Raw genomic sequence first — 72,089 nt, 5'->3', positions numbered from 1 at the left:
TACTCTAAGTGATTATTATGAAATAATTATTTTATATTTCGGTCAGTAGACGGCTACAATTCGTAGAATTTACTCTACGCACGGGTAAGCGGAAAAAAAATTGTAGACATTTAAAGCAAGTGTCGGCTCCTATTTTAAGGTTAGTATCATTGGCGAGCGAGAGATGTCACTATCGTCGAGTTTAATCAAAATTGAAACAAGTTGAGCAAGCAAATTATTCCCTCAAAAGTAGGTGCCTCGACGTACCCCTTCCTTTGATTGGCTTTGCGTAATCACGTGCGCAGTCAACTTAGCTTGGATTGGCTTTTCTGCAATCACGTGTTTCAATCACGTCATCGTTGACTTTCAAATAAATGACAATACGTTTTTGAAAGTCGATAATAGATGGAAGCACCTTCCCGGCGATCTAAGCAATCATAGCCATCTTCGTTACATAGACCCAATCAAAAATACAGAGGGCAACGATAGAGCCGACACTTGCTTTAAGAATAGAGAGAGGCACTTTGTAAATCTTTCGGCCAGCCGTTATCTAACTAAATTAAAGTCGACCGACTTTCGGCTGTTTAAACCTAATTGAGGTTATTAGATACCTTTAATGCGACTGTCGGTTAACAGGCCCGAAACATGTATACCGCCGACAGTTATTTGAACAGTCGGCCATTTGTTATTTTTACCGTCTACAAAGAGACCTTTAATGCAACGGTCGGCCGACTGTCGGTAATCAGGCCGAAACAAGTATACCGCCGAAAGTTATTTGAACAGTCGGCCACTTGTATTTTTTACCGTCTACAAACTTTGGACTCTTACCCAACTGTATTTAGGCGCCTATGTGCTACTGGGGATTCTTATCAACATAGATTCTTACGTCCAATATTTTAACGTATGCCAATTTAATGTAATATATTAAAAGTTTATTATTAAAATAACTTACTAGTACTTTATGATTCTCCGAAACGAACACCTTGACTTTAAACGTATTAAATAAATACTTAAATGGAAATACATGGTAGGCGTGTTGCACAAATTTTTCTTAAATATATTTATTGTATAATTACTAAGAGATGGCGACAGGGATTCAAACTTTCTATTTCATTTATGATGGCAGCAGAATCATTTCGAATCGTAGTTTTTTTAGTTTTCTAGTTTTAAATTTTCCGCTATTGATCAAATTAGATGCAACTCTCTAACGTTTCAGTTTATTTAATTTGATTTCAGGAGTATGAAATGCATATAGCATTACTTTAAATGCACCAATTGAGTATAATTTCAAATTTTTTACTGAATTTCATACTATTTGAAAGATATCATTAGTCATATTTCAAAGATTATAAATATAATTCATGTTTAAAACATTTTCGCATTTAAAATTATTCGTTACCACAATGAATATTTCAAATTCATTTAAAGGGTTCCATCAGCCTCGTAAGGAATAGTCCAAGAGCCCATGACAAAATAAGCATGTGATAAGGCACACGATGGGTCAAGGTATTTTTTAATTAGGTTAGTGATTTGTAACAAAGAACTGTTTGTCTTACGGGTCAAAGTGGGGGCTTTCCGGAAATACAAACCACGTGACGTCACTTCCGGTGACCTTGAAAATTGATATGACCTGATATTGGTATCATTCGATTGGTCTCAACGTGCTCTTACCAAATATCGCAAAATTAACCTTCAAATCTGAACCAAACGGCGTATAAGACTAAAAAAGTAATTTTGTCCTATACATGTAAATTTGGGAGGGGCTCGAAATTAGTTTTTTAGTCTTATACGACGTTTGGTTCAGATTTGAAGGTTAATTTTGGTAAGAGCACGTTGAGACCAATCGAATGATACCAATATCAGGTCATATCAATTTTCAAGGTCACCGGAAGTGACGTCACGTGGTTCGTATTTCCGGAAAGCCCCCACTTTGACCCGTAAGACAAACAGTTCTTTGTTACAAATCACTAACCTAATTAAAAAATACCTTGACCCATCGTGTGCCTTATCACATGCTTATTTTGTCATGGGCTCTTGGACTATTCCTTACGAGGCTGATGGAACCCTTTAAATGAATTTGAAATATTCATTGTGGTAACGAATAATTTTAAATGCGAAAATGTTTTAAACATGAATTATATTTATAATCTTTGAAATATGACTAATGATATCTTTCAAATAGTATGAAATTCAGTAAAAAATTTGAAATTATACTCAATTGGTGCATTTAAAGTAATGCTATATGCATTTCATACTCCTGAAATCAAATTAAATAAACTGAAACGTTAGAGAGTTGCATCTAATTTGATCAATAGCGGAAAATTTAAAACTAGAAAACTAAAAAAACTACGATTCGAAATGATTCTGCTGCCATCATAAATGAAATGGAAAGTTTAAATCCCTGTCGCCATCTCTTAGTAATTATACAATAAATATATTTAAGAAAAATTTGTGCAACACGCCTACCATGTATTTCCATTTAAGTATTTATTTAATACGTTTAAAGTCAAGGTGTTCGTTTCGGAGAATCATAAAGTACTAGTAAGTTATTTTAATAATAAACTTTTAATATATTACATTAAATTGGCATACGTTAAAATATTGGACGTAAGAATCTATGTTGATAAGAATCCCCAGTAGCACATAGGCGCCTAAATACAGTTGGGTAAGAGTCCAAAGTTTGTAGACGGTAAAAATTACAAGTGGCCGACTGTTCAAATAACTTTCGGCGGTATACTTATTTCGGCCTGATTACCGACAGTCGGCCGACCGTTGCATTAAAGGTCTCTTTGTAGACGGTAAAAATAACAAATGGCCGACTGTTCAAATAACTGTCGGCGGTATACATGTTTCGGGCCTGTTAACCGACAGTCGCATTAAAGGTATCTAATAACCTCAATTAGGTTTAAACAGCCGAAAGTCGGTCGACTTTAATTTAGTTAGATAACGGCTGGCCGAAAGATTTACAAAGTGCCTCTCTCTATTCTTAAAGCAAGTGTCGGCTCTATCGTTGCCCTCTGTATTTTTGATTGGGTCTATGTAACGAAGATGGCTATGATTGCTTAGATCGCCGGGAAGGTGCTTCCATCTATTATCGACTTTCAAAAACGTATTGTCATTTATTTGAAAGTCAACGATGACGTGATTGAAACACGTGATTGCAGAAAAGCCAATCCAAGCTAAGTTGACTGCGCACGTGATTACGCAAAGCCAATCAAAGGAAGGGGTACGTCGAGGCACCTACTTTTGAGGGAATAATTTGCTTGCTCAACTTGTTTCAATTTTGATTAAACTCGACGATAGTGACATCTCTCGCTCGCCAATGATACTAACCTTAAAATAGGAGCCGACACTTGCTTTAAATGTCTACAATTTTTTTTCCGCTTACCCGTGCGTAGAGTAAATTCTACGAATTGTAGCCGTCGACTGACCGAAATATAAAATAATTATTTCATAATAATCACTTAGAGTAATGCTTAAGCATAGGCTTAACAGGCGACTGATACGCAGTGTACCCCCTTAGCAGACGTTATAACTACAGCGTTGCCGCGCCACCTAGCAGCGTGGGAAATAAGGCGGGGGCAGTGGGCAAATGACCAGTTTAGAAATTGCTTGGAGCATTTTATTAAATAAATCGGAGGGGGGTTAGTTAATTCGAGGTGTTTTATTTTTTTGTTAGTAATTTGTAAAATTCTAAGTTTTAAGTTTGTACAGTTCAATTTGAATTCACCCTAATGAAAACGGTTAAAAGTAAAAACATGATATTCTAATGTAGCAGACGGCGTTCACTGGTCCAAGGTTAGTAAATTTTAGTAATAAAAGGTTGGCTCGATACGCTGTGGTTGCTAAGGGCTAAGGCTGGCTACTTCGTTGCTAAGGAAAATCGTGACGTCACTGAGATGAGATCCTATTGAAAATCAATGGGACCTCATCTGGGTGACGTCAGCAACAGACTAATTTTGGAGGCAATAAAATAATTCTTTCAAACCGTTTCTCGATGGAGACCCCGTTGGTGAAGGTCCAGTTTTTTTATTCTAAGCCAGGGGGGTCACTGGTCACATGTCCACTTTCAAAAAAATCTTTATTTCCCACCCTGCCACCTAGTCTAGTTTCGGTTAACGAGGATAGGAAGCGAGGCGAAGTAGGTGGAATGAACGCGCCAGCATCCTTGTAAGACGTGTAAATGGCGGCCAGATGACGGCCGCTATGCCAAGGGGGTCTCATTTACGAAAAAATGCATATTGGCCGAACCAGGTGACGTCACCTGTAACTTTGAGAAGCCTAGCATTTTCCGAAACACTGATGTAGAAGGCTGAGTAACAGACCTAGAATAAGAAGACGCGTAAACCAAAACCCTCTTTTCAAAGCAACCTTTTCTAGTTTCAATTTTACCAACCTTGCGCTACGTGCTACCGCCATTTTTCCGAATTTTTCCCGCCGAGCGCACGCTAAACTTTTTACAAGGATACTGGCGCGTTCATGCCTCCTACTTCGTCGCCCTTTCTAAGTTTCTATCCTCCTTTGTTTCGGTATCGAATTGATTAGACGAATGTTTAAAGACTATTTCAGCGACGTAGTGATGGACCGAGTATTCAGCGTTCAGTAGTGGGAGAAATAGTCACATCACAAGTAGACTATTTTTACTAGATGTGGATATATTCCCAACTGTCCGTCTTATTGAGTTATTAAAAACCGAATATATTTATGGTTTTTTCGACCTGTTGCTAAAATAGCCACTTATAAGAATTTTAAGAAGTGTTCTAAACATTTCTTCTTTTAGGTTTCATCCGTCTGCTTTAAGGCATGCGCGATTTAGGTAATCTGGGCTCTAAGGAGTAAGAATCATATTAGTTGGCCGAGTTTCATTATTAATTTAATCGAAATATAAAAATAATCCTGGCGTTTTTATTTTGTGTAATATTTTGTTAATCTAACTAAAAAGGCTTAGTCTAATTGATTTATATTTTATATGAATCTTGGATTTGAAGTAAAGTGTTTTATTTAACTTAAAATGCAAGTAAAAAAGAACACCTAGAAATTAAAAGATTGTTAATGTTTTAAACTTCTAAAATGTTCAAAACAAAGTAGTTAAATTATGCTTACCTTTCTTACTAAAGTGCTTTTACACTTGTTCTGAAATCGTTCAAATATTAATTTGAAAATTTAAAGTGTAAGTTCCTATTGAAGTGAAAACTAGGAGAAATGTTGGAAATCTGAACAGTATTATAAAAAATTCTAGTCCGATCTAATGATCAATATCAGGGGAGGGGTGGGTAGAAAGCGGGAATTATTGGGAAAAACTGGTTTTTGTGTTCACGACGCCGGGGTCCATTCACCGCGGCAACCGCTGTCAACTCCTAGTCATGTATCCTATCAATATATAGTTATATAAATTTTATAAACTATTTCTTAATAAATATATTTTTAAGAAATATTTCACTGTTTATATTCGGGATGTATAAATATAATACGTTTTTATAGGTTCATACCATAATTATACGTCTAGAGACATCTTAATATTCCAAAGAGTTCGTGTTAGGTATGACTCCGTAACGGGGCCGGGTATGAATCCGAAACGGGGTCGGGTATGAATAATAAGATGGTAAAGTTTTTTTTTCCTTTACCTTTTTCCAGTGCGGTTGTGGAACGGTTATTTAGCACAATCATAAGTAGCATAATAACAATAAGAATGACAATTAACAAACATTTTTATGTTACCTATTTTCGGAGTTATTCAGAGCCTCCTGGTGTCGAAAGTAGGCTAGGCTTGGAATACACTACTACCCAGGAGTTCAAATCGAAGCTGGGCGAGAGTGTCAGTGTTGAAAATAGGTTTCATTAGAAACTATAAGCATCGAATCAATAGCCAGTGTCATACTTATTGTTATTAAGTTACTTATGCACAATGAATAACATTAAAACTTAAAAAATAAATGCTTTGAAAAATCCAACACTTTCAGCATTGATGCATATTAAATTAAATAAAAAATTCTTTTATCAAAGCAGTTGGAAGGTTGATTTAAGGGGTAGTTCGGATCTATGAAGGCACAGATATTTGAAATGTTTTAGATTAAAGAGTTATTTTTTGGAATTATTTTAAAAAGCAAAATATATTTATAAAATAATCTCCATAAATTTTCCCTCACCTTTTATATATTTTAAAACCATTTCATTAAATTTGAGCCTTGAAACTGTAGCAGTAAACTGAGAAAATTTTAAATTTTAAAGGAGTACGCGTGTTTCGTTCAGAATTATGTATATTCTAATGGAAATATTTAAAATGAATTTTAAAATCGGCCGCAATGGATATAAAATAAGGCTGTGGAATAAAAAATTCGAAAGAGAAGACATACTACGAGATGAGTTATTTTGCTTGATAATGCACCATATTTTTTAAAAGCTTATTTCTGACATTGATTTTCAATGCTATAGACGCAGTGCTTCCTTATTCGGGGAAATTTTCCTTTTTCCAGAATTTTTCAACCTTTTAAAACGCTGAAAGGGAATAATGCAATTTAAAAGGGAAAACGGGAAAAGCGATAGAAATTTAATAAAGGGTCATTATAAAAGTAATGACAGTCACAATTTAAATATCCAAAGAAACTTTTGAGGATATGTTTTTGCAAAATTATTAAAATGTAAGTAATTTTGTAATAAATAAATCTTAAATTTTCAATAATTTTAAGAATTAATCTTAATATCTATATAAATAAGTATTAAGAGCGAGGGATAAAAATGGGAATTACTAGGTCGAAAACGCGAAAATGAAATTATCGCACGAGGAAATTTTTTTTATATCAAATGTGGAAGCCCTGTATAGACGTCTGCTATGCTGTCGTAATTAGATTCTGCAGTTTTGAGTTTCCAACTTCAATGACTACTCGCAAAATATTATAACCTTAATTAATATGCTGTTTTATATGTTAAATAAAAATTTTGTTCAAATACATAAGAAATTAAACGGTTAAATGAGTTTGCAACTTTCTACGTAAGCTAATTCTCATAATGAATTTATAAAACTGACATGTACTAAATTATATCTATCCAAGTCTGCACTTATTATTTTAAACTTCTGGTTTAAAGTAGAACTATGCAACAGTATTTAAATTTGGCATACATCTTGAAAAACTGAAGATCCAAGTCAAGTAGTAGTAACAAAAATTGATAATAGAGTTACATTAAAATGACCACATTTCTTTCTAGAAAGGCCTGATGAAATGTGTGCAGTTACACTGCAGTAGCCTGTTTGAATTAATAAAGGGACTTTCAAGAAAGACTTAGTCAAATTGAAATAAGTCATTCAGTCGTAACTTTGGGTTTACAATGTACGGCATGTTAACTTTAATAACTTTCTTGATTAAATTGATTGCAAATATCTTTTATTTGATGACTTCTTTACTAGTTTAGTTTATATAATGAGTTTCAGCAATTTAAATGCTGTAATTTTACACGTAATCCTTTACAATTTAAAATTTTGTCAGTTTACTGTTACAGTTTCAAGGCTCAAATTTAAGGAAATGGTTTTAAAATATATAAAAGGTGAGGGAAAATTTATGGAAATTATTTTAGAAATATATTTTGCTTTTTAAAATAATTCCAAAAAATAACTCTTTAATTTAAAACATTTCAAATATCTGTGCCTTCATAGATCCGAACTACCCCTTAAATCAACCTTCCCACTGCTTTGATAAAAGCATTTTTTATTTAATAGCTGTCCCTTTGCTCTGCATCACAGCGCAAATTTTGACCAAAATTTATAATTGAAAATAAAATCCATAAGTTAGAAAATAAAAAGGTTTTATTTTTAAAAATATATTGTACAGACATTTTAATATTATTGAATGTAATTTAATATATTGAATATTATTTTAAATATTTTACTTAACATTGGGAAATAAAAATGGTAATTGGTTATGTCAAATTGAGGTTTAATTTGCCATTAAGACTTAGATAACAAGATAATAGGTGTATAACTGGTTCTAGTAAGCAAGTGAAATATGCTAATTTTAGGAAAACTTTCAATCCAAAACAGGCCTTTAATGAGATAGTGTTTATGGGTAGCATAGCATGATTTGTGAACAGCTTCTAGTCGTTTACATTTATCTCAATCATGTATCAAGAGTTTTCCAACTCTGCCGAGCTTTCAAATAAAAACCAACCATGTGTAATTTATATTATAATAGAATGGGGTACACAGACATTGTAAATGAAAATAGCCACAAAGGCAATTAATATGAATATATATTATATTAAAAATCTAAAAAAATTCTAACGCGCTTAGTGTAAGCACATTTATCAACAGTACTTGAATGGGGGGCTCCAGTCCTGTTCTGGCTGTACTTCCTTACAACGGTATGGCTCGTACACTACTGATCCTCAAATAACAATAATTTCTCTTTAAGCTTTTGAATAATTAAGACGCCTTTACATAGAGGATTAAGTTTGAATGCCCAAAACGTTTATTGTTATGAAAAATTATTCAAATATTGACCATACTTCATTACTGTAATTAAAATTCTCAAAATTATTTTCACAATGCTAAATGGATACACCTAAATCAAAATTCAATGATTATTTTTCTCTGAAAAAATTAGCTGGGTAAAAAGCAATATGTAAGAGATAAAACAAAATTAACTTCAAACTAAATTTCACTTTCCACAAAATTATTTCTGGTACTACTAAATACGTTAGTTTTAACCTAGAATATATGATCGGGTTCTACAGGCTAATTTTCCCTACGAAGCAAAGGCTTAACGGTTAAATGTTAACTACTATTAAATTGCAATTAAATGAATTACGAAAATGATAATTGTTACTTAAAAAATACTTAATTACGTATAAATATTGAGATTTAAATAAAGTTCCCATACGAAATGGTTTATTATTTCTTGAGTAAAGTGCGAAAATCGACGTTAACTCGAAGACGAACAAAATTTTATTTTTGCATTTTTCCGGGAAACTGGCTACGAGCTGATCAGTTGGCCTTCCATGTCAAAATGGTACACTAACTCAAAACAGTACGAAGCTTCTTATCTACAGTCGACTAACTTTCGTTAAATAACGGGATTCTAATACGTTTCTCCGGCCATTCTTAATACGGTATGAAGCGAAGAAATGAATCGATTGTAGACAATTAATTTGAACCAAAGCTAACTAGTCTTATAAAAAAAGTTAAAGCAAACGCAACTAGTAGTGAATCAGTTGAAATTATGCGTTATGATGATAAAAATGTACGTATTAATTAAAGAAATTAAAATTGTTAAAGAAAATGATAAAACTTCGGTAAATTTGCATATATATTTACAAATATTAAATATATTGTAAATATGTATGGAAATTTAACGAAGTTTTATCATTTTCTTAAACAATTTTATATTAGCATGTAGAATTGCGACCCTTTATAATAATTTAAAGAAATTAAATGTCGTGAATGAAAATAGTACATAATAAAGAAATTTAACGTTTTGAATAAAACAAAAAATTGATTTTTTAGTTGTTTAGGGATTTTTTGGGGGAAGTTCATTTTTAAAAAGGGATAAAATATTTTTTTATCCGCTAGAGTGATTTTTGGTCTTCATCAAGTGGAAGCCCTGCTTTGAAATCTACGTGTTTAGTGGAATGTTTTTTTGTAATTTTACTGTTTCTTTTCGAGTTTTCATCACTCAATTGGCCTGTAGGCTACTAGGGATTGGTTTTTGGTGAGGGATTGTTTTTTAGGAAACTTTGTACAGTTGCACTTATCAAAAACAAGGATCGTGTAAACTAAATACAGTTTTTTCATTCAAACCACACCAACACTGTAATACTTGGTTATAAAGCACGAACTTGTCGGTCTCTTGAAGCCTAGTCTAAGCTATCTGATTATTTAGTGCTGATTTTTCTATCATTCCGCACAGTAAGGTTCGCTGTTAGGTAAATATGCATCGCTATTTATTCCTATTAACCGTTCGCGCCACCTAGCAGTGATTTTTGGAACCTGCGGAAATCTATAGGGGCACCTACAAATTTAATTAAATAAATATCGTGCGGTCATTTAATAAATCTTGTGCCGAATATTGAAATATCGCGCTGACATTTTAAATGCTAGGTGTTTTTATGAGAAATGTTATACACTCTTTTACGAAGTCGGCCATTTCATTACAGGCCTTATTTAAAATAGTACAGGCAAGGGCGCCTGCACGTGCTCATCAGCTCGAGACGTCGCGTGCACTTGACCGCGTGAAGCGGCCTTGAATGCGCTATTTGAAATCAGACCTGTAATAAAAAGGCAGAGCTCACAAATAAGGATATAAAAGAGTGTATAGTTACTGTAATTGTTTACTAACCAATAAATCTCGTGACTTATTTGAAATAGTTTTTAAATCGCCCTCTTTTATTTTATCGTCTGTCTATTTTATTGAGGCAACGTTATATTTAGTTTAAAGTAACGTGCTGTTGCTTTGGCTGCAAGGTACTGTTTCGCTTGAAGCTCAATTTGAGGCAACGCACTGTTTCGTTTGAGACAACTTACTGTTTCGTTTGAGGCTCAATTTGAGGCAACGTACTGTTTTGTTTGAGGCAACATACTGTTTCGTTTGAAGCAACATACTGTTTCGTTTAAGGCAACGTTTGGTGTATCTTGAAGCAATTTACTGTTCCAAAGATAGTAGTGTAATGTTTATATTTATATCATTATATTGTTATTTTCCTAAAAGCTTACTGTTATTATTACAGCAACTATTTTTTATCTTAAAAAACATTAACGCATTGTGAATTTAACTGCAAGTTGCAATAAAGTATCGCAAACCACAAACTATTGTTTTTTGAAAACCCATAAAACATCTGAGTGACTTAATATTACATTATAAACCATAAATGCATGTCTAACCCTTAAAGATGGAATAAGGCCATATAGAAGACAAGTACACCTCCTTCTAATTACCAAAGTATTGATCAACAGGGCTAAGCTAGCTCATTCTTCGTACCAAACTAGACTTCAAAAACAGCAACAGGAAGAATAAAAATTTTAGCAAATAAGGAAAAAAAGCTGCTGACGATAATAGCCAAATTCAATTGCATAAGAAGAAAGACGAAATTTAAGATTTGGTGACCAAAGTGAAGGACCTAAACAAAATAAAGGAAAAAAGAAGAAGTTCGCGATAGTCTGTTTGATCAAGTGACTAAAAAACTAAAAGATGCTATTATAAAGAATGATATGACCGCAACTAAAGTAGTGTAAGCTATGTTGGAGGCATGTGTCACATCGTGCTAAAGAAAAAAAATATTACTTATTTCATAAAGGTTAAGGAGAGGAAATTGCAAAAACGGTAACTTCCGTTATGGATTCGTATTTTTCCACAAAAAGCAAAAATGTGACACTTTAAGTCATAATTTTGTAATATTGTTTTATTAAAGTTTAAGTATCCGTGAATTTTCATGCTATAAAAACCAATGTATTGATAATTTTGACCTATATTTAACCTATAATTTAGGTATTCCAATTCTATAATACCTAAAATTTTTAGAGGGTATTGACAGGGAGCCCTATATTTTAGAGAAAAAATAATAAGGGAAAAAAGAATCCCAAGGTGCAAAGATTTACTAGAGGAAATAACATCATCATCTGATAGATTTTAGATTCTTCTAATTATTGAACAATTTTAATTTAGAAATTAAAAATTATACATTTACATTAAATGATAGTGGAAATCAATTTGTTGTATTTGGAATTAAAACTTGTTTTACATTTTTAATCCCCAATCGCTAAAATAGTTTCCTAATCAATGATCGTTTCAAAAATATATTACTGTGTATCTGATATCAGTGACAAAAACGTATGCCGGGTCACTTCGCACCGAATTTTTACAGACGACAAAAATACTTTTACCCAAAAAACCAATTCCTTTAATTGAAAGGGTTAAATAAATAAAAATATTTTCAGAACCCTCAATATTTTATAATGGTTGGTAACTTATCGGCGGGAAACACGGGAAAATGTGCGCCCCATATCTTATTTTAGGGTCCAAGTTTACATTTTAAGCCATGAAAAAAATTTAATTCTTTAAAAATTAGAAACTGGTTTGTTTAATCACCCCTTTGTATTAAATTTTTCAATGAATTAGAAAAAAAAAACAAAAAAATCTTGCTAAAAATTCCTATTTTCTTATTAAGTAAAATTTTAATTTATTTAAATATAAGATTATCGTTAACTATGGGCAAATATTATTATAAAACATGTAGAACAATGTTTATAATACGAAAAATATAATCTATTGAATCTTACGTTTTTCCAAAGAAGTTTCTCCATTTAATTTCAAAGCTTCTTCTTTCAGATGCAGGGCAAATGTGGGATGACATGCGTTGTTAATGTGTAGGTAATTCACTCATGGATGCTATCACGAAAGCGAGGTATTCATTATTCATATGAATATGGGAGACAGCGGAGGGTGTGTTCCTCCGCTGTATTGGAAATGACGATTCGTTAAATCGATATTGTACACAGTCACCAAAATATGTTCACACATTTTTTACTCTGCCGTGTACGAAACTAGCTATAGATTTTATACTTTTCAATTATGCATACTTTTTGCTGGATTTGAGCTTTAAAGGTTGTAACGCATCATATTTCACCTTACAAGCCTATTGGCAAGAAAATATAACATACTTCTACGAAAGAAGTGAAGTATCCACCTGCTATTCTTGCTTTGGTGTTATTCAAATGTACCTCTGTCGGGATAGCTCGTATATATTATGGAGAATCATTGTTTTGACGTGGCTTGCGGAAAATCAATAAAATAACCTAAACACCTGTGGAACTTCGTCAATGACCAACTGAAGAACAAATTGCCTCTGAGGCTCTGATCATAGTCATGGTACACTTTAATAAATTTTCAGATGCGGTCGCTTTAGCTAAATAATTTTCGAAAAACTTTAAAAAAATTGCTTCGGACACTCTTCGTAATACAAGAAGCTATTTACCGGACATACAACCGATTGCGATGAACAAAAATGCAATTTCGATCGCGTTTTAGCTGGGTGTTCTACGAATAACCTAGTCATCAACTAAACCTTCATTTTCGCTAAGACCATTTACACATGGACTGCAATGAAGGTAGGCGTTGTTGTTAGTCTAGTGTCGCCTCTACCCCAACGCCACCATCGTTATTTTGAGGCAACTCTCGTCCACAAGGGAATTCGGGCTGAAAAAACGCGTTCACTTTAGATAGTATTTACTATCTAAAATCGAAAACTTGCAAAATAAATTCCTTAAACTCACTCTCACTCATTTCCTTAAAAACCACGTTTTGGACCATTTATAATGTTAAAAAATGTTATAGAACTATTCGCTCAAAAAAGAGGATTTCATTACTTTTATGAGTAAGGACTTATGGTGTCGGCTCACGCCTTAAACAACAGATGATAAATATTAATGAAAAAAACTCAAACATATCGATCTAACACAATCTCTAAAATTGCATGTAACCTCTATAACAACGAGACAAAAGATAACATTTAAAAAAATATTTAATCTCCTTTAACGAAATTCCAATTAACTTGTAACTATTTCAGTGACCAAATCAATAATTATAAATACCAAGATTTCTTAACGCTTAAAAACCTAATTTGTAAAAAAGTAAATAAATAACCAAGTTACTTTTTTGTTATTTAGGAATTTCGAAATATTGTCCAATTGCTGTGTATATCCTTGAACTGTTCGGTTGATGTCGCATTAAAAATGTCATTTTATTTCACACACTAGCCAATAGAGCGTTCCCGGCGCCTCAGCCTCAAGTGGTACATTTGGTACCTTAAGGTTAACCTAAAGAGGTCTTGACCAAATTGTTTTCGAATAGAGCATTTTTAAAAGGCTTATAAAGTGTGCTTGAAAAAAAACTTTCAAATTCTGTCAAATATCATTATGTTGGTTTTTTTCACTCTATGCATGGAGTATTTTCTTATACATATATGTTTTATGGTAAATGTTTTATAATTATTTAAAAAAGAAGACATCTAGAAAACATTTTAAACCTCTTGGCGTTAATTTTTAAGTAAGACTTTTGAAAATGTTAGAGAAAATAGTGACTTTTTAATTATAGCTTTTAATCTTGGCAGAAATTAATTAAATTTATTTGCTTTGGTTTGATTAAAGAATTAAAATTTAGCAAATTTTTATTTTACGAAATAACGATTTTATTCAGATTATTTGTAATTTGTGCCAAGATTAAATAATTATCCCAAGTTTAAATATAATTTTAAAACCATTTAAAATTTTTAATTTGAAAAATTAACTACTTATCGTTAAAACGCTGAAAGTCGTAGCATCAACTGTGCATTTTGTTTACGGGCGTAGTTCACCTCTTCTACGATAGATGGTGGTAAATACGGATACCAATAAAGAGTACTTGGGAACTATAGTGTCCGAAAACCTTTTATCTCAGATTTCACCCCCGTCATTAGTAGAAGGTCGGCGCTGTATTGTGCCATCTTCGTCTGGGTAAGCGCCTGAAGCAGTAAGTGACAGCTTACAGTGATGCAATCAAACCCACAGCAATCTGGAATTTTTCCACTCTTTCTTGCCCAATGTGGCGACATTTATTTTTGGCCGTTTCGAGAGATTTTTAGCTTCAAGCTTGCTCGGCGGGTGAAGTTTTAGTGCAAAAGGATTATCTCCGGACTATATTTTTCACCCTAAAGAAATTTAACCCCCTTTTACCTACCCACATATAGCTAAAATTTCCCCAATCTGTAGAGTAAGACGTTCAGTTTTCGACTCCCAAGTTCATCATTCAGGCTAACAAAGGAACCCATGAAATATGGTTTTTCAACTCCAAATTGAAATCAGCTCCTTAGAAAAGCATAGACACGAATGCCGAAAACAAGGATATTTTCGGTTCCAAAAGGAGTTGATTCTTGGACTTCAGAGCCACCTTATATTCCAATGTAACTCGTGTTCGGCTACTAAGAAAATCCTAACAAATAAAGAAACGGAACACGATAAAAACATCAATTATTTGGGAAGGTGAACATTTACGTCATTTGGAGCCGGTCACCCCAGCAGGATGAAGGGTTGTCAGTTCTAAATGTCCCTTCTATGAGTTTGCCAACATATTTGAAACTTGAAAACCAAGTCGTAAAAGTATGAATATTTTTGACATTGTTATCAGTATTTAAAATGTGGATCTATTAACCTATAAACTCCTTCTGCGTAGAGTTTGCAAGTTCTCTCCCCACTGGTTTAAGGGGTTTTCCCCCGAGATCTTCGGTTTCCCTTTTCATAAAAACTTGTTGAGGTTAACGGTAATAGTTAGTGTAGGGAGCTGTTGGCTCGAACCCTTGGCATGCAGGGCCTGTCACCACCCTCCTACGCATTGTAACCTGGCCACCTGAATTTATGGCTTCAAAAGTCGCTTGATGACTTAGGCCTAAGGATATTCGCCTAGCTGATTATTATTATTATTATTATTAAAGACTAATTATATCAAATTTGATCTTCCTTAGGATTGGACTGAACAAATGCACTCGGAAATTCTGGCTGCCGGCGTCTTGGAACGTGAAAATGCCGCGAGCAAAGGTCAGGTTGACGCTGATAGCGTAGTTTGGATCAAGGTAAGAGCCGATGGAGGTTGGGTGCAACGAGCTTATAACGGGAGATACATGGCTAAGTCAGGGGTAGCGGCAATAATTGGTGCAGAAACGAAGAAGCTTCTTTTCCTTGGGATAAGAAACAAATACTGCAGCATTTGCGTTATGGCTGAAAAAAGGGGATAGAAATCCAACACGTTTGTTTTAGAAATTGGAATTGGTCGTCATGCGCGATGGATGCCGATATTATTGTGGAAGGCTTTTGCAAAAGTATCGCGCATCACAACCTCCGATACACCGAGCTCGTAGGTGATGGAGATTCGAGTACCCTCTTCAAAATTAGAGAAAGAGTGCCCTATGGTCATCGCGTAAAAAAATAGTATGTGCGAACCACGCTATTCGAAGGTACGGGATGTAGTTTTTTGGGAGCCCATATCTCTGAAACGAAGCACTTTAGGACCCATGTTTAAGGACATTTTTTACTCACAGAGCCCCATAGAATGCATATAGAAAGTTTCGGTACTCTTATCCGTAACACCCTGTGTACTACAGTTTTTTTTTAACTTTTTAAATATTTTTAATAGTATTTTATTGAGAAAAATGCCTTTGCGGTGGTTTGTTCCGTCGTGTAAAAAGCGTCTGTATTCCGATCGCGAAAATGTATGATTTTTCAGGTATTAAACATTAAGACTCGGCTTATAAACGCCGGAAAAGTTAAATGTTTCTATTACGATTTGTGAGTGTCATCAAAACGGCGGGTTATTTTAACTGAATTCAATTTGATTTTCAAACGTCGGATGACTATTTAAAAAATATTATTTCACTTGAGTAAAGGGATATTATCGTTTATTGTAACAATTGTCGATAATTGTAAAAACAAATCAACTGAATGATTCGGGAATTTAATATAAATTATGTTAGAAACAACTATATTACGACACTACCTTTCAGAGGGGTTTGGGGGAGTCGTGGAGATCAGTAAGGAGGGAAGATTCAAAAAGTTCCAATTGCAACCTTGAGAATCTGATCCACGCACTAAACTCGAGGGAAATGTAAATACTTATTTATTTCCCCGTACCGTATGTATCGAATTTATTTGTTCGGGATCCCTAGAGTCGATATTGTTACAGTGTAGGTAAATAAAATTAATAGCAATTATGCAAAATAGTAACTTTTTTATTTGCACTTTGTATATTTATAAGGGTAATAACGATGATACCATGTTAAATATTTCTTCTTACCTAACCTTTAAGGGATTAACACTTCGCGGCTATGGTGGGCCTTGGGGTTGGGGCAAAAATAATATATTTACAAGAAAATACTATAGTTGGTAATGACAAAATAAATATAAATAAAGTGGCTTTGGCTGGCCTAACACACGTTAAAATAGTTAACCTATACCAAATTAATATTTTGCTCATGGATGTGGAGGATTTTGACAGAAATGGGAGCGTGACTGATCTGAGTGGTGAACAAAGAAATAATCTACAGGGTTTCTGATTTAACAAAAGGGGTGGCATATAATCGTCTGCTAAACTCGCAGGAAATTAGGTCGGGACACAAGGGTTTCAGTTATACAATACAATTAAATAAAATACAGTAAAAGAGAAAAAACTAAGTTCAAAAGTACTTATCGTTCTTCAAGTAACCTTCCTATGCCAAGGAATTAACCGCACATAATTTTAACACAAGAGTTATCGCGCACAACCACGAATTCGACACGAAACACCAGCACAAATACCGTGCACTTTTAAACTTTACGTGGAACCGCGTCACCGAATGCTGTATACCACATTCTGATTACCTTTGAAGAAACAATTACAATAACAACTGAAGAAATACTGATGTGTGGACTAAAGCTGACGTGGCTTTATATACCCGATAATTAGATGACGCATTGTCTATTGGGGTGTGCATAGACATAGGAACTATACTTATACCTAGACGGAGTATTGCAGATTCTGGAGGCACTAGCTTTTTGTGCCCGGTTTTCAGTCCCGCGCGCGTCTCATGTGTGATATGGACATAATTCCGTGGCGCCACCAAATCGTTTGGTGGAGAATGGAGAAACTATAAAAAGCGGAAAATTCTAACGCTGGACGCAAAAACGTATTGGCTTACCGAGACTTGTAAAAATTGTTTAATTTTCGAAAATAAAGTAAGTTTTTGGTAAAATACAAAGCGAAATAAAATATTTTACGTAAATTTAAACTTCAAACAATTGAAAATGGTACAAACTTGTGTGGCTTCCAATCGTAAAAGTCGGTCACCAAAGGAAAAAATACCATTTCGCAAGTATTTCTTGTTTTTATCATAACAATTTCAGGTCTTTGTTTAAAACCTTGTATTGTCCATTTTTCACAATAAAGATCTAACTTAAACTTGTGCTCAAAATAGCTTAAGGCAATAAATCGATTGAACTTAATACCCGGAAAGTATCACTTTGTTTGTGATAAACACTTTAAAGAATCGGATTATCGTGTTGGCAAAAACGCGAAAGATCTCACGCGGAAAATTCTTAAGGAAGACTCAATTCCTTCGGTTTTTGCGAAGGGAAAAAGTGATCTAACATTCACCTTAAAAAGCTATCAAGGAAATTGGACAACATTTAATGTAAATATTTAGAAATTCGAATGGGCATATATTTCCATCCTTCAGAGGTATCAAGAATATAAAGGATTAACGTTGGCTAACAAATTATCAAAATTCCATATACAGTTTAAAACTCAAAAAATGAAAGTCAACTTGGCTGCACAAACAGTTAGCAGTTCTGTGGCAAAAAGCATAGAATTTTTGAAAGAGGCTGACGTTCTAAATTTATATCAAAAATTGATCGGTATCTAAAAACAAATTTGAGACCGTATCTTACCTCACTGTCCCTTGCAGTTTGTTTGAGGTATTGAACCCTTGAAATCCATGGGCTAAAGGTTACAAGGCACCAAATCGGCTTTCCAACCTTGAAATAACCAAATGTTACATAATGAAGACTAAAGAACTTCTATTAAATTTAACTGACCTGGAAGGCAACTTGATTTTTTAAAGCCAAAGAAAGACAGCCATTATTGTTTTTGGTGTCACAATTCACAGTGTTTTGGACATTGGAGAGAAGTACGTTGTTCCCCCTGATTTTGCAAACAATTGTTTATTTTTTAAGGTACCTTTTAACTTAAAAACTTTCGCAGGACCATTTAGAGTTATATTTTAAGTTTTTAACACAATTCGTCAGCGAGGAGGTTGGAACAACAATCCTACTTGTAGAAACTTCACTGCTGCATACAAAAATACGTTGGTTAATAAAATTGAAAATAAAAAAAGTGGCCAATTAATTGCTTTGGACAACACTCACGTTCCAAATTTGTGCATGGTGCCAGTTCCAACCAACGAACTTAGAGTTATTAAAGAAGAATCTCTAGAGGAAGAAATGGATGACTTTATTATGTTTCTTACTGATGAAACATCAACACTCAACATCTTTCGAGAAAACATAATCCATTATATAGCTGGTTTTGTTGTAAAGAAATTACAAAAAGAATTAAAATTCGAAACATGTTTACACGCTTTAGACGAGAGGCATTCCTCACTATCAAGTCATCGCTATGTAAAGGAGGATCCAACCAAACTTTTTCTCCTTTTAAAGGACAATGGTGGTTTATGTCATCCGACAGCTAGTGTTCTCAAGATTTGTAGCTTGACCGAGAAGGCAGTGAGATACTTTGGATCAATTCAAACTGTGGCTAAAAACATTGACTTAAAAATAGAATGTTTGGTTCTGCGCCAGTTAGTAACGGACAATATTTTTCCAACTCTTACTGAACACATGTTTGATGACGAACTTGGATCACAACACCACGTTAATGTTTTGATGAAAAAGATTATCAAAATATACGTTAACATAAGGCTGAGGAAAATAAGCAGAGACATAAACGATCAAATGAAGAAAGAAGCTATTCGAAAAAGACTCACCAAGCTAATACTTTTTCAAGGGCAATAAGAGTTCTTTAATCCTTTATCAGTGTGTGTAGAATCCCTTCCACAATTATACCTCCCTTTTACATCCTTTGATTGCAATGTCAATAGCCAAATACTCAGACACTGTTTATTTTATTCCTATTATCATGTATTTCTGCTATTATTTATGTAGTTTATTTTATTTATTTATATTAATATTGAAACTAATATATTCATAAGTATTACATTAACAGATAAATATCATTAATATTTACTCACATTTCATTATATGATTTGGAAATTTATTGGTACATTCCTCCATACTTCCTTTGTTTACATCTGACAGCTGACTTACTTTTTTTTTAGTATAGTCAAGGCTATAGCCTAGGTATAGTTAGCCGCGCGTAGACGCCATAGGCGGCGCCACGTAATTTTGTCCATATCACGCATAAGAAAGCGCCATTGCTCAAAACCGGTCTTAATTTCGTAGATCCAGCAATTTTTCTAGGTATAAGTATAGTTCCTATATCTATGGGGGTGTGTAAATAACTAAAAAAGCTACGGGGCTGCCAGAATAGGCCAGAGAAATGAAATGAAACAAAAAACAATATATGGTTGGTCCCTAGAGGGCTATATTATACCAATGATTGTGATTGTACCAAAAAGGTGTAAAAATGGGTATCAAGATTTACCGTACAACTAATATTTATTTTAACTGAGGAAACGCATATTTAAACTGTCCAAACCATTGGTTTTGTGTTGATTCTATAAAATTTTCGAACTTTAAATTCATTTTTGAATTTGTTTGTATGTAATTAAAGTAAAATCATGAATCTATTTAAGCCATGAATATTCAACTGGAATACCCTAGGTCACCTGCTAAGACGCGTGGAGCGAAGCCAATTAATAGCGACGTAGTCGAAGTTGAACTCTGCTGAGTCAGCTGTTCAAGCAGTCGAAGCGTTAGTTTCTAAAATGAAGCGTTATAGTTATGTTTCCTTTTTGCAGTACTTATCATTAATCTATTTAAATAAATAGATCTATCTATTTAATATTATTATTAGAATAGATTGTATTAGAATAAAATTATAACAGAGCATTTATTATTTAATAATAATATGGCAAACACTGACTCAGGTTTCCTTGCAAAGTTTCACCAAGGCTTAGCTTTTCAGAGATAGTTTGTATGTTTAAATTATAAAAATCTCACAGGCACTCTATAGCATCGCTTTCAACATATCGGAGTTACATTCCTTTTCATTTTATATTTTTATTCTAGAAATATTTTTAATTGTAAAGGTTATTTTTAAGAAAATAACGTGAATGACAATTTCCGAATTCGTTCTTATTGGCTTTAAAAAGTAAATCACTCGTCTTACTTACCTGTTTTATTCGGATGTGTTATGTTGAAATAATCGCTTGCTGTTTTAATTTTAAATGTTTCTCTTGTGCTATCAATTATAACAGAAAAACTTGTGACCTCGACCACGTGACACACAACGGATCGCCACAATTTTTTGCGTATACAACTGTCGGTAGCAGATACGAACGGTACTGGTAGGCCTTGTGTTGTGTGGCTGTTTGTTTTATGACGTTAATAAATGTATATAATTAAAATATAGTTATATTTAATTATAAACGAACTTAGTTGAAAATATAAATGCTATAATTAATAAAGACATCTTGCAAAAGTTAAAGTAGAACAATTATACTTTAGCAGAAAGCAGGTTAAGTGGACAAGCAGCTATGATATTGCGATCGTTTATCTGCCTCTGCTGGCTGTTATATACCCACCACCTAGCTGGTGGCGCCATCACGCGGCCAAAACGTGTACTACGTATGTCAACAAACAAGCTAACAAGTAACTGACGAGAAGACGACCCGAGGTGGTTCTCACCGATTAAGTTCAAAGTTGGGGGATTGTTAGACCTAGATGTAACATGAAACCCGTTAAAGGGAAAAGTTACGCTGGGCTTCCGTTTTGCCGAGGCAACCAAAAATGTTTTTGACAACTTAATATGAGAAAAAGTCTATCTAAAATAACATGCGAAAATGACCAATTCTAAGGGCAAAACTTCAATAAATCAAATAATAAAATTATTTTAAAAAAATTAAAAAAAAATAATAAATTTTACATTTTTCGATTACTTTGGACGAATTGGGGTATTTCAAACCATGTTGGGTGAACTCGAGCTAATTTGAATAAATAGGTCGAAATTTTAGGTATAATACAAAATATATGTAAAACTTATGCCCTGATAACTGCCATATATTTTCACCGATAAATCTTAAATTTTCTACATTACATTATCTGAACAATGTAAACAGATTTTTAGATAGAAAAACGAAGCCATTTTATAAGATGGCGGATACAAATATAAATCATGGTGTAATAAGTTAGGTAATTTGTATCCGATTGACCTGAGATTATCTACGTTACATTATCTGCCCGAATGAATTCGTACTATAGATTTTTATAGAAATTCGACACCATTTTGGAAAATGGCGGATATAACTAAAACTCATCGTGCGATAAGTTCCGTAAATATTCGTCGATTAATCAGAAATTTTCTACGTTTCATTATCTGCCGGAGTTAATTAGACCTATGGGTTTTACAATAATAACCCGACGCCATTTTGAAATATGGTGGATATAAATATAACTTATGATGCGATAACTGCAAAAATTATTTGTCGATTTACGTGAAATTTTCTACAATACATTATCTGACCGAATAAATAAGCCCCTTACACTGTGATAGAAATCTGACGCCATTTTACAAAATGGCAGATATCAATATCTCATAATGCGATAGCTGCCGAAATTATTTGTCCATTAATTTGAAATCTGCCGTTTGCAAAATAGCGCATAACAATGTATCTCTTGATTGTTATTAGAAAAATTATCGGACAATTTATTTAAAATGGATATATTTCAGCAAATTCAAATAATATTGGATAAGTTCTTATATCATTAGGTTAACTGAAATAATTAAGGTTAATTTCACATTAAATTAGGAAAGGGATACATTTAGGTAAATTTGTATAATTTGGGTAAATTGAAATAACATTAAATTAGTTCAAATTACATTGTCGACATTCAAACTATATTTGGTGTTTTTAATAATATTGAGCAACTTCAAATAATTTTGATTACATTGGAACAATTTCGAGTAAATTACAATAATATTTGGTTAATTGAAAAATTAGTGGGCAAATTGAAATAATATTGTGTATATTTGAATATATTGAGAAAATTCCAATAATATTGTGCAATTCACATAATTTTGTTTACATTCTATTAATTTTCAATAAATCCAATTTATGTGTAAGTTCATTTACCATTGGGCGAATTATAATAATTTTGGTAAGTTTATAATATAATGGCTTCAAAAATCGCATGATGACTTAGGCCTAAGGTGGTGCCTTGGATATTAGTCTAGCTGATGATTATATATTATTTGGTTAAAATAAATATCGGAAAAATGTATATTATATTTTGTAAATAGACGAGTAAAGAAATCAGATTTTAAATTTTTGCAACTATTTTCCGAGGGAGTTGTGGGAAGGATAAAATAAAGTGATTGGCTATTTCAGGGATCACCCGTTACACTTTACCTTCCTACTCTTTAAACAAATTAGAAAATATATAGACCAATATTACGCCTCCTATAGGTGATACCTTAACCCTATTCTTTTGCTGTAGTGAAGTCCAATCTCCCGAATTACCAATAATTTCCCGAGTAACCAATAATTTCCCGAGTTAAAAATAATTTCCCGAGTTATCAATAATTTCCAGAGTTATCAATAATTTCCCGAGTTACAAATAATTTCCCGAGTTACCAATAATTTCGCAAGTAACCAATAATTTCCCGAGTTATCAATAATTTCCCGAGTTATCTATAATTACTAGAGTTACCAATAATTTCCCGAGTTACCAATAATTTCCAGAGTTACCAATAATTTCCCGAGTTACCAATAATTTCCCGAGTTACCAATAATTTCCCAAATTACCAAACATTTTCTGAATTACAACCATTTTCTGAATTACCAAAATTTACCCATATTATATGAAGTTTCCTATACTTTTTTTATAACAATAACAATACGGAATTTATCGCACCAAGGGATACCTTGATGTGCGTTATTTTGAAAAACGGCGTATTTCTCTCAAAGAAATAGGACTAATTTACTCGGTCAGAAATATAAAATTTCAGAATAGTTGACGAATAATTACGGAACTTCTCAGACATGCGCCAATTTGCAAAATGGGTTCTGAATTCTATCAAAATAGAAAGGACTTATTTATTCGATCATTTAATGAAATAGAAAAATTCTGATTTATCGTTGAATAATTACGGAACTGATAAAATGGCCTCGAATTTTATTAAACATAATAGGATTTATTATAATAAACATTCAGAGTGTCCTACTGCTCAAATATAGGGCACTCTGAATGTTTATTAGTTTTACTGATATCGGCAGATTTCCGAGTATAGCCAGAGTTCCTACACAGTACTGATGAGCCCCAAAAGGCCGAAACTGGTCTACTGTTGGAATCTCTGGCTAAAATTTTGACTTTTGATACGATTTATAATCTTATATAGGTAATGTAAAGTAGAAAATTTCAAGTAATTGGACAAATAATTTCGGCAGTTATCGCATTATGATATCTGCCATTTTGTAAAATGGCGTCAGATTTCTATCACAGTGTAAGGGACTTATATATTCGGTCAGATAATGTAATGTATAAAATTTTACGTAAATCGGCAATTAATTTCTGCAGTTATCGCATCATAAGTTATATTTATATCCACCATATTTCAAAATGGCGTTGGATTATTATTGGAAAACCCATAGGTCTAATTAACTCGGGCAGATAATGAAACGTAGAAAATTTCTGATTAATCGACGAATATTTACGGAACTTATCGCACGATGAATTTAATTGATATCCACCATTTTACAAAATGGTGTCGGATTTCTATAAAAATCTATAGTACGAATTCATTCGGGCAGATAATGGAACGTAGAAAATCTCAGGTTACAAATATTTTTTATTATACCTAAAATTTCGACCTATTTATTCAAATTAGCTCGAGTTCACCCAAAATGGTTTTTATTACCCCAATTTGTCCAAAGTTATCGAAAAATTTAAAATTTACTATTTTTTTGTCATTTAAGCATGTTATTTTACATAGACTTTTTATCATTTTGTGTTGTCAAAAACATTTTTGGTTGCCATGGCAAAACGTAAGCCCAGTGTAACTTTTCCCTTTAACGGGTTTCATGTTACATCTAGGTCTAACAATCCCCCAACTTTGAACAAAATCGGTGGGAACAAAATCGGTGGGAACCACCTCGGGTCGTCTCCTCGTGGTGAAACATAAGTAATGCAGCTTAAAATGCCAAATTAACTCGAACACAAATTTTTAACAACACCTTGCAATACTAAAATTTATTTAATTTTTAAGAACATTATTATTAGTTTCCGCAGTGTTATTTCAACGCTATTATCATTTCTATATATCATGGAACAATATATAAAATATTGGAACTTGAGGAGCAATTATTAAAATTAGCCATTATTTTTATCAGCACTTTTGTTTTACAGGGGTTAGTTTTACCCATTAATACACCTGCTCAGAAAAAGTCATCAAATTCGGTGACTTGAGTGGTTGATTTGACGTGGAATGAATCCTTTGCTTTAAAACTCTACAAATATTTACAGAAAGGGGAAACTAAAGTACTTGAGGGAAAACCAATTTAATGGACAGGGAGAGAACTTACAAACTCCATGCAGGAGTGGTTAATTGGTTTTCAACCAGTGCCACAAGCTGGGTTCATACTAGGGCTCCTCTTTCTGTGATGCAAGAGTACTAACAATAAAATATACAATCAGAACTCTAAAGATAGAATTACTAAAAAAATACATAAATTTAGCGGTGCTTGCAGTTAGAGCACTGGCCGCATCTGTCTTGCGTACCGTGGTTGTAACTCTTGTTTAAGCAGCTGGTGTCAGTAGCGTAGCTAAGATCTATGAAGGTTCCTATGAAACTATTTTGGACGTTTAATCAGAATCTCTGCAAAAACTTAGTTGAGTTGGAAAATCAAGTGACCCTACATGGCCCAACCCAGCCAAAAGAGGCATACCTGTAAACAAGCAACAGTTCCTTGGGACTAAGCAACAGGGAAAATATCATACCAATCTTAAGTGACAAGAATATATTGAACACAATGTAATTTAAACTGTAGAAGTGATGACTAAATTCTGTTTTACAAACCTTTACTCTTACCTTATACAATTATCTAATTAGCTGGCATATCTATTTACACTGATGAAGAGCGCGTCTAATACAAAATTCATAGTTCAATCTACACATTGCCCTTAGATATAGGCTTAACGGTTGGGTAATTCCACGACAGATTTTACCACCTTGGGCACCCTATATTTTTATATAACCCCGAAAACTTGTCTCTGGGGTTATTTTGGTTAAAAAACACGATTCTGAAAGTTTCGTTAAGATCCGCCCAGTAGCTTGCAAGTTACGCCATGCCCATTTTTGGTGAAATGACCTTGACCCCTAATATTGAGGGAGCGATTTCTTAGCCAATTGCTTTTCTATAAACACGTGCAGGGTATCATTTTAAAGGTAAAAAAGAGTGTAAAAAACAAACCACTCAATTTCAATCCCCATTTAGAATTACATACATAAAAACTGTTTTTAATATTTTGAACTTGGACCTTGAAAAGGGGCAATTTTATTTTTTTAAAATAGACATTTATTTAGAGTTCCTCACTTATGATTTAGTTAAAAACAAAATATTGACTAGGTAAAAGTTTTAGTTCTAGTTCTAAAGAAAAAAAATAAATAAAAAATACCCCTGATTCACTGAACATTACCTTATTTCCAGTCTTTGGATTTCTAGAGAATGCTGTCTGCTCTTTTGTCTGCCACTCTTCTCTTTTAGGAAAATGTTATTGTAACTTTGGTCGGTGCCTACGTTTCGATAGATCGAGTCACTTTGTGAAATATATACAGAATGGATTGCTGTTCTTTTAAAGGTGTACCTAATGCTTGTCATTTAAAGCATTTCTCTCAACGTAAAGCGATAAGGAAAGTAAAATCTCAAGACGATAAAAATATCCTTAATCTTAGAACAGGCGTTGCTGTGGCTAATATTAAATCTATTTGTTTACATCATGAAAAACTTCATATACATAAATATGAATTGAATCAAAGAAGATGCAGTAATCCCTTTTTTCAACATGATACCGCCAGAAGTAAAGGACTTAAAGTTATTTCGTTGAATTGTTACAAAACGTACAAAAGGTTTGTCGATGGATTAGTTCCTGGGAAAAAACTTTGTCCTCAGTGTTACGCGTTTTTAACAAAACAGTGCCTAGTAAAGAGTTATTCCCCAATTATTGAAACTCCAGAAGCTAACAGCTCTTTATCACAACCAAACAATTCCGAAAACTCGTCCCAAGAAATCTTTTCACAACCATCAAGCTCACAAGACATTTCACTGGTAGCAGTTAACAATGCACTCGGTTGTTTAGGAGAGTCACCAGTGAAACTTAGTAAATTTTTTGTAAATTATTTAAAGGGATAGGCCTACTGAAATGGTAAAATAACCTACTTTGTCTATTGTGCTTGAAAAATTAAATACAATTCAGATTTTCTTTCGTTCAGTGGCGTATGAACGTTTGAAAAGTTGGAGGGGGCAAAGACAAATCAAACCCTGAGGGGGAAAGCATGTCCCCTTGCTCTAAGCGTCACAAATTTCAAATATCTTACCTTTTTAAATTTTTTGCGGGTTTAGAATGTAAATTTACGACAAAAGAGGGTATCGTTTAAGAAAATTCAAGTATGATTTGATACGAAATCAATAATTATATATAATAAGTATAAGTATAATTATAAGTATGTATTATTATAATGTTTGCTTTAATGTTCCTTTCATTTGTAAGTTTCAAGTGTAGAACCGACTAAATCGTGGGAGAGGGGCAATTACATTAGTTGCCCTTCCCAGTGAAATATTTCGGAGGGAAAATGCACCCTCCCCCCCTCTTGCTTTCGTTGGAATTATTTAATTTAATTTTTTTTAAAAACATTTCGGTGAAATCGTCCGAAAAATTGACCATAAATTGGCCCTAACGCGTCTAGGGGAATTCGCAATTTTTTTTTGTTTCCCGCAGTAAAGTCCAACTTCCAATCAGATGGCGGCGTAGATTTTTTTTTATCTATGATGTGATTAGAAATTAAATCTGCCTGCGGGAAACTAAAAATACAGTGAATTTTTAAGACGAGTTAGGCCCGAATTTTTCTGGACGATTGCATCGATTTTTTTTTTAAATTTAAATTAAATAATTCCGACAAAAGAAAATCGGGATTAAATTTAATTTTGGAAGAGGTATAGGCCGAAGGTAGGTCATTTTACCATTTCATTATCCCTTTAACTGGCTTAAGTTTGTAAAATATTTCGTTTAAAATTATTTTAGAAGTTAAAAATTTACGAAAAAAATCAAATCTTGTAAAAAGTAAATGTATATCTGCTACTCGAAATCTGAGAAGAAAACTAGAAGATTCTTTCGGAGTCGTCGTTGAAGCGCACGATCACAACTCTAACGATGTAGAGTTCAAGTTGAAAGAGCACGCTGAGTATGATAAAATATTACTAGAACTAAAGTAAAAGTTCAATGCTGATAACACGTCTTATAAAAAAAACTACAAATATTAACTCTATCACCATTTGGAATAAATCGCGTAGTAAAAGAATTTCGCAAGAGAAAAAATACCTTGTTCTAATAAGTCGCGAATTAAAGAAAGAGAAAGGAATACTAGGTGTACCAGGCCACCAAAGTAAAGGCTCTAAAATATCGGCTGAAGCGAAAGAAATCGTGACGAATTTCTACGAAAGTGACGATTCTGGTCAAAAGGACTACATTTCAGTTCGAAATGTAAATACTGGAGAAAAAGAACATAAACAAAAACGGCTCATGCTTATAAATCTTAGAGAACTTTATGCACAATTTAAAGAAGAACACCACATGCCGATTGGATTTTCAAAATTTGGTACATTGCGACCTCCTTGGTGTATATTAGCGGGGCCAAAGGGAACTCACGCAGTTTGCGTTTGCACGTACCACCAGAATGTAAAACTTATGCTCTCAGCTTTCCCAGCAAATGACCCGTTCATTTCTTTAGCTAATTTGATGAGTTTGTCCGTGTGCAACATTAACAGTCGAAACTGCATGATGAGACAATGCAAAGATTGCCCGGGAAAAGACGGTGTAGCTAAAAACACTATTCTAGGCACCTACTTCGAGGAATCTGAAAGCGTAGAGTACAAACAATGGGTTTCTGCTGACAAAACAAAGCTCGTGACATTGCTAGATACTCCGGAAGATTTCATTTTGTCATTAGCGTCCAAAATTTACGAATTGACAAGGCATCATTTTACTGCTAAATCTCAATCTCAATATCTAAAAAACCTGAAAGAAAACCTTGACACTGAAACAGCTATTATTATGGGAGATTTCGCAGAAAATTACTCCTTTGTGGTACAAGATGAAGTACAAGGGTATCATTGGGAAAATTCCCAGGCTACTTTACACCATTTCGTGGTTTACTATAGAAGCGCTTGAATTATTGCGTCATTAGTGACACTAGAAATCACTCAAATATAGCACGGTGTATACATTTCAGATCATACTTTTAAAATTATTAAAGGAAACAATATTTGACCTGAAAAAAGTGGTATATTTTACAGATGGCTGTGCAGCCCAGTATAAAAACCGATTTCATTTTATTTATATTTGCCACCATGAAGAAGATTTTGGATTAAAGTGCGAATGGAATTTTTTCGCAACATCGTACGGAAAGGGCCCGTGCGATGGAATTGGAGGCACGGTAAAACGACAAACGGCTAAAACAAGTCTTCAGAGAACGGTTTCCGGTCAAATATTAACCCCGGTAGACATGTTTGAATTTTGCCAAAAATCCTTTTCCAACATTGAATTTATTTACGTCTCTGACGACGAGATAAATGAAACGTCAGACCTTTTAGAAGAGCGATTTACTCTTGCTAAAACTATAAAAGGTACGCAGAGACTTCACAAGTTCATTCCTGTAGATCAACATTTTCTTCAAGGTTCATTTCTTTCGGAAATGGAAGACTACAAACTCTTTAAAGTATCTCCTATCAACTTCGATGCCGCTGAGAATCAAAACGAATCTAAAATTGTGAATTTCACAAAAGAAGAGTTCTTGGCTTGTATCTATGATGGAAAATATTACATCGGGAAAGTTTTAGATGCATCTACGGAATTTGAAAATTTACTAGTTTCATTTATGTACCCTGCTGGAATGGTTACTAGTTTATATTGGCCCAATAAACAAGATTGTTGTTGGGTTCCAATCGAAAATATACGGTGCAAAATACAATGTCCTTTCTTGGTAAACCGTGCTAGAAGTAAGTACTGCGTGAAAGATGAAGATACGATTAAAATTAATGAAGCTTATTTGAAGTATTTAGAAAAATAAAGATGTATGAGCTGGTTAAAAAAAATATTTGTATACGGCCACATGGTGGTGATTTTTATTTTTTTCTTTAAAACTAAAACCTTTACCTAGTCAATATTTTGTTTTTAACTAAATCATAAGTGTCTATTTAAAAAAAATAAAATGGCCCTTTTTCAAGGTCGAAGTTCAAAATATTAAAAACTGTTTTATGTATGTAATTCTAAATGGGGATTTAAATTGAGTGGTTCATTTTTTTACACTTTTTTTTACCTTTAAAATGATACCCTGCACGTGTTTATAGAAAAGCAATTGGCTAAGAAATCGCTCCCTCAATATTAGGGGTCAAGGTCATTTCACCAAAAATCGGCATGGCGTAACTTGCAAGCTACTGGGCGGATCTTAACGAAACTTTCAGAATCGTGTTTTTCAACCAAAATAACCCCAGAGACAAGTTTTCGGGGTTATCTAAAAATATAGGGTGCCCAAGGTGGTAAAATCTGTCGTGGAATTACCCGGTTATGAAGCGCACCTGCAAATGAAACGGAGCTATATTCATTGAGTTGGGAATAAATAGAGGCACAACTAAATCTGGCTGGTGCTGGACCAATTTCTTTCAATAAGGAGACTTTATCAACTATATCGTTCTGCCGTGGCGGCATCTGTCTCTAGTGGTGGCAACTTTATTGCAATTGAATTTTTTCGCGAATATGATGCGAAATTGAAATGTAAGATTACTCGTAACAAACAAACCTTTGAAGTTGTTTAAAAATAATTTTAATCTGCCAACAGGTTCGTTTTTAACTCAAGTTACGGTGAGTTAGCTAATAATTATTTATTTTTAGCCATATAATTTTACAAAATATAGATGGCGCTACCGCCTAATTGTAAAGATGAATTTCGTACAGTTTTATCAGAACAGGTCCCGCGTTCCATTACCATTGTAATTCAGTAGTATTATTCCCAATTCAATGGCTATATTCTTCCAAAACGTTAGCAGATTTATAATTAAAAATATATTTACAAAACAATTATTAAATTTAATACTTTTACGATTATAATTATTTTATTATCCGCAAACTGTTAGGATCTCAAAATCGAAAAAACCCAGCGAAATCCTAACGGAATTTCCCGAGCTTGGCTGTCGATTGCATCGTCTGCAATTGTCATATTTATCCTCCCGCGGCATGACACAGTTAACAATGAGATTTTTATGCTTAGAAGTGCCATGTTATTTTCAATAGGAAAATATACATACTGTGTTGTGAAAAACATTATCTGTTGCCACGGCAAAGCTAATTCTCATTGCAGCTTTTCCCTTGGTGATATTTTTTGCTACCATAAGGTCTACATACCCACCTTGTTTCAATGAAATCGGTGATAATTGTTGGGAATAAATGCATGAATGATAATTAAGTATCGTTTTATAATTTACAGCTAACACATCAGTTCTGCTGTACCTAAACTTTTACTCCTTTTTCTACTTGTATAAATAAATAGCACACTTTCTATTATCCTGAAATGGTTAGTCTGACTACAACAAGGAATAAAAATCTGCACACAAATGGTACTTGGGTTATGGACAGTGGGTGTACAGACCACATGACTTCGTATCGCAAAAAAATTATCAACTTTAAGGAAGAACGAACAATAGTAGATGTCGCTGGAGGAAGCCTTCTCACATCAACAGGAGTTGGTGATGTACAGTTTACTTTATCTGAAGATAATGGAGAAGGTATTATCACATTATTGGATACAATAATGATTTCAAAGGAATCACTGACAAAAATGCCAAGATAATACTAACGAAGAATATTGCTCGAATCCAAAAAGGTGAGGAAATCATCGCGGAAGGAAAAATGGATGGACGCCTTTACTATTTTCACGAAAAACCGCAAACAAAAACAGTCAACAAAGCAATCTCAAATAACGAATACCTATGGCACCGACAGTTAGGCCATCTTCATATCGCAGCCGTTAAGGATTTATCTAACCGAAATATCTTGGATATAGAAGTTGACGAAGAAATTATAAGCACCAAATGTGAAGTATGTATGAAGGGAAAATTGATGACGATTCCATTCCCTAAGAAAAGTTTTACCAGGGAAGATAAGCCACTAAAGTTGATTCATTCCGATGTCGTAGGACCCATCAAGCCTATATCTAAAGGTGGAAATCGATATTTTGTCACTCTGATCGATGACTATTCAAGATACTCCGAAGTTTACGTTATGAAAAATAAAAGTCAAGTGATAGAGAAATTTGACACATATTGGAGGCGAGTTGAAAATTACCACGAAACTAAAATAGTAGCATTTTGAAGTGACAACGGAGGAGAGTATATGTCTAACTCATTTAAAAGAATGTTGCAAGAAAAGGGTATTGATCGACAGCTAAATTTACCAGGAACGCCACAACAAAACGGGGTAGCCGAAAGGGCAAACCAAACACTTTTGGACACAGCGCGTTGTATGTTAATAGAATCTTGTATGCCAACTAATTTTTGGGCAGATGCAGTTGCAACTGCAGCCTATATTAGAAATAGATATCCCACTAAAGCCAACAAATACGTAACGCCACTTGAACTCTAGAAGAAGATACCTATTGACATATCTTAAGTCTTCGGATGCAGATCACGGGCCGTCAAGCGGAAAAGAGATACAAAATTAGTGATCAAAGATCCAGGATGGGTGTTGGGATAAATGCATGAATAACTACTTTAGGATCGTTTTATAATATTTACAGCATACACATCAGTTCTGCTGTACCTAAACAATTGTTATTTATTTATACAAGTAGAAAAAATAGTACAGTTTCTATTTTCCTCAAATTATTAGTCATTATTGTGTCTACTTACAACTAAATTATAACAATAATCACCTCGGGTAGTCTCCTCGTAAAGGCGGATGCACACATAGCCTTCGCGCGCGAAATTTCGCTGGCAAATCGCGTCGCGTCGCGTGACTTAAATAGAATGGAAGTCATGGCGCATGGGCGCGTGCGCGAGAATTCGCAGGCGAAATCGCTTGCGAACCGTATGCGTGCTTGGGCCTTAAGTGTCATGTGCAGCCGATAAGTGTTATGTGCAGCTACGGGTTTCCCTCCTTCCAAACTGAGAAGTAAATTATAACTTCTGCACTCTTCTACCCGTATAGGCTTCACTAAGTGTCATGTGCAGCCGATAAATGTTAATTCTAGAAGTTATTTATTACTTCGTCACCCTTATTTATTACTTCCGGCCATACACGGCTTGTGCAGTCGACATATTGGTACTTCGTTACACTTATTTAGGATAGTTTGGATTATATGTAAAAAATTTAAATACTTTACCCCCTTCTTCCCCCATGGTTTTAGCTCTTAAATATACAACGGAGCTACACAAGTTACCCACTTCACGAGTTACATTACGTGGTTTAAGTTATCGAACCCGTGAACGGCGCGCGGATTCGTAACGAATTCCTGTGGTGGCGGCGTCGGGAACGGAGTTGCCAAATTAATTTTAAGTATCCCGCACACTCAAAAACACGAAATGGGGATTGGTCCACCCGTTGCTGCAGCTTCTGCTGAGTTGAGTGGCTTGCGTCTAAGGTGCGACCATCAGTAGTAGGGTACTACTGCCCATGCTGGAGTTGTTACCTGCCCGGGGCTGGGGACGCTGGCGTAGGGCACTATGATAATAGGCCTCCGGTGGTAAGGCCACTGTTGCCAGGTACACCGGGCTTTAAATTCTGATTCACCAGAAATTAGGAAACTAGCGCAAAAGCTCGCCCAAACAAAAACTATTATCTCTTCGATACAGCCCAATTCCAGTCCAAGGAAATTCATGTTGCCTTATGATTAAAGCAATGAACTAGGGAAAGTCTATAGCCTTTTAAAAGGCTATTCGAGCAGTAAGAATATTTATCATCGTACATAATAGCGTATTGAGAACCATTAATTTTACATTATACAAAAAGTTGGAAATTACGATAGAAGTAAATATATTTTTTATTGCCGTCGTACATTGACCATCACATTTTTCTCAAAGTAAGCCATTTTTGGGCGGGAAACCGCCCATCTTACAGCGTCCAAATCCCTCTTTCATTATTTTTTGGCTGGGCGGCTCGAAATAAAAACACGTTTTTGGTATAACCGCAAAATTGTTGAATATAAGCAAAATGGAGCAACAGTTATTTTGAAATGGTTAAATTGCTCCTTTTAAAATAGAGGCTTATTAATATGTTATTGAGCTCTTAATTATGGCCCACACATTGTGTACGGCTTACTTAAGTGGGCAGTGCTACTATATTTGATTAGAATTAGTTCTTAAATCGAATCCTACCCAAAGTAGGATATTGATAAAATTGGTTTTAACTACTAAATGTGTCAAAAGGGACGAATTTTATCCTAATTTGGGCAAATTCTTAAGAAATTCTTAAAACAGACACTAGCATTGATCAAAATATTGTACTTCATGCATATTTAGTCTGTAACATGGCGAAATCAATATTTACTTATTATACAAGGATTTATTTTCTATCAAATGTAAAAACTTATTTTAAAAATTGTAGCAGTATAATAATACAAAACGGTTGCAATTTAAAATGAATGAAATAGAAGATATGCCTTAGATCGTCTGCTAGAGTTTTGCCTAAAAAGAAAAAAAAACATTAGGAGATTTTGATCGAAAGTAATGATCATTCAATAAATAAAATACGTTAAATCTATAACTAAGGCGTAGTTCAAAAGTTATAAAAATAAATGTTTTAGCCATTAATAGAATTCTACACATAATATGAATTATCAAATTTTTATATTTTGTGGTTCATTACATTATAGGCCACAACTGAGTAGTGGCTTATACTTTTAATGGTGACAACAACGGTTTTTGGTAAGGCAAGCCAAAAACGTGAGCCCACCTACTGTGACCCAAAAAATTTCTATTTATGCTCCCTGTAAATATCAGGGGAATATTACGGAATGTAAAAGCTATCCCCCATACTCTTTCACTATGTTAATGTTTTGGCCGACTTCGTAGGATTTGGATACCCCTTTCAAAGTACCAAGTTAAGCTTTGATCATCCTAGTCTACCAACTGGCACCGCTAATGTATACCTGATCCCTCATTGAGAAATGCCGGACTACACCATTGCTGGGTCATCTGAACATTTAAACCCGCCATGGCTCTGCCTTAATAATTCGTTTGCACTATCACCACTGTTAAATAAGTTAAATTGTTTCTTATTTAAACAAGTTGAAGCAATATACAATAAATAAAAAATAATAAGTAGTTATTTGTATTGGAAATCCCTATTTAACACTCGGGCAAATCTGAACCCCGAAGAAGTACGCTTTAACTATAAAATTTTTCGTTATTCAATTATTTTTCAAGGTAATTAAAATTTATTTAACTAGGCTATGGGCTTTGCAGAAAACCATGTAAATTATTGGCGAATTTAGTTGAACTTTAATATATAGCCCTAGGTTAATACGAAACTTACGTTAACATGAATGGCGATGATAGGGTCTTCAGCATTAGTTGGAATGTTAATCTGGGTGTGGCCATTTTCGTCAACTACAATTGTTTTGCCTGTGCACTTATTTCCTTCCTTGTTTCCCGAAATGACATCACAATAAGACCCTTTCGGAAGACCAGTCTGAAGACAAACATCCATCAGTTTCCAATCGTTGTTGATTGCGATAAATCCTCGATTCCCTCGTCCAAAAGCGATCTGGTTATCGTCATTATCCCACCAGTTCGAAAGTGCCTCAAATCCAACCACATTCCTGAATTTCGCCATGTTGTACATTTGTCTCCACCTTTCATTAAATAATAACAACACAGAATCATTAGTAAAAATTGTACGATAGTGGCTAATTTTAATGAATCTTCAAAAGTACATTAAATTGTAAATCATGGTTTAAGAAATTATGTGCAGATATCATATTATTTATAATTTGACTTTTGACCAAAGCCTCGTGTGTCCAAGCCTATCTATTAAAGAGAAGTTAATAAGTGCTATTATCATTTTTCTTTAAGAATAAGGAATACACTAGTTTGAGTCTTACCCATTATAATAATATTAATAATAGCCATTTAGCGAAGTATAATGCCTAACTTAAACTTCTGGAACTTTAATTAACCAAACAACAAAATTAGTAACGGGTTTGATTGCTCAGCCTTTAATGTAGAATTATTGCGTTAATTTTAATTGCGATATCATGATATTGACCAAATATGTACGCGAATGAATTCAAATATTGACCTATGTTCGCAAATCCACCCATTTCCACAAGTTAGGTCCGGATTTCTGATGACGGATTTTGTGTTATACTTATCATCATAAGGAGGCCCGACCCAATCATTGACGTCTTTTCCGTTTTCAATAGTGCGGTTCCAAGCGTAGCTACTCATCATACGAGTCACGGCATATGGCCAGGCCATCATGAATGCGGTGGCCATTTTGTACCTGCGCGCTTCGAAATGAGTGAGGATCGTGCCGAAGCCACCAGCCCCGTGTCCTCGCTGGTTGTCGTGATTATCAATGAAAGCCACCGCATTTTCGGAACACAACATTCCCCAGCCTTCTCCGAAATTTCTCAAGAACTTTAGTTTTTGGTTGTTGTTTTTTCGAATAACGTCACCTGTAATTGAACACAAAAGGTTGAAAATTGCGATGCCATCCAATTAGGATGATGATTTTTTGTACCATTTAAACTTAATCGATAAAGCATTTCTAAAACGAAACGTCTAAGATTACGTAACATACGTGTGTTAATTAGTTGAAATAATTATTGAGAGCTATGTGGGGTGATGTCAAATTGACGTCTCGCTTACCGATAGGTTCCCTCTATCCAGAATAATACTTAAGACTATTTTTTTAATTCCATCCTAGTCTAAATGGCTATTAGTGAAGTTTTAAATAGTCAAGAAACTAATTGACAAAACGCCGGCTAGCATGCGCTTATAGTTATGTTTAATTTAACTAACACCAATAAACTGAAACTCGTTTGTGAAACATGTTAATAAAATACTTACCAAGATTTTTACCAAATTTGAATTCAGTCACTCGGCCGAGATGAGTGTATTGATTATTAGCAATGGGTTCCCCACCCAAATCAATTACTTCCATGAAGACCAATGGTCGAGCGTTGGCTGGGAAGTACGTGGTGTTTAAGTTGTTCAACCTGCTCAGAATGATTTGCAAGTCTCCAGGCCACATGTGTTTCGCGGCATCAATGCGGAAGCCAGCCACTCCGATTGCGATGAGCTTGTTCATGTACTCTACTATCTTATTTCGCACGTATTCTTTTCCCAAATCCAGATCATTTAGTCCTGACAGCTTGCAGTTACGAACCTTAATTTATATAAATTTTTGTTTTCAAAATTTTTAATAGTTAACTAAAACAAATATTGTTAGATTAAAGAAAATGCCTTAGAAATTACCACAAAAGAAGTGGTTTAACTTTCAAGGATAGATATGGTAAGAATAAATGTCAACAGAAACGTCGAAGTGAGAAAAATTAAAAGTGAAAATTTATGCACGAATAAAACTTTTTTGAGATTTCTCCATTCGCTTTGTCGGTTAAGGGATTATACTGGATAGTCAAAGAGGCCAACTACAAACCCAGTCCACTAGGCTCGTTATTTATTGTAAAAACCCAATGTTGTATGTAAAGCGGTTTCGTTAGTGGACTTTCAGAAATTACGTAAAGCCAAAATAAATTTTAACTACAAGTAACAATTGGATAAACAAGCACCCCGAAATTCGTAAGAAACACTTAAACATCTATTAATTTAATCAGCGCCATAAGCCTTAATATTATAAAATATCTTTCAAAATTAAGCGTTTTTCGTTATATTTTTATCTTTAGAAAACTTATCACAAAATTATAGTGAACATTAATTAAAATAAATAGTAATTTAGGTTGCGGTATGAAAAATTGTTGAAAAGAGACAGAGATGCGGACTTCTGACTCAAAATGCATCTACCCTGCATAGACTATCGGGTGTATTTCTCTACAATATTCCCGATTGTTCTTATAACGAAATTCTGGTCTATTTCTTCTATTTATTTATATATTTCCTGACAAATTGCTTGATTTTATAGAATTGTCTATTTGGAAAGATTTTAACTTAATAAATGAAGCTAACATTTCAAAGCGCGATTTGGTTTAACGTTTACCTGATTAGAATCCTGATAATTTTCGATGTTACCGCTGTTGGTTCCACATTTTCCTTTAGAGTTGAAATCCAATGCACCATACGGTACACCATCGTACCTTAATTTATCTGGTTCAAAATAGCTTCCGCCAGTTCCTTGGCCTCGTCCGATATCACCGGTCATATGGTTGATTACCAAATCAGGGTATATCCTGTTAGAACCATAAACAATAATAATAATTATGAAATAATAAATAATCAACCAGGCTAATACCCAAGGCATCACCTTAGGCCTAAGTCATCAAGCGAGTTTTGAAGCCAGGTGGCCTGGTTACAATGCGTAGGAGGGTGGTGGCAGGCCATGCATGCCACGCGAGCCAACAGCTCCCTACACTTACTATTACCGTTAACCTCAACAAGTTTTTATAGAAGGGGAAACCGAAGGGCCTGGGGGAAACCCCTTAATCCAGTGGCGAGAGAACTTGCAAACTCAACGCAGAAGGAGATGTTCCGAGTTTTCACCCAGTTAATCAATGTTATTCAGAATATTAAGAGATACTAATTAAGGTAGAGATATTGCGTTATTGGATCAAAATCGACTGATGCAGTTTATGACATTTTTTTGTTAATTTAAAAATTTTGTTTGACTTATTTAAATAAGTTCGGTATCTAAGAAGTCTTGGTAACAACTTCAAAACAGCTTTGCTTCAGGGGTTGCCAACAAAGTTTTCTTTTCTTTGCGCAATCAATAGCCTATGCAAGAAGTAAATTATAAGTTGATTTTAAATTAAAATCCATCTCATAAATTTTCAAATGCAAAAATACTAAATCTGGACTGTTTCAAGGTTTAATCTTTTTTATCGCCAGGGGACTGCTCTCCTTCCCAGGCCGACGGTTTTAATCTTCTTTTCCCTTCTCTAACTTCTGAAAGGATCCCACTTCACAGTAGGTAAAAAACAAATTATTAGCACCTGACAAAATGTTAAACTTACCTAACACCAGCTTTGTTGCATCTCTCAACCATGTCTTTGAACTCGGTTTCGTTCCCGCTGCGTGTTTCTAACTTGTAGCTTACTGGTTGGTACCTCTCGAACCAGGGTCTTCTAACGTTTTTGTTCCAGAATGGCTCCCAGACGATTCCGTTTTCGTTCGGTGGCGATGTCTGTCGTTTAAAAATTTAAGAACTATAAAAGGTGCCTAAAGATAAAGTAGAGGACGCTAATGATGACGCAGCTGGACCGACTCCTTATTCGCTACAAAGATTTTTTACATATCTTATCCTCAAACGTTTGAGATATATTGGCTAGTAAAAATAGATAACTGTTTTTAAATAATGATTTATAATATCGTTAACCGTTTTTACCTCTCCGAGGGGACTTTGTACCCTAGGAGGGGTTATACAACCACCGTGTCTGTCTGACTGTCTGTGGGTCGGGGCAAAGGGTAATCACTGCGTACCTAGTTTCTTAGAATCAGGGAAAAGGTTTTTCCAAAAGCGCCCCCTTTTTGTCATTGGGTGTATTATAATTTTTTAATCGGCCGGGATTCGAACCCTAACCCTCTTGCACGACAGGTGAGCGTTCTACCGCTGAACCACGGATACAGTTACGCTTCACTGAAAATTAAAAACTCTTCCGAGGAGAGGTATATTTTGGCTTGCCAACTTGTTTAAAACTTGTTAACGTAGGTTAAGAAAATATTTGAGGTTTAGAAAAAAGTATATTAATAAATTAACTGCGTATCATTTCTGTTTACATAAAGCTTAAAAGAATTTCCTTTCTATTGCCGACTGATTTTTATTCGTCATTTTTGTATTTAAATTGAATTAAGTAACCTTTAAAGGTTTACCTGTACACCGCCGTAACCGTAGGGTCCGAGAAAGATTTCGCATTCCTTCGCAATTTCCGTCCACTTCCATTCGAAAAGGTGAACTATAGTTGATCTTCCCGAAGAGAAGTTCGGATCCTTCGAGCTCGATGATACTGATGCAATTGCCAACAGTATAAGCAGAAGCATCATCCAAACAAATCTGAAAGATAAGTTAATATTAAAGCTGTAACAACATACCTGAAGATAATCGTTATTATTTTAAAGGTATTCCTATTTGGTATTAAAAATGGTACTACGGTTTGGTCAGAATATAAACAAATTGCAAAAGCTTAATCATTTTTTATAGTAACAGAATTTCTTTAGATAATTACTGTATTAATTTCCAGACCACATATTATCGACGATACCCGAGAATATGAACATGTACGCTACGTACATGTATATTGAGTATGAAAACCTTTTAACTTGTGTCTACTGCGACTCACGCACCTCTCTGTAATTGTTCAGTCGCTTAAGTAGTTCCACTCTAGTGCGTACGGTACTTGAACAATTTAACAATAAACGTTACACAACCTTTATAATAACCGTTAGAGGAAAATTCAATTACAATAACGAATACGATTTTTGATCTATACAAAGCTATGTGTTTTTCTTTGTTGTAAAACGGTAAAGGACAATTTAGTGAAAATCCATCTATACTAACACCGTCATACCAATGGATATCAAAAAATTTTAGTACCTATTGTAGAATAATTATAAATAAGTTTTAATTTCTCAACAAGTATGATTATTTATTTTAAAATATATATATCTACTCACTTGCTTCAGCTTTAGTTTATGAGTTATTCAACTTGAAAGATCACGAGTAAATATTGTAACGTATCAAATCTACAGAAACAGTTATCGGAAATGGCCAAGAAATTATTATTTTTTTATCTCTAACCACTTCCTCAGTCTACGAATTACATTTTTTTTAAAGATTCCCAGGAATGAAAATAAAACAGAAAACACCGGTTTCCTGAAAGATAATTTAGCTGCAAGTGGTAAAAAATAAATGTGTTTTAAGAGATAATATGTTTACAGATAAAAGATATGTATGTACTTCAGTGTCTGGGAAATTTGTTCGTCACTTAAAAATAACAATGAGTAAAATGATTTATCCACTAGTTTGCTTCAACTCGCTTTTGACGGACATTTTTCTGCCCTCTCATGCCAAACAAAATTATGCCATGGCACCCCTGGATGAACCGTTATTATTATTATTATTATTGATGAAGGGGTGAAGGGCTTTGGAAATGCCCGTTCGCGCACGTCGACCAGAGGTCCATTGTGCCAAACCCGAACCTTAAGACTTATAAAGTCCAATATCCGACACAAAACGGAGAATCCTCTTGGCCGGCATATTATAGAAATCAGAAGTTTCCAGTTGATGCATACCAAGATGCTCGAATCTTTGGGCCGCGTAGTAATCGCACCTACAAAGCACATGAGAGGCGGTGTCTTCCTCAGCCTGACATGCCCTACAGATTGGATCATCACTGATTCCAATCAGGTGAAGATGTCTGTTAAGGAGACAGTGACCTGTTAGTAGGCCAATGACCAACCTGATATTAGATTTGGAAAGCGAGAGCAGCTCCTTAGCTCTCTGCCTAGAGGGGCCCGAGATAAACTCTTTAGCCTGCCTTTGGCCATCCATCTCAAGCCAAAGCTTGAGTTGACGGTCAGTCATGGAGTTAGAGATAAGGCCGCGAACTATGCTAGAGGGGATAGGAACGGCAGGTTCAGGACCAAAGAACCCAGCCTCTGCCCCCTTCTTGGCTAAGACATCGGCCCTCTCATTACCATAGTACCCCCGATGGCCAGGAACCCAATAGAGCTGAACTTTATTATTGGTGCCTAGCTCCGAGAGGAGGTTCAAACAGCTGTAAACCAGTTTTGAAGAGACCTGAAACTGGTTGAGCCTTGAGGGCTGCTTGACTATCCGAATAAATTTGGATAACCTTGCCATGAAGCTTCTTCTTAAGACAAAAATCAACACAGAAGCAGATAGCGGCAATTTCCGCCTGGAAAACACTAGCATATACACCAAGGCTTTCAAAGAAGCCGAGATTGCTAGTAAGACAATACATCTCCGAACCTGAGCCAGAGCGGGTCTTAGACCCATCGGTAAACCAGACGATTTCTCCTCTGGCCCCGAGGGTACTATGATTGGCCCACTCTGTACGGCTCGGAAAATAAGTATTGAAGGACTTACTAAAATGCAGCTTCGTAGTCATCAAATCAGAACCCATGAGATATACAGGTAACTGACATGAGCCTATAGGCTCCCATAGCAGCAGCTTCCTCTATAAAAAGATGAAGAGGAAGAATGTTTAGGAGAATTTCTAGAGAAGCACTTGGGGCTGTTCTCATAGCTCCTGTGATGCTGACACAAGCCAGCCTTTGTAGGGTGCGCAGATCGCTCTGCACAGTCTTAATTCGGACTCTTGGCCACCAGACCACGGCAGCATAAGAGAGCAGTGGTCTGATGATCATGGTGTACAGCCAGAAGGCCACTTTAGGGCTAAGCCCCCATGACCTGCTAACTGCACTCCTAGTCCTCCAAAGTAACATCTTGGCCTTCTTAACTACACAGTCAAGGTGAGGCTTCCACGTTAATTTGTTGACAAGAATAACACCAAGGTACTTCACCTCCGTGCTTTCCCTTAAAATAGTCCCAAATAAGGAGATATCATTAAAAGAGTTTTGCAGCCTTTTACGAGTAAAAGGAACAAGTACCGTTTTACTAGGATTAACCGTAAGACCAACTTCCCTGCACCATTTTTCCATTGATGCAAGAGCCCTTCTCACTAAATCGCTAGTAGTGTTGGGGAATTTTCCCGTAAAGATGATGGCGATATCGTCGGCATAGCCGAAGCAGCGGCACCCATCCCTGTCTAGCCTCACCAAAAGCTCATCCACAACCAGGCACCACAGCAAAGGTGATAGAACACCACCTTGCGGGCAACCACGGCTGGTGGAGATCATAAGGGATTCACCGAGCAGGGAAGATACCACCACACGATTCGTCAGCATAGCTTTGAGCCAGAGACACAGAGTGTCATTATTGCCAAAGCGCTTAGCAGCCTTCATGATGACTGCGCTGGACACCTTATCAAAGGCGCCCTCAATATCAAGGAACACAGTTAATGCTATTTCCTTAAAGTTAATAGCCCTTTCAATGCAATTGGTTATGCCATGAAGGGCAGTCTCAGTAGATTTGCCTTTTTGGTAGGCATAATGAGCCGTCGAGAGAGGTGTATGATAAATAACCTCTCCCCTAATATAGTTGTTTACCAATTTCTCCAAAATATTTAGAAAAAAAGAAGTCAAACTGATTGGTCTAAAAGCCTTAGCCTCGAGATAGTTAGATTTCCCTGGCTTCGGAATAAAGATCACCCTAGAAATCTTCCAGGTGCTAGGAATATATCCAAGGGCAATACAAGCCCTATAGATTCTACTCAGCATTGGGCAGACAATGTCAATGCCCTCCTGCAACAGAATGGGAAGTATCCCATCCGGCCCTGGAGACTTATAGGGCTTAAAAGACTTTATAGCCCAAATAAGTCGCGAGTGCGTGACAATTTTGCTCGCCACCGCCCAGTCCTCCCTTTTGGTACGTGCAATCCTAATAGGAAGGGGGTCAGAATCAGTACTGTTTGTAATTCTGGAGTCGGGAAAGTGTACATCTAACATATGAGTTAGAGTCTCCTTACCCGACGAAGAATGACTGCCATCTTTCAACTTGATAGTGTCAAGATGTTTAGTCTTATCGTTGGCCATAATTTTCATTAACTTTGCCGTACTAGGAATATCAGAGATATTCTCACAGAAATTCCTCCACGAGTCCCTCTTGGCTTCGCGGATGGCCTTATGGTACGCAGTGAGGGTTTGCTTGTAGGCAACCCAGTCACCCGACCTCTTAGCTTTGTTAAAGAGCCTCCTAGACTCTTTGCGAAGCCTGCCAATCTCAAGGTTCCACCAAGGAACTAGCCTTGGCTGGTTGGCAGACTTCACCGGACAGTTACGGTGGTAGGAGTCGATAATGGCATGTTGCATGCGATCAACAGCCAAATCAAAATCCAGCACCGATGACAGCTTAGGCTTATCATCCTTCAGATGAAGATTTAGATCATCCCTATAACCAGGCCAATTAGTTCTCCTGGGATTACGAAGTTCGGTACAAACCTGAACCACTTTCATCCTGACTGTATAGCAAATGTGTCTGTCATCCGACAGTGATGGTTCACTAGACACATGCCAGTCATTAATAAGAGCTGCGACATTTTCTGTGCACAGCGTGAGATCAATGACCTCACTTCTGTTACGAGTAACAAAAGTTGGTTCATTGTTCCTATTAAGAATATGGAGTTTCGTACTAACCACATATTCCATTAGTTTATCACCACGATCGTTGCAGTTACTGCTGCCCCAGATAACATGGTGAGCGTTTGCATCACAACCTATAATGAGTTTCTTTCCCGACCGCTCACAGTGGTTGACCAGATTGGTCCCCTCCTGTGATGGTGGGGGCAGAGCATCATCGTAGGGAAAGTAAGCAGAAGCCAGCGTGAGTTCATCATTCCCATCAGCAGAAGGGGAAATGATTTTAACCACAGCAGTGTCCCTAGAGTGATAGATTGAGAGCGGAAGGGCATGAATGTCCTTGCGTACCAAAATACAAGCTCTAGGAGAAACGGAATTATGGTCATAATAGATATTACCTGCACTATTAAGACCAAGGATTTTACCCCTGGCAATCCAAGGCTCCTGAATAAGAGCAACATCAATTTGCTCCTTAGCAAGCCTTCGACAGAGTACAGCGGAAGCTGCCTTGCAGTGATGAAGATTTATCTGCACCACCTTAATGCTCATGGCGACGGGCCTAGATTGGAGGTTGACCAGTGACACCGCCCCCCCCCCCTGTGGGGGGTGTGGAAACCACACCACTCCCGCTGGTTAGGTTAGTACCACCAGTCTCCCCCACCACTGCTCCATCTGGCTGAGCCACCATGCCTTGGACCTCTTCACCGTCCGAGACACTGAGGTTCTTGATGTCCTCTGTCAGCGTATCCCCTTCCGAGTAATCGCTGAGCAGAGGCTCTAGGTCCTCTAGTCCTGAAATTACCGAGTCGTTAGACTTGGAATCATTAATAGGTGTAGGATTATCCACACCCTCTACAGCACTTACGACTGAGGTTTGATTTGGTTGACTGAGTATCTTAAAGATACCCCTATCCAAACCTGTCTGAGCGGCAAATCCTGCCGCTTTGATGGCGTTGACCGACTCACCATCCATTAGAAAAATCCAACGGATGGCAGCCGGTTCCTCGGATTTGCCCAGCACCTTCCAGCGGCTGGTGTTCAGCGCACCGTTGAAGGCTTGAAGACGCCCGAGGAGCACTTTAGGGTCCTTCGTCCAGACGTCCCTTGTACGGAGAGCGACCTTAAAAGGTTTCGGCAGGTCACTGGCTTTTGTTACCAAAAGCTTCGTTCCCTGGAGAACCTGTTCGTTGCGGTCGAACTCCTGGCTTAACCATTTACCTGTGAAGTCATCCTTACACAGGTAAACCAGGGCACCTCCTTTCAGCTGGAATTGCAGGAATTGAGGAAGAGGGTTACCCGAAGGTATCCCGTCAATCCTCTCCAGAACTCCATGCTGGATGGTACCCATTTCTGCCTCGGTTAAGCCGTTCGAGGGAAAGCCCTCTTTAATGATGGCCATCCGCATCGAACCCACAGCTTCACTGAAGGTTAGTGGTTTGGACTTCTTGGCAGCCTGTTGTTGAGAGCTAGGAGAGTCTTGATCTGACTCCCTTGTTCTCTTGTTAGAAGAGGAGTTACCCTTTGGAGAGTCGTCTGCCACCTTCTTGTTTGTCTTACGACGCTTGTTCCTCTTGCGAGTACGAGCATTGGAAGCACTTACCTTGCTTCCCTCCGTCGGGGTACTGTCTTTGGTAGACTCCGGCTTCTGATGCTGGGTACTGCCAGAGGCAGACCCTAGCACCATGGGCTCGGTATCCTCCACAACAGACCCACGACCTGAACTTGTGGAAGGGAGGGTAGTATCCTGAGATACACCCTTTCCCTGGCTAGAGCAGGGTGCTGTCAAAGACAGACCCTTGCCCGATGGTTTTTTGTTTTGTTTTTTGTTATTGGAATTCATAAAAGATCCCACGAGAAAAGAGGAAAGTAGAAGGTCACCGCCCTTAATCCTCTGTCCGGGCGGAAGGCTAAAATACAACGGGGTGTCGCCTGGTTCCCGGAGGGGATCGTTCACGATACCGTAATTTCGCTTCCCCGGTACCACTCAGCCCTCAGCACGATACCACCCACCTTAGCTTAAGGAAGAAGCAGAGCCTTAGTTGGCCAGCATGAAGGGTTGCCCCTCCACCTGTTACTCCCTTCCACCACGAAGAGGTACAAGGTTGCAGTTTATGGAAGGGTGGATGAACCGTTAGTCCAAATACACATTTTTTAAACAAGTATCACTATATTCTTGCTAGCATGGGAAACAGATAAAGACCGATACGGTACAAAAACAAAAATTAATGTACACTTTTAGGTGGTCGCTGACAGTCACTCTTGAATTCAGTTCTTACCGGCCAGTTCTTTCTGGCGTGCCTCAGGGATCAATACTCGGACCCTTACTTTTCAACGTTTTTGTCTCTGATCTCCCATCGGTTCTGGCTCACGATTGTTCTCTTTACCAATACGCTGATGATAGCTACATCTCTCTCGCGATTCGTTCGGCGGCTGACCGTTTATCGCTGCAGGATAATGTTACTCGTGTCTTCCAATGGGGTGTTGCCAATAACATTTCCCTAAATATCAAGAAATGTAACTTCATGATAATTAGCAGAAGGAATTCAAACGTGGATGTCTCCTAAGAGATAAATGGTGTGGCTATTGCTCACGTTTTTACTATGAGGATCCTCGGTGTTTTCATTTCAAGGGACCTAAAATGGGCGTCTCATGTCAACCACGCTTGTAATCGCGCCCGACGTTTATGTGGACTTATTCGCCGCACTACTAGTTATACCCGGGCCTCCGTCACGCTCTTTCGTTCGCTGTGCTTACCAGTACTTGACTACGCCTCTCCGGTTTGGAATCCTTCACTTAAAAAGGACATTGCTTCTCTGGAACGTGTTCAGCGGACGTTGACTCGATTTTACTTGAAGTCTCCGCGTGCTAACTTACCTGGATACGTCTCGTACAGTCAAAGACTAGCTGACATTCATCTACTACCACTAACTGTTCGCAGAGACGTTTGTGATATGATCACACTCTTCAAATTGACCAGGTCAGCGACATTCAATCTTGACGATAACATGACATATAGTACCCGGCAGTCTTGCCCTACGTACTACGTAAAGTTTGCCCGATGCTTGGCCTAGGAAAATTCATATTTCATCCGGATTGCTCGTACATGGAATTCGTTGCCCGCCGACATCAGGGAGAATTACACTCAGTTTTATATCCCCAAATTTCGTTCCTTAGTAACGGAATTTCTTTTTGACATTTGGCTTTCCCAAAATTCTTAAATTTCTCTCTCTTATGTTTAACTTAATAATTTTTGATTTTGATTTTATTTAACTTTTTTTGCGTTCGGTAATCTAATTTATTTGTTTGTATCGTCCCGGTAACCACCACGTATAGGCTTTGCCTCTGTGGTTGCCTGCAAAGTTTGTTTCTTTGCGAAATAAATATTATTATTATTATTATTATTATTCAGAAAATGCTGGTTTCAGTTTGTTAAGGAAATCTTTCACTCTTTTAAAACAAACAACTGGAAATTAAAAGGACTGATTGCTAAACATTGTCTTATTGCGGCATGTTTGTATAAATAAAGTTCTTGCTTATCGTTTAAATTAAATTTTAAATAATTGTGAAGATCGGAAGTGTACATTGAGTTATGCAACTGAGCAGACGAGGAGGAATTAGTTCTATTAATAATAAAGAAGTGTAACATTTTTTGTCCTTTATATAAAATATATACTAGTTATATTCAGTGGGACACATGATGAGAAAAAAAATATGAAATGATAAGAACTATGCCCCTAAGGCCCCCTTCAGCTTCTGATTTTAGTAGCTGAACCCCGATTCTCATGAAACACGGTGAAAGTAATTGATATCGTATATCGTAACATGCCCCAATGTTATAAAAACCGACGTTCTAAACAATTCTTCTTCATTTTCCTGTGCCTGGTTTAATCGGAACAAATGCTTGTCATTTTATGACCTCTTACACTATTAGAGAAAAAGTGTCAAATAGTCATTTATTACCTTCTAGTGGAGTCGCAATGTTTTATGTTTTTTTGGGAGGGGATAAACTAACAACGAGGCTGCAGAAATGCCGGTTCAGACCGTTGTCTATTTAAGTTGCTAAATAAGGAGTTAATAAACGGAAAATAATAATATTTTTTCATCCGTATTTAATAACCTAAAATATATAGATTTTAATTTTTGAACAAATCATGACGGTGAATAGTGGTAAATTGTTTTTAAAAATTAAAACCTACTTTCTGGGAAAAACCACGATTTCGTTTATTAGAATAAATTTTAATTTATTTTTTAGACATTAATCGTATTTTTTATCAAATATTTTTTAATAAACTTAAGCATAAACGGCCTTATTCTTCTTGCTTCGGCGCTACCATTCGACGCGAACTCAATGATTTCCCTCTTCTTTCCCCTCTTGCTCGGCCAATTGAAGGACTGCCACGACGGCACTAATGTGACGTGTCTCGTGATGACGCAGGTTCCGGAAATAACGTTAAAACGCCTTTTACTTTAAAATTCAGCGTTTTTTAGGTAAGAAGTTTGCAATTTCATCTGTTTTGCTATCTTTTTATGAACCAAGAATTAATAGCAATGAAACAATACCAACATCTTAAAATTTCAGTTTTTGTAATAATAACAATAATTAAAATTACAATTTTAAGTAATCTAAATTTTTTTAAAATTAAAACAGCATAAAAAGAGAACTGCTATTTACAATATATTTATTAAATATTCAGCTTTAGTGTACAATTTTAAGAAATAAATTTACATTGTGACCACTTAGTAACCCGGGAAAAACGGGAGAAGAGCTTCTTGAAATTATCATTTGGGTCATTTACTTTATGGAAATAAATTATTTCAAGAAACATGAACCTACAGGAGTAGCGAACGGGTGACTGTTCAGTATTATCAGAAGTTACCAGGTGGCTGAAGCTCTGTCCCAACAGACAAATGTAGTCTAGTCAGTGGAAATGATTTCACATTTATTGTTGCCGTATCTGACTTTATTTAATAATAATAATAAGGCACCGCCTTAGACCCAAGTCATCTCGCGAATTTTTATGCCTCCAAAGAGATGGCCGGGTTATAATGCTTGCGTGGGTCTATAGGGATGCCACATAGGGCTCTGAAATGAAAACTCATCGACTTTTCACCATTCCTAAAGGCTTTTCTCCAAATCACAAAAATAAAGATGAAAACCAAATATTTATCTTAGTATTATTGTAAAATTGTATAAAAATTTGTGAAACAAATATTTGACTCAATTCGGTTTTTTGAAATATTTTCATAAGCACTTAGAATTTTTTTATTTAGATTTTGTTATTATGGAAGCTTCTATTTTACATCTTTAGCAACCCAAATGTGAAGAGTTTCAACTGTTCTAAAGCAGTGCTCATTACAATGAGCAGAATAATCATAAGCCAGCAGTGGAACTCGTGGTTAATCTGCTTTGCCAGCCCCAAAAATTCCTCATCTGGTAAAAATTAATAGAAGAACCTAAAACTTGAAGCAAGAAATAACAATACTGGTGGCGGATAATTCACATAGGGATGGCGCCTAGGGCTCTTAAATCATCTTTTGGAAATGAACACTGCTCGGCCATTCGCCATACCTACAGGCTTTTCTCCCAATCACAAAAATAAATTTTAATAAAATAAATAAAGTTTTGAGTATTGTATGGAAAATGTGTAGTAATAATGCAAGTAGATATTTGTTAATTGTTACTTAATCGTAAATTCACCATTTACAATATGGCTGCGTCCAGAGAGAGGGAGACGTTCGGAAGATTAATGAAGCTTCTGGAGTAGGGAAAATGGTTAAATAAAATGTAATTGCTAAAAGGGTAAAATAACCTTTAAGTGTATTAATGAATTAACTAAGTTTAGTGCTCTTTCTTTTCAAATATTCCATTATTATTTTATTCATTTTCCAAAATATACATGGAAATGTGTATAATTGATATGCGCCATGTTCATTCCACGGTAGTACGCGTCTGCAAATAAAAAAATAATTATTTTTATTAACTATGTAATCATAATTTACAAAGAGGGTTGCATCTTTGAATATTCAATTTCATCATTTTGTACCAGAAAACCATACTTGTTGATGAGCGTTACAAACATAGCCCAGTGTCATGGTTCCTAGCCAAAATACTTTGAAAAGAAACTTATCTTTAAAAAATTACACCAATTAAAACCTTGTGTTCGGTGATTGTCACGTACATATTGCATACATTGTCTTAAGCTCAAGTCATCTAACGACTTATAATACCTTTAAACGGGTAGCTGGATTACAATAGGTACGAGGGTGGTGGCAAGCCCTCCATACAACGCGAGCCAACAGCTCTATTCACTAACTGTTACCGTTAACCCATTAATATTTCTTGTGCTAATTCTATGGCTTCAATTTTCACGAAAGCAACAACAACTTCCATTGTAGCCTTAATTTAAATTCACCTTACAATTAACTATAAAAATGCCTGAAACGTTTAACCGGAAATTAGGAATTCGAAGCACGTAATACGTCACACTAGTGCAGACCTTCAATTGGCCGAGCAAGAGGGGAGAGCAGATGAAAATGAGTGAGCTCTCGTCGAATGGTAAGGCCGAAGCAAGAAGGCGTTTCTCTTCTTACTTGCGTGGTCATGCAGAATACGGCCGAAGATTTAAATATTGAAGCCTGAAAAAAATTAACTTAACGATGGGAGAAACTTAAGTCTTTAATTTTAAGCCTAATCTTACGTCGTTAGTGTTTCCTTTCTTCGTCTTTCCTATTCTCTTTCTTTTCGTCTATGGAGCCTCGTGCTACTTTTACCGGTAATTCACCCAAATTAAGGCATGTGCAAAGGGTGCCATAGCACAGGGGCCCCCGAGGTTAGGGGCCCCCATTTTCGAAATAACTGTTTCTAATGGTATTTTATGTTTATAACCACATTGGCGTTAATATAATCAAAAAGTAAGGTTTTAAATTTCTTAGGGGCCCCAAATTCTATTTTGCACAGGGCCCTCTATATTGTTAATTCGACCCTGACCCAAATTTAAATTTCAAAATGTTTAAGATATTTCAGACTCAGCCATAACATTAGAAACTATAAAAACAGATCCTCCAATTGTCGTACCTCGACCTTCTTCCACTCCTGCTTTTTCATTTCTATGAAATCAGCACAGCTCAGCGGAGATAATAACACAACTTTAATGAGGCCAATGTCATGGAACGTTTTACTTAAGTCAATCTATCAAGAAACACATTGGAATGATAGCAGAGGACCTACTAAAGATCAAACCCTCCACTCCGGACCAAGTAATGGCTAAAGCCAGTCTCTACCAGTGGGATAAATTCCTGGTTACGGTTAAGAAAGCTGGAATGCAAAGTAATACAGATAACACAGGGTTAATTTATCATTAACAGATGAAGATGTACTACAAGATCTACTAGAGAATGTTATCCCTATTATTTAAGTCAGGCACTCAATGGGTTCGAGTGTGCAATAACTGGTGGCTTAACCGGGGAGTCGGGGTCCGGCTCTTGTAACCCATAAGGGCGGTGGCGCACTGGGAGATGTTAGCTCTGGTCAAATGGTCCTATCTCCACCTCCGACTTCGGTCAGGTTTGGGCTGGATACTGCGCTTTGGCTCATGCTAACGGAGAAGGTCCGGCAAACTGGCCGCCTCGGCGGATTCGGTAGCCTGCTGTGGGGCGGCGGGCCTCCGTATGAGGGCACGGCAGTCTTGGAGTCACACCGGGATCTCCGGTGCCAGTTGTGCCAGGTTACTTGGACTGCTGTGTGCTCGTCGTTCCCCTTTAGGAGCTCTCTCCAAAGGGTTTGACTCTTTACCTACGTAGGCAGGGTGTCGACTGGGGTTGCTATAGTATCCACCCTTAATCCAACTGCTGTGTGTGAAGTGGGGATTGGTCCATCCATTTCTGCACCTTCTGCTGGGCTGAGTGGCTTGCGTCAAAGGTGTGACCATCAGTAGTACTGTACTACTACCTTGTGTTCCGCACGGCTCCGGCTCAAACCAATTCGTCTCCGGCTCCAAGATATTTCGAAGCCGTATCTGGATTCGGATATTAATAATAACTCAGACTTTTTTTTAATAATAATCAATTTTATTTTCCTTTTCGATTTTACAAATATTATGTGCGGGGCGAAGTCTACAATAGACTTTTAAGCCCGTTTTAACACAGGAGTAATATTAATTTAATTTAAACCGAAAGAATAAACAAAGTTTTATAGGTATTACAATTAACAAAAGTTTTTCACATAATTTCGTGTGGTTTTTTTAAAGGTATTTAACGTCTTGATATGGTCTATATTTAAAGAGTTAAAAAGATGGGCCCCTGTATGGAAAATACAGTTTGGTCTACGACTCAGCTTTGAATTGGATATTAATAGTTTATTTTTGTTCCTGAACGCATATATGGGATCATTTTTTGGGTAAAATTCATTGTGCAGTTTATTATTAATGGCCTTGTATATAAAAACGAGTGAACTATAATTGATTATTTGTGATAAGGTTAGCAAGTTCAGTGAAACAAATATTGGGACTGTGTGTTCGCGATAGCTTTTATTGTCTATTTTTCGTATGATTCGTTTTTGAAGTATAAATAGTCGATTAACATTTTCTTAGGAAGTGTTACCCCAGATAAAAGTACAATAGTTTAAGTATGAATATATTATAGTGAAATAAAGATTTAACATTATTCTTTTGTTAAACATTAGGTAGTTTCGCGAGAGAACATATATGCTTCTGGAAATTTTCATTGCGACGTAGTCCACGTGTTTATTCCATGTTAGTAGTTCGTCAAACCACATGCCCAAGTATTTGTACCGCGTGACTCTCTCTAGTGTGTGACCATCGATTTCTATATTACTTGGGGTGTTATCGATTTTTTTGTTCGAAATATACATAAATACAGTTTTAGATTTGTTTAACTCGAGCAAGTTATTCTTCAGCCATCTGTTTATACTTTTGAGTTTGTCGTTGATTTTTGCTATTGCTAAATTTAGATAAGGGTCAATTACGATTGATTCATGCTTAGCAGTGCAAATTGCAAAATACATAACTTCATATTTTACATAACGTTAAAAAGTAAAGCACATTTACAGTAACAATTGATCGTTTCACACAAAACGTTGAAATATAAGCGGAGCTGGCTTCTGGATCCGGCTCCGGCTTCTTTTTTTGTCTCCGGCTCCAATTTTGGCTCCAGTAAAACAACAGAGTCGAACTTTGGCTCTGGCTGCAGCTCCAAAGTTCCTTAGATCCGGATCTGCGGAGAACTACAACTACCCATGCTGGATTTGTCACCTCTCCAGGCTAGGTGGACGCTGGCGTAGGGCTCTATGATGATAGGCTTCAGGTGGTATGGTCTCTGTTACTAGGTACACCGGGCTATAAATTCTGACACACTATTATTAAAGTCAGACGATTAGGAACATCAAGCCGTACCATGCTGCCTCCAGAATTCAATATCTATAATAGCCGATTCAAGATTGCGAAATACGAATGCCGGCTAATTCAGTGCTTCAAAGCCTGAATAACACTACATGTGACAATTGTGGTACAACGCAAACGGACAACACCCCATGCCAAAAAACACTTCTTTGTATAAATAAACCAATAGCAAAAAAACCTTCTTTGGCCTCTGCGGGGGGAACGAATTTTCTAAGGGAATACCGAAATTTATCTCTTTTGGGGAAGTTCAAGCTAGCCTTGCACCAAACGGGATTAAAGAAACATCAGCTTCGGCAGTTCCAAGTCTATGTTAAGGCTACTTTGATACGCAGTACGGAGAGACATAGGTCAATTTGGACAAGCATATCCGTCATAGGCAGCATAGCCATTTGTCTACTTAAAGGTATCATTAACTTATGATGTAAGATAGAGCAGCAGAAATTATTAATTGGGCTCCAGTCGCGGCAACAGGATTTTATGCAATGTTTTTTTTTAAATTTTATCACAATAGTGGACTTTTTTAGACTTTCGTAGTTTTTAAAGAATGGAAATGGCTTGACTTGGAGCCCCACAAGGTAAATTGCCGAGGCATTTCTACGACCCATTGAAATCGTTTCGTGGTCCGTAAAATTAGACTAAAGTATTCTACAGCCTGCGTAACATACGCTAGCACCGACACTCTATCCACAGTGATATTGTGTTAAAAATTAAATTTGGTAACGTTACAAAAAATAATATTGGATAGGTAAGGATTCAGCGGAACTATCCCCAGTAGCACAAAAGTGTCGCATTTGAGTCGGTTAAGGGTTGAGGAGTCGGGTGACTGCACTGGTCGGCGTGATAGGAATCCTCGACTGTTAGTCGACTACCATATCAGAGTCGGCTACAATTAGAAATGTTCTACTCTTATCAGACTTCATTTTAGTGTTGGACCGACTACAAATAGTCTCGAAATTAACTTCTTAGAGTCGGGCCAACTACAAATAGTCTCAAAATACCAACTTCAAAAAGTGAGCCGTCTAAATAAAAAATTATCTTAGAGTTGGGACGAAGACAAATAGTTTCGATATACAAACCTCAAAAAGTAAATAAAAAATATCTTAATCAATTAATTAATAGTTTCCAAACACTATATAATAACTAAAGAAACAAAACAATAGTTATAAATATAATTATTTGAATCGTACCGAAGATTATACCTGCGAATTTTGCCTTTAACCAAATTGAAGTATCTAAAAAAAAGTAAAATTTAAATTTCAAATGCAGCATTTATATAATATATATAATAAATTATTATTAATCGTAAACTGCATTTAAAATGAAAAAGAAGTAGCAGCGAGGATTCGAACCTAGAACATTCCACTCTGAATGTAAGCACGCTAACCATTCGGCCAGATTTGTCCTTGCATGCAGCGCTTTAGAGCTTGTTTAAATACACGTTGTTACAGGAACACGAAAATAAAAAATAAATCATCCTCTATTGGGAAGAAAAGAGCGAGCAAAAACTTCTAGATGTTTTTGACCGCCACTGAAAGGAGAATAGCGGTATATTTCGGAAGCTAATTAATTTGGTTTACATTTAATGAAAGGGATCGAGGTCTAAGACGGCAAATACTAAAAGGCCAACTAGCCAACTTGGCCCACTAAATAGCGGGAGCTACTAAAAGGCCAACTAGCCAACTTGGCCAACTTGGCCCACTAAATAGCTAAGGTATGTGGGAACTTGGCCAACTTTGGAAACTTTGTTTCTACATGATTTTCACGCGACATTTAAATATTTTTCATTATAAATTAAATTTTATTATAATTTCATTTAAATTATCCATATTTCAAAAACATTTTTGTACCTCTTGGGGAAAAGACTACCTTCCAGTTGGCCTTTTAGTAGAGAAATGACCCACCCGAGGTTTACGTCTCTTTCGGACGTTATAGGAAAAAGCCAACCGCGCAATACTGAGTTAATATCATGAAATTAAGATAATTAATTTAATACTAATTATATTTCACGCCGGTCAAATACGTTTTTAATTCTTTTTCGACAATAGAAGATATGGCCAACGCGGTGTTTACGAGTCTTTCCGACGTATTAGGAAAAAGCCAACGACGTCCATTCGCCGAAATGGTTAACAACGGAAAAATCTCTGAGATCCGGTAGAACTCGCGACGGAGTAAATACGTTTAAAATGTTGGACATAACTATCCTATATTATATAGTTATAAATTGCAATAAAAACGTATTTAGCACAATGTTTTAGTAAAATTATACGTTTAAATTATAATTAATATTATAAATATTGTTGATTCACATTGAATTTTATGTAAGAAATTTTATTAATGAATATTGTTTAAGCCAACCACGTTTTGACATTTCAAGAAATGGCCAACCCGGCGTTTACGTCTCTTTCAGACGTTTTAGGAAAAAGCCAACCGCGCCATACCGAGTAAATATCGCGAAATTAAAGTAAATTTTATTACTTATTATATTTCACGCCAGTCAGATACGTTTTTACTCCTTTTTGGACGTTTCAAGAAATGGCCAACCCGGCGATTACGTCTCTTTCGGACGTTTTAGCAAAAAGCCAACCGCGCTATACCCAGTTAATATCGCGAAATTAAAGTAATTTTTTATTACTTATTATATTTCACGACGGTCAAATACGTTTTTAATCCTTTTTGGACGTTTCAAGAAATGACCAACCAGATGTTTACGTCTCTTTCGGACGTTTAAGGAAAAAGCCAACCGCGCCATACCGAGTTAATATCACGAAATTAAGGTAATTTTTTATTACTTATTATATTTCACGCCAGTCAGATACGTTTTTACTCCTTTTTGGACGTTTCAAGAAATGGCCAACCCGGCGTTAACGTCTCTTTCGGACGTTTTAGGAAAAAGCCAACCGCGCTATACCCAGTTAATAACTTCAAAATCTGGTTAAGTTGTTTTTTGACTTTTCAAGAAAGGGCCAACCCGGCGTTTACGTCTCTTTCGGACGTTTTAGCAAAAATCAAACCGCGCCATACCGAGTTAATATTACTTGCAAGTCCTTTTTCGACGATTAAAGAAACGTGTGTTTACGAATGTATAGGCCTTTGGACCTATTGCGAAAAAGCCAACCCGGCTTACCATGGTAGCATAAAAAACTTAATATCTAGTGGTAGGCCTTTACCTTGAAATTCATTATTGAAGTTCTTTTCGGTTGTTTTTTGAATTGGCTAGTATACCGTTTCCTAACGAATTAAACTTATTACAAGAAAGTTTTAATTCACTATCTAAAAGCGACATATAACCCAAAAGGTTTCCAGAATACGTTTTTGAAACCTGCTATCTTAAAACCTTTATCCAACGAGTTAGCCGTTTTGGAACGATTTTTATGCCTGCTCTCCTTGTATTGTTGCTTGTATCTCCGAGCCACTAGACGGCCTAAAAATATGATACCATGGTCGTAATGATTCTTTTTACAGGCTCGAACGTACCATTGACACATAAAATCAAGTATCAACCTACTGGTTATGTATATATTGTATAGCTCTATTGTTTAATTAATATTAGCTATTTTTACTATTTACTGTTAATCAAATAAAGCAAAATACAAAACAACGAAAACTTTAATTCTTAAAAAAGGTTGCTTTATAATGTTGTAATATTTAACTAATTTTTTAAATACGTGTTTGAGCGGGAATTTCTACCTTTAATTATTGAGTTTAAACTATCTGCAGTTTATACCCTGAAATGGCGACGTGCTTCACGTGAAAAATTAGTTTTTATCCCTCAATAGCTCTTTTATTAATGGGAATATTACGTCTAGTCGATTTTAGTGCAATTGCTATCAATAATATAAATTCGCAAAAAATAAAAATAAATAATGATAAATGAACACGTTAAAAATATATGTTGATACCGAGATATCAATAATGTAAGACGCAATTTGATACTTTAATAAAAAATTCAAACAATGTTTAGACTTCATAAGCGACCTGGTTCAAGCCATGCTTTCACGAAACCAGTTTCCAATTGTACATTAATATATCTGCGATGCAGTGAATTACTAGTACCGTACGCCACCAAAAGCTAGTAGTTTCTCTACTTGGTCGATTTCCGCTTCCACTTAATACTGGAAGCTTCGTATAGTTTGTAAATCACTTTAATGATGCCAGGCTTCACCACAATCGAAAAAGGAAAGGTACAGTTGCCAATAACTAGAATCATTAGTCAACCGAAAGCTAGTTATTTTTCATCTTGGACGAATGTAGTTTCTGCTTGAAACGTAATTGTTATAATATGGGTTAACTTCATTATGTAAAATATCTGTAGGTGGCGCTAGTTACATACACCTAGGGGTGGATGTGAGACAGGGCCCCTAGAGCAGACACTTTTCTAAAGGCTGCACGCTTGAATAGTCATGTTGAATAAATCTCTATGTTAAATCGTAAGGCATCTCATTTTATTTAACCCCTCTTAACATGGTGACAGCGGCGGGATATTCTATAATGTTCTAATTATAATTATAAGGTATTATTTTAAAGTTTCGACTAGTTTTTGCGTTTTATTCGCGTTTTGTCGCCAACACGATGACGACTTCTTTCAAAAGCCCTCCTGCTTTTGTTCCTGGGGATGATCCCGCCTCCTCGTGGGCTGCTTACAAAGAAGGCTATGAAATTTACGCCGCTGCTGCAAATTTACAAGCCACGCCGATAGCCCAACAACGTGCAACATTTTTGCATATTTTAGGCCCAGCTGGGCTTGCTATTTACAAGACTCTTCCCATTGTTGCCGTCGACGATGCTCGAACTGTTAAGGTGATCTGCACTTCTTTTGACAATTATTAGCTTCCGTATAAGAACTTAACCTACCTTCGCTACACATTTTTTCAAACCAAACAAACTTCACACCAAACGTTTGATCAGTTTTACAACAGCTTGAAGACCAAGGCCCAAAAATGCGAATTTACTATTTAATTGGATTCGCTCATTACTACTCAAATAGTGTGTGGAATTCGCCACGACAAACTACGTAAGGAACTTTTGTCTATTCCTACACTAACTCTTGACGAGGCTGTACGTCGTTGCCAAGCGGATGAGACTTCTACTATCCATGCTGCTAATATCTCTCGTGAACTTCCTCCACAACAAGAGGCCCCCTCGCCTAATTCCTCTACTGCCGTGGCATTGAATGCTCTACACCGTCAACGTCCTCTGCTACAGCCCCGCGTACCGCCGTCACACCGTCCACGGTTTACGCCTAACGCTTTCCGTCGTGGGACCCCGCAGCCCTTTCAACCGCGTCCGTGGTTTTCTTCCCATACCACCCATCACTCGCTGCCTGTGTATAGTCCACATAATAACGCACCTGGTACACGTTTCTCTGCTCCATTGCGTCGTCTCCTCGACTGTCGGTCGCCTCTCGTGGGGCTTCTTGCCCTAATTGTGGACACTCACCTCACACTTCCCGACCATGTCCGGCACGTTCTTCCACCTGCCTCAAATGCCACCGTATCGGTCATTGGTCTGTCGTTCTGCCCATGCACTCCAAGAACTAGACTGCTTTCACGACCCACCTCACACGGATGATTTTTATTTTCCCTCAGAGTATGATGACGCTTATTCTGCTGAACCTGGATACTTTGACGAAATTGGATACTCTGACGAACCTGGTTAGGTTTATGACACCACTGACTCATCTCAACATTATTCCTGTTACAGTTTGTCACTTGTCCGTGAGTTGAACCAATTACATACTACCTCCAATAAAGATGATGAAATTTATGACAATGTGTATTTATTTGACAAACCTGTCTGTTTCAAAATTGATACCCTTGCCCAGGTTAACATCATACCACTATGTCTTTACAATTCTTTCCTTCCCAAGCCGAAGTTGAGCATGCCGATATACACCGTCATGGCCTATTCAGGACATCCTGTTCCAATGGCAGGCGTACTATATGCTCCATGCACATCCTACACTGCTTCGTCTAAATTTCACTTCTATGTCACCACTGACAATCACACACCCATCTTGGGTGCTTCTGCCGCTCTTCAACTGGGAATTATCCAACATCATCACCATCCGCTTGGTCCTCCTCCTACACCTAAGCTTGTCGCTGTACTACATTCCGCACCTACTGCTACACGACTTACGCAATCACCTGCTGACATAATTGCCCAGTTTCACACCGTCTTTGATCATGTTGGGCGTCTTCCAGGTCAGCACCATATACAACTGAAAGAACAACCTATCCCAGTGATAAGCGCAGCACATCAGGTACCCTTTGCTTTTCGGGAACCGGTTCGCCTTGAACTTACAAGAATGCAGCAACTGGGCATCATTGTTCCGTTTACTGGCCCCTCCGATTGGGTCCACCCCATGGTGGTGACCCCCAAGCCTGATGGATCGGTACGAATCTGTTTAGATCCCCGAACACTGAATGCGTCAATCAAGCGCCAACCTTTTCCTGTTCCCACCACTCAAGAAATATTGGCAGCCTTGAGTGGCAAAAAGGTCTTTACCGTGTTGGACGTCCAGAGTGCCTTTTGGCACATTGCACTCACAGAGGAAAGTTCCCACCTCTGTACATTTGCGTCGCCGTACGGTCGATTTCGATATCTCCGTTACCCTAATGGCCTTGTTACTGGCTCGGACGTTTGCCAGCAAACCCTTCGCAACCTTTTTCCGCCATCTGAATTTCCCGATGTACACATCTCGACTGACGATTTTCTCATTGCCTCGGTAGACATGGACTCCCACAAGACCTCGTTATACCATGTCCTACAGCGGGCACATGATGTTAATTTATGTTTCGGACGTAAGAAACTGGCTTTGGCTGTTGATCACGTAAAATACATCGGCCACATCGTTACGTCTTCCGGAGTAGAAGTTAATCCTGCTCGCATCTCGGCCATTTGCACTTTTCCACCTCTTAAAGACAAGGCGGATCTTCAAAGTTTCTTGGGTATGATTAACTACATTACTCGCTTTATCCCCGCGGCAACGAATGATACTGCTCCACTTCGCCTTCTCCTCAAAAAGGACGTAGTCTTCAAATGGGAAAGCGACCACCAACAACATTACGATTCCCTTAAACACCTTGCTTCCACAGCCAGGGTAATCGCTTACTTTGACTCCAAGAAATCCATAACGCTTTCAGTTGATTCTAGTCAATCGGGTATTGGCGCTGTTATGATGCAAAATGGCCAACCCGTGGAATATGCTTCGACGACATTAACACCCACCCAGTGTCGCTATGCACAAATTGAAAAAGAGCTGCTAGCAATCGTTTTCGCCTGTGAACATTTCCATTTCTACATTGCGGGAACAAAAAATAACAGTGGAAGCAGACCACAGCCCACTCTTAGGCATTGTCAAGAAGCCTATTCATCTTTTATCACCCCGGCTTCAGCGCTTACTGATGCGATTATTTCGCTACCAACTTGATCTAGTTTATGTTCCTGGATCTCAATTGCATATAGCAGACATGCTTTCGAGAACGCCACAACTGCACACCCTTATAAATACGGAGCTTTTGGATGGCCCCTATACTGCCGTATATGCCATGACCACTTTACCTCCCCTAAAACAAGCACAATATAAACAAGCCATTGCTAATGATGTTATTCTCCAGCAGATCATCAATTACAGTCAATCTGGTTGGCCACGTATTCTCAAACAAGTAGGTCCCGACTTACGCCCATACTGGCCTCACCAGGATGAACTACATGACTTGGACGACTTAGTCTATCGTGGGTCAACTTTGGTTGTTCCCAAGTCCTTACAATTAGAAACGCTCAAAGTAATCCATGGCTCCCACCAAGGTATCAATGCATGTCTAGCTAAGGCAAAGCTCAATTTTTTTGGCCTCGTATGTCTGATGATTTGACCCAATACCTACAAGCTTGTTCGATCTCCAATAACCGGAGCCGTCAAAATACTCCAATCCCAATGCACCCCCACACGATACCGAAATTGCCTTGGGAAACTGCCGGGACAGATCTCTTTCATGTTAATTCACAAAACTTCATCCTTCTCGTGGATTATTACTCCAAATTTTTGGAAGCCCAAGAACTTTCTAACACCACCACTCAGAACGTTATAAACTTTTTACAACCACAATTTGCTCGTCATGGACCTCCTCAACGGCTTATCTCTGATAATGGCCCTCCTTTTAACTCTGCAGGTTTCAAACACTTTCTACAACAATGGGACGTCACTCACATCACCTCCTCTCCTCACTACCCCCAATCTAATGGGATGACGGAACGTACTATTCAGACCATAAAAAATGCCCTGATCAAGGCTCAACGAGATGGAAAGGATCTATCTTATGTTCTTATGGAATATAGGTCCACTCCGAAAGGTTTATTACCATCACCTGCGGAAATGTGTATGGGACGTCGGATACGAACACCCCTTACCACACATAGGGCGACATTACAACCAAGATACCCCACCGAAACGGATCTCCAAACATTACACCACCAACAACAAGCAATGGTTACTCGTCACAACGAAAAATATCCTCATGATCTTCCTGCTCTTTACCTTGGACAACCTATCCTTTATCAAGAAGGACCTCGAAATTGGCTACCTGTGACTGTCCTTTCTTCTGGACCTGAACCACGTTCGTACGTTATTCGTACAGCTCGTGGCCAAATATTTCGACGGTCTAGGATTCATCTAAAAATGATCAAATCCTTTGATGTAACCCCACTGATGCCCTTAACATCCGCTATACCCGTTTCACCTCCCCTAAACTCCCCTACAACTGAAACAAATACATCAGAATCCGACACGATGGCACAGACGACCTCTACCCAACACCAGCACCAACCGGTCAACCACGCCACTTCAAATGTTTCGGCACACAATCTACAACTACCGTTGTTGAATCCTTTTGCCACGTACCCTCATCTCCAGGCTTCACCACAATCGGATTTTGCGATGCATCTACGTCCACAACACCTCAATAATCCACGACCACCGATCGTTGACCAAGGCCTAATCCCCATACCAGGGACTACGATAGTGGGCAATTCTCCATGTCTACATCGTCCTAATCTTGAGCCACTGAGGGTATCTCCTAGAACTTTGCCAGCTGATTCACACAATTCGACAACTATTAGGGCCTCTTCTGTTGGCCCACCGAACATACCTGCGTTTACATCACCACAACCGACCACTTCTCATTATACTACAACCCGTTGTGGACGTACCAGCATGTTACCATTACGTTTTCGAATTTCTTCTGACTTTAGTGAAGGAAAAGAACACAAGCCAAAGAAATTGACTTGACAAGTTTACAAAGACCAAAATAAGACTATTCAAAAAATCATTAATCATTAATAAAAATATATATAAGGAGAAAGATGTTATAATATGGGTTAACTTCATTATGTAAAATATCTGTAGGTGGCGCTAGTTACATACACCTAGGGGTGGATGTGAGACAGGGCCCCTAGAGCAGACACTTTTCTAAAGGCTGCTCGCTTGAATAGTCATGTTGAATAAATCTCTATGTTAAATCGTAAGGAATCTCATTTTATTTAACCCCTCTTAACAGTAATATTGTACAGGTGTCGGTAACTAGAATGAAGGCACCCGAAAGCTAGTTAAATGCGATAAGTAGTTGATCTTCACACTTTGAAGACGATCTCGTAGGCAGGAATCACTTTACAGCCGCGAGAATAAAAACCATTTTAAGTTAAAACGTTTCGTCTAATACTTTGCAAATAATTAGAGATTAATATATTTATTTCGATGTAAACAATGACTGATAAAGAATACGATAATGGCGAATTACTTATGACAATTCGATCGGCTACGCGTGATAGTTTTGGATATGCTGAAAACGACTACATTGATGCAGGCGTAGGCTAAAGACCTTTTCAATTATCAAAAAGGATTCGACCATGGAGGAATACAAGGAGAGGCAAGTCCGCATTTGAAGGGAGTAAGGCGGCTTTTAAGGTTAATTTCTAACGCCATCTGCAATGATTGATTTTTATAATTATTATAAAATTGTTTCAGGGAAATGCTCTGGTAGATCCAATTATAACTCTAAACGCGCGATACATTTTTCTTATTAGACCAAGGCTCGTAGTCACCGTCTGGTGTATGGGTGTATATGAATAAATTCATGGTTATATGAAGGATACTGAAATAATGCCTTATTTACTAAATTTTAACAGTAGGTGGTCAAATTCAAGTTGTAAACGCCAGTCGTATATATTTCACGTGTCAAAAAAGAATTAGGCGTAAGTCATTTGTTAGGTAAGTAGAAGTTGTTTTAAGTACATTGTTACGTATCGTAGGTAAATAAAAGTTCCAACGAATCATTGTGACTTTTGAGAACGCGAAGAAGTTAAAAATTCTAAAGTAGTTTATTCAACAAAAAGACCATCGGCCAGAGTACCCCTCCTTTGTCATCAAAGAAATTGGAGCATTTTATTAGTTCGTCTTTTATATTGTTTTCTATCTTGAGACCAATTTAATAGACCAAATGGTCCTGATATTATCCGTAGGATAAATGTACTTTTCGCGTTAAACACCCAAACTGAGATTATTCATTAATGATTCTTTGTTGGAATAAATTTTATCGGTGGCGTAAACAAGGGGGCTTCCTCGTTCAACCTTTCACTGTACTAAATTTAATCCTTTCTCTGCCCCCTTTTAACATGGGTAAAATATGAATGGGTAAATTTTTAAACGAAATTGGGCCACTATTTTAAATTTAATTGCAATAGAATGAAAATTTTAGTCTATTTTTGGCCAAATTAAAAATGAATCATAAATTAAAACTAACCAGAGCTTTCCCGCACGACAGGTGAGCTTTCTACCACAGAACCACCGATACATGTTACGTTTCGCTGAAAGTTAGAAACTCTTCTTAAGAGAAGTATATTTTGGACTGCCACTTGTTGAGTTATAAGGCGAATTCATGCACGTTTTGTTTAAAAAGTGTAATGACTGCTCGCTCACGGTTGACAATTTCATTTATTGTTGTTTTGCATTTTGGCAATCGGTTTTACGGTAAAAACGTGTAATGTTTACGGTCAAACCGTTAATTTAAATGCCAGGTTACAGTTAACAAGTTGGCAAGCCAAAATATACCTCTCCTCGGAAGAATTGTCCCTAGTGGTATTAATTTATCGAGAAGACTCTTAAAGATATATCTCCGCCATTCAGTTATTTACTAAACGTCATCCCGGTTCAATCCCGCCCGGTGTAAAATTTTTATTTTAATTAAAACAATTGAGACGAAGCAACCAAGTTTAGTGTATTCAGAATATTATAACTTAAGTGGTTACAACAGTGAGTTAGACGTACTAAACAACAACAAAAATAACCAATAGAAAAATATAAAAGAATTTTCAACCAAGAAACAAGTTAATCGAAATGCTTTGAAATCAAGAATAAATAAAATCAAATACCGAAAGTATAATAAAATAATGTGAAAGGAAAAACGAAAAACACCTTACCGTTAGCAATACACGTCTTACAACGTGCAATAAATCACCGTAGACGGAATAGTTAGGGCTCTTTATAAATAAAAACAAACAAAAAATTTCAAGATTTTTTTCCGTTAATTTGAAAGTCACAAGGAGCAAAATACTAATTTAACCGGTACGTTCATATAACAGTAAAATTTACGGTGAAATGCCGGTTCTGTTACGGTAATTTCTTAGTGTTAGCGTGTAAGGAAAGACTTGGGAGCCACGGGTCCTGGTAATTTGTACTGCCTTTCCCCTCTTACTTGGAGCCTGAATAATTCGGTGCTTCTAAATAAAACGTATTTAGATTATGTTTCACCACATTTCATTGATCAGCAGTAACTATCTTTCAAGCCATTTTAAAAAAAAATGGTTTTATACTGTTTCCTAATTAGAAGGAAAGTCGTAGGCGTAGACCAGAGTTGACCAAATTTGTGATCTCAAATATCACCATTTTGATGACCGAGATTACCTTTTCCAAGGTCGAAATCACCATAACATTTGTTTATCGAAATTTTGTATTATTTTCGAGATAAACATTTTGAAGGTCGAGATCGCCATTTTGAAAAAGTCGAAACATTTCCGGCAACAAACGATAAATTTTCTAAGCACAACAAAAGTCCAACGCATCTTTATAACTTTAGCGTAAAAACTATATAAAAATAAAATATATATTACTTTCAGAGTTCCGGAGGGGTGGGGGAAAACTCCCCATAACAAAGTATCAGAATATGGTTGGAAACTTTTAAGGGAAGATATTTCCAAAGTTTTATATTGGGATGTGGAAAAAGTAATCATATTTAAAATCCCTTAATAGCATTTCGTTTCCGAAACTAATTCTAATTTATATTTCAGATGGAATAGTTCAAAACCAATATAAATAAGAAAAATATACTTTTATCTTTAAAATAAAATTACATAATTTTAATGTTTGTTTACTTTAAAACTTCAGACTAATCGTTTCGATAAAGTCGGTGGTGGCAGAATATGTGGTTCAGTAGGGGTAGAATGTAAGCTTTTGTATCCCTCCAAATTTTCCTCCCACAACCTTTATAGATCACATCTCATACTGTAATTTTCCAAATAAGTAATAATCATGAACCAATTTGGTTGAAAGAGGGAACACGGGACACCATAAGAGTTGGTTATTTGTGGTTAAGCAAAACTGGAAAACGACGTTTAGTTTATAATTTTTTTTATAATTCTAAAAAACAAAATTCACTTTTCATCAAATTGTCTTAGTGAATTAGGAATATTTCATCTTTTCCCCAGACCTTAGTATCGGTGTCCTATGACCAACAGTGGAAGCTGGCATCATCTGTGGTTTCTCCGCTCTTGATAAAGGGTCAGTCGCATTGTCGCAAACAGATGATAAAGTATAAAATTAGAGTTGTACAAGTCCGGACCGGCCATAAGGGCGATCAGGTGAGCGCATGGTGCTCCCCAACAGTTCTTATTCGGTAATTTACCTAGGAAATTTACGCGGTAATTTAGCCTGGTATCTGTAATTTACAATTTTATCGGGTAAATTACGTAAATGGTATATTCACTGTTTACCAATTTCTTTTCTCTATCGTGCGAAAATAATAATAATAATAATAATCTTAAAAATTCCAAAATTAACGTTATTCGCGTTTTACATGGTTTAATTATATTTGGATGATCTAATTTTAAAAGAAACGTCTCTTCTGCAACTGCATAGAATTTCGACATGTTTCAAGTACGAGCACTCCGGATGAAAAATTAATTTTTCCAAAGCCGAGCATCGGGCAAACTTTACATAGTACGTAGGGCAAGACTGCCGGGTACTAAATGTCATGTAATCGCAAAGATTGAATGTCGCTGACCTGGTCAATTTCAAGAGTGTGATCACATCACAAACGTATCTAAGAACAGTAAGTGGTAATAGACGAATGTCAGCTAGTCGTTAACAGTACGAGACATATCCAGGTAAGTTCGCCCGCGGAGACTTCAGGTAAAATTGAAAGAACGTCCGTTCAAGAAGTTCCAGAGAAGCAATGTCCTTCGAAGACGAAGTATGCCACGAGTATGCACGAAGTATGTCACGAATATCCATGAAGTATGTCACGAGTATGCACGAAGTATGCCACGAGTATGCACGAAGTATGCAATAGGTATGCCACGAGTATGCACGAAGTACAAATATAAGGAAATCATTTTCAAATTCCCAAAATAATTTCGCGATATTAACTCGGTAATGCGCGGTTGGCTTTTTCCTTAAACGTCCGAAAGAGACGTAAACGCCGGGTTGGCCATTTCTTGAAATGTCAAAACGCGGTTGGCTAAAACAATATTCATCAATAACATTTCTTATATAAAATTCAATGTGAATCAACAATATTTATAATATTAATTATAATTTAAACGTATAATTTTACTAAAACATTGTGCTAAATACGTTTTTATTGCAATTTATAACTATATAATATAGGATAGTTATGTCCAACACTTTAAACTTATTTCCTCCGTCGCGAGTTCTACCGGATCTCAGAGATGTTTCTGTTGTAAACCATTTCGGCGAATGGACGTCGTTGGCTTTTTCCTAATACGTCGGAAAGACTCGTAAACACCGCGTTGGCCATATCTTCAATTGTCGAAAAAGAATTAAAAACGTATTTGACCGGCGTGAAATACAATTAGTATTAAATTAATTACCTTAATTTCGTGATATTAACTGGGTATAGCGCGGTTGGCTTTTTCCTAAAACGTCCGAAAGAGACGTTAACGCCGGGTTGGCCATTTCTTGAAACGTCCAAAAAGGAGTAAAAACGTATCTGACTGGCGTGAAATATAATAAGTAATAAAAAATTACCTTAATTTCGTGATATTAACTCGGTATGGCGCGGTTGGCTTTTTCCTTAAACGTCCGAAAAAGACGTAAACATCTGGTTGGCCATTTCTTGAAACGTCCAAAAAGGATTAAAAACGTATTTGACCGTCGTGAAATATAATAAGTAATAAAAAATTACTTTAATTTCGCGATATTAACTGGGTATAGCGCGGTTGGCTTTTTGCTAAAACGTCCGAAAGAGACGTAAACGCCGGGTTGGCCATTTCTTGAAACGTCCAAAAAGGAGTAAAAACGTATCTGACTGGCGTGAAATATAATAAGTAATAAAAAATTACTTTAATTTCGCGATATTAACTCGGTATGTCGCGGTTGGCTTTTTCCTAAAACGTCTGAAAGAGACGTAAACACCGGGTTGGCCATTTCTTGAAATGTCAAAACGCGGTTGGCTAAAACAATATTCATCAATAAAATTTCTTATATAAAATTCAATGTGAATCAACAATATGTATAATATTAATTGAGCGTAGCTCTCACTGTGGAAACTGGCAGAAAAAGTGGCTGTCCGGTCCTAGAGAAGCTATTGGATGAAACGAAAAGGGGCGTTTCGGAAAACGACTCGAGAGGGAAAAACGGGTGATTGTTCCGCGCTTTAAAAAAAATTGGTATTCTCTCACTGCGATGAATTGCGGGGGAAAAAAGTGGGGTTTCGGAAAACGAGTCGAAAGGGAAAGAGTGGTTAATCGGTCGTGTTGGGGGGAAAAACGACTCCAGAAGAGCCGGCGCCAGAAAATTGCTGTCTGACGGAGCCACGAGAGGGGAAACAAGTGGGCCCGGCAGTCCCAAATAATAGTTTCACTCGAGCAAAGCTTTACGAACACACGAATAGTAGTATAACCGGTAACGGAAACATGAACAAATAAAATAAACGGTCGAGAAAAACCGCTCGAAATATTTTTGTGGGTAATATGGGAACCGCTCGAAATATGTTTGTGGGAAATATAGGGGTGACAATTTCAAAAATTACCCAGAGTGGTTGGGCTAAAGGGTTAAAAAACCAACAGAAGCGATTTCACCACGTTTAGAGATGCACTTACGAAAACCCATGCCGCCCCCTCCCCTCCCTTCACACCTAGGGGCTCAGGGAAGGTGATAGCATAGTTCCCAAATTCCACAGAATGGCTGGGCTCCGAAGAGTCGCCAACAATAGATAGGAGCGCTCGGTGGGAGAGTCGCCATATCTTACCCTCCCCCACCCGAATGGAAGCGCGAGGCAAGCGCTGTTGCGGAAACAGTGTGCGAACGAAAACGCCAAAACGCCAGAGACGGAAACGCCAGAAGATCGCCGAATCCCGATTGCCTGACTTGCAAGGTTGTTGGTTGTCTAAACCGCGTGAATTTTAGGGATGAAAAGCTGGTATAACTATAGCAGCATATGGCTAGCTTTCTACGGCCTTTCCCTCTCTGGTTTAAAGCGCGAGCGTAGGAGGATTCTACCGTGGCGTAAGAGAACGACGTTATTGCGGACGGTGAGAATCCTACCGTGGCGTTCGAAAACGGCGTGTTAGCGAACGGCGGCGTCGGTGGCGGGGACCGTAGCGGCTACGGGAGTTTTACTCTAGCCTATACTAGGCTCGTGTAAAACTAAAAAGACTCAACAGCTGACAATGACCGAAAAACACAAAACGTTTAAATGAGTTTTGAAATTTATATTTTTATTGACCGAAAAACATAAAACGTTTAAATGAATTTTTAAATTTATATTTTTATTGACCGAAAAAAACAAAACGTTTAAATGAGTTTTGAAATTTATATTTTTATTTAAAAAAAACAACACGTTTAAAAATTTACTTTGAAATTTTACGTAAAAGAACATTTAAACAATTTGCCACGTCGACGTCGACCTCAGATTCCACACCGGCAAGTCGTTCCCCGCATCTTCTAACTGTTTCTCCACTCATGAATGCAAACGAATTGAAATAAAGAGTAATCTTTAAAAACTAAATTATTTATCTCGCTTTCCTTTCTCTACTTGAGTTTAATTAATCTAAGCCTAATTAACCACCGGATTTGCATCTCTCTCCGCTCAAGTATTTGTTGAAAATTCCGTTTTCGGTTTTTGCAACGTCCTAGTTATAATTTAAACGTACAATTTTACTAAAACATTGTGCTAAATACGTTTTTATTGCAATTTATAACTATATAATATAGGATCGTTATGTCCAACACTTTAAACTTATTTCCTCCGTCGCGAGTTCTACCGGATCTCAGAGATGTTTCTGTTGTAAACCATTTCGGCGAATGGACGTCGTTGGCTTTTTCCTAATACGTCGGAAAGACTCGTAAACACCGCGTTGGCCATATCTTCAATTGTCGAAAAAGAATTAAAAATGTATTTGACCGGCGTGAAATATAATTAGTATTAAATTAATTATCTTAATTTCGTGATATTAATTCGGTATTGCGCGGTTGGCTTTTTCCTATAACGTCCGAAAGAGACGTAAACCTCGGGTGGGTCATTTCTCTACTAAAAGGCCAACTGGAAGGTAGTCTTTTCCCCAAGAGGTACAAAAATATTTTTGAAATATGGATAATTTAAATGAAATTATAATAAAATTTAATTTATAATGAAAAACATTTAAATGTCGCGTGAAAATCATGTCGAAAGAAAGTTTCCAAAGTTGGCCAAGTTCCCACATACCTTAGCTATTTAGAGACTAGGCTAGATAGGCCTAACGGAACGCATGGTACCAAGTTAAGAAATTACATCCTTTATGAATTCATTTATAACTTTTAAATTACAATGAAATTTTTTAAACATAACAATTGTTGGGTAATATTTAAATTATTGAAATGGATCGATGTAGAAAGGTACCTTTAGGGATATCTAAACGCCAAGAACGAAGAAAACGAGTTTCATATGCTTATAATGTTATTCAGAGGCTTAATAAATCAAAGATGCTACACAATACTGGTAATGAAATTGCACTTGAAAATATGGTTCCTTTAAGGGTAGATCGTTCTGCTAACAATAATGAGGTTTTGGACCTATATTTAGAACAAGATTCAAATGGAAATGACAATTTTAACGAAAATAATAATGAACAAATTGATGACACCACCGATGATGAAAATGAGAATAATGTTGCGGGTATTTCTGATTTAACCGATAGTTCAAGTAGTAAATCGGATTCCGATGACGAACCAGATATAGAAATAGCTGAGGCCTTACGAGAGTGGTCTTCAAATCATAGTACCAGTCATTCCGCTTTAAATGATTTGCTAACTCTATTAAGAAATTATGGTCATGAATTACCCAAAGATAGTCGAACGCTACTTAAATCTCAACGCAATACTGATGAAATTATTATTATGGAAAATGGGCAATATTGGCATTTAGGTTTTAACGATGGTATATCTAAATTTCTATACACGAATCCTTACTATCCAAATGAAATTTCATTTGGAATAAATATTGATGGCCTACCACTTCATAAAAGTACTGGTGTACAGTTTTGGCCTATATTAGCCTGTATATATAGTTTTGAAGGAGATTTTTTGTGTGATCCATTTCCAGTAGGAATTTTTTGTGGTGAAGCTAAACCGGGAAATTTATCAGAGTTTTTGAAGTATTTTTAAGTGATATGATATGTCTAGAAAATGAAGGATTTCAGTATGCCGGAAAAACTTTTCCTTGTAATTTAAAGGGACCATTTGTATTGGATACACCTGCTAGATCTTTTTTGAAAAGTACTAAAGGTCTTGTGATAAATGCACGATTCACGGGGAGTGAGCTGATGGTAGAACAATTTTCATAGAGCCTGAAAATGGGTCCAATCTAAGATCTGATAATTCCTTTAGAAACCAAAATAATGTAGGCCACCATCTAGGAGAACCAACTCCTTTAACAATTTTATATATAGATTTAGTACAACAATTTCCGTTAGATTACATGCATTTAACGTGTTTGGGTGTAATGCGAAAGCTATTAAATTGTTGGGTTAAATCAGGGAAATCCACCCAAAGATTCA

General features: G+C 36.6%; 1 protein-coding gene and 2 long non-coding RNA genes across 5 annotated transcripts; all 3 read right to left on the bottom strand.

Moving 5' to 3' along the window:
• Window positions 1-11,811: 11,811 nt before the first annotated feature.
• LOC149945883 (uncharacterized) lies at window positions 11,812-12,729 on the bottom strand. The gene is made up of 3 exons (XR_016480277.1): window positions 12,623-12,729; window positions 12,242-12,417; window positions 11,812-12,017 (listed from the first exon to the last, which is right to left on the bottom strand). It is a non-coding gene; the product is annotated as an uncharacterized LOC149945883 (long non-coding RNA).
• Window positions 12,730-19,192: 6,463 nt separating this feature from the next.
• Window positions 19,193-19,635, bottom strand: LOC149945882 (uncharacterized). Its single transcript, XR_016480706.1, has 3 exons — window positions 19,504-19,635; window positions 19,351-19,438; window positions 19,193-19,274 (listed from the first exon to the last, which is right to left on the bottom strand). It is a non-coding gene; the product is annotated as an uncharacterized LOC149945882 (long non-coding RNA).
• Window positions 19,636-34,524: 14,889 nt separating this feature from the next.
• On the bottom strand, window positions 34,525-40,904 carry LOC149945881 (pancreatic alpha-amylase-like). 3 transcript variants are annotated; one of them, XM_090171250.1, is made up of 8 exons: window positions 40,807-40,904; window positions 40,006-40,186; window positions 39,150-39,319; window positions 38,180-38,369; window positions 37,033-37,351; window positions 36,260-36,638; window positions 35,495-35,813; window positions 34,525-34,644 (listed from the first exon to the last, which is right to left on the bottom strand). In XM_090171250.1, exons 2-8 carry the CDS (start codon window positions 40,174-40,176, stop codon window positions 34,633-34,635), a joined length of 1,560 nt encoding a protein of 519 aa, XP_090027376.1. In that variant the 5' UTR covers window positions 40,177-40,186; window positions 40,807-40,904; the 3' UTR covers window positions 34,525-34,632. The 3 variants fall into 3 exon arrangements, with proteins under 3 accessions (XP_090027376.1, XP_090027377.1, XP_090027378.1); XM_090171251.1 differs by lacking the exon at window positions 40,807-40,904 and adding an exon at window positions 40,436-40,623 and having other exon boundaries at window positions 40,006-40,197; XM_090171252.1 differs by lacking the exon at window positions 40,807-40,904 and adding an exon at window positions 40,445-40,623 and having other exon boundaries at window positions 40,006-40,210.
• Between the last annotated feature and the right edge of the window lie 31,185 nt (window positions 40,905-72,089).

Source organism: Leiobunum rupestre, chromosome 4 (assembly GCF_980474605.1).
Source record: "Leiobunum rupestre chromosome 4, qqLeiRupe1.1.hap1, whole genome shotgun sequence".
Lineage (NCBI taxonomy): Eukaryota > Metazoa > Arthropoda > Arachnida > Opiliones > Sclerosomatidae > Leiobunum > Leiobunum rupestre.
This window is presented reverse-complemented; position numbering and strand designations above follow the sequence as displayed.

Excerpts from the sequence above, each read along its gene's own strand:
- LOC149945881 (XM_090171250.1), bottom strand. The coding sequence starts at position 40,176 with ATGATGCTTCTGCTTATACTGTTGGCAATTGCATCAGTATCATCGAGC. Across the intron at positions 39,320-40,005 it reads ACGGTTACGGCGGTGTACAG|ACATCGCCACCGAACGAAAA; the intron begins GTAAACCTTTAA and ends TTTAAACGACAG. Across the intron at positions 35,814-36,259 it reads GGGTGGATTTGCGAACATAG|GTGGAGACAAATGTACAACA; the intron begins GTCAATATTTGA and ends ATTTAATGAAAG.